This window comes from Rutidosis leptorrhynchoides, chromosome 5 (assembly GCF_046630445.1).
Source record: "Rutidosis leptorrhynchoides isolate AG116_Rl617_1_P2 chromosome 5, CSIRO_AGI_Rlap_v1, whole genome shotgun sequence".
NCBI lineage: Eukaryota > Viridiplantae > Streptophyta > Magnoliopsida > Asterales > Asteraceae > Rutidosis > Rutidosis leptorrhynchoides.
The window spans coordinates 322333985-322406073 of record NC_092337.1 but is presented as its reverse complement, the minus strand read 5'-3'; the positions used below and the strand labels follow the sequence as shown (position 1 = coordinate 322406073).

Here is a 72089-nt window from a genome sequence, read left to right as displayed (position 1 = left end):
GTTTGATATGGCCCAACACTACATCGGCCCAAGGTGCACTCTTACTAGTCTTTTAATGATGAAGCCCATGTACCGTTCGTGACCCATGTGGAATGTAGTAATACTAATCGGCCCAAAATAGTTTTCCCAAGCCCCACAGAAGATAAATTATGGTTTGTTTCAACAGGCCAACTAATCTGTCGGCCATGAAGCTGTGTGTTGTCCCACTTGCATAATCCTTGGCTATTTATAATACATTTTATAATAATATTCCAAATATCCATTGTATTAAAGTTTCCCCTTGTAACCCACTAGCGAATAACTTTGTCAAGTGGTGTAATCCTGATTGGTAAGTGTCGGCCAAAAAGAGAGTAATATATGTTTGTTTTTCCTAGCTTGTAATTTGGTTTAATAATACCAGAGTACTCCAAGGTGGTAGCACAAATGATATCATCATCATTTTATTTATGTGAAAATGATAAGAAAAGAGGGTGTTTGTGTATGCTAATAAATCGAACAGCAGTGTAGCAGCAACAGCGAAAAAAATTAAGCATAGCAGTAGCAGTTATCAAGAGTAAGAGAGTGATGGTGTTCGATAGTAACCTGAGATAGAAACCATGGCTTGGTGGTGGTGATTGAGCTATGTTGGTGATCGAAAAAAAAAATGAACAAGATGGTGATTTGGGTATGGTTGGTTAACTACAGCAAGCCTGATTCACAACCACAAAATAGCACCTATTACTCGTTGATGAGGGGTGGGTGAACCTTAGGTCGTGATGAGGGTGATTGTTAGGCATATTATGTGGTTGATATTGGTTGTGTGGTGATTGATGGTGAAAACAAGAACAAGTTGGTGTCCGGTTTTTGGTGAGTTTAGAAGTTGACGGTAGATAGTTGTAGAGTAGAAAATAAGAAACAAGGTAACGTTGTATGAAATAAAATAGAGTTAACATCTGATGGTTTGTAAGGTGGTGATGTAGTGATCGTATATGGTGGTTCTAATGATGTGTTTGTGTAGGATTCTACCAAAGTAGCTTGGTTGTGGGTTCCTTGGTGGTGATCTACTGAAAAGTCACAACGCAAGCAAGTCGTAGTGTAAAAGCATCGAATGGTAACATTAAGACACAAAAGGAAATTAGTTATGGTAGTTGTCGATGATATTGGTAACAAAAATGATAGAATATGGTGAGAGTGGTGAGGTTAACCGAGCAACAAAAGCTTCGAAAGTGATGGTGGTTTATTGACTTGGTTCAAACTGAAATAGGTGGTAATGGTGACGATCACAGAGGTGGTACCGGCGATTGAGGCTTGTTATGGTTTTGTGATTCATAAAAAAAAATTAACAAGGAAGGAAGATGGGAAATGAGTTTTCTTTGTGTTGTAAAAAGAAAGAAGGAATTAGAATTGGGGTGGATATCTCTATTTCATTATATATGTATGTATATAAATAACTTCAATCAAGGAACAACCACAAATTTAGCACAGTACTCATATCATAATTCAAAGTATCACGGGTGATTAAACTATTAAATTGCCGACACTGTTAACATGAAGATTATAATGTGTTCATTGCTAAACAGTTAAAATACAAAAGTGTTCCTAAAAATCTCAAATTTTTAGATTAAACATATTTAATTATTTCGCTCATTACCTGTTTGAAACCTGATCAAAAAGGTTCGAAAATTATTTATTTTCTGTTCCGATTTATATGTACGGAGTACTAATATTTAAACTTAAAAAGGTAAAAATACTTTTAACAAATCTAAAATCTTCGTAATCGATTTACAGTTCAACTTTTATTTTAATCCATCATAAACTTGTATTAAATCTATATGAACGCTAACAAAATGTCAACCGAATATTACTGACGTTTACTAATTAAGCTCGAAATCATTTATATACCTTTTCTATATATAAACAGTTTTAAAATAGCAAAGTTAATTACTAAAACAAATATATTATATATTTTTAAACAAATAGATTTAATATAACTCTATATATTTACAATTAATATTTATATACATATTTATATATATATATATATATATATATATATATATATATATATATATATATATATATATATATATATATATATATATATATATATATATATATATATATATATTCTTAAATATAGTTTCCATTAATCGCATTTTATTTTATTTATTTTACAATATAAATCCTAATAATCATATTATATAATATTCTAAATTATATTTCAAATTATAAATACCTATTTAAATATATATGTTATCTATTTACAAATAGTTGTTCGTGAATCGTCGGGAATGGTCGAAAGTCAAACGAATATATATATGAAACAGTTCAAAATATTTGTGACTCAACATTACAGACTTTTCTTATCGTGTCGAAATAATATAAAGATTAAGTTTAAATTTGGTCGGAAATTTTCGGGTCGTCACACTGGCGTTGCGGACAACATGCTAAATAACTGGTACACCATGATAGGAGACAATGTCAAGAAGTCATTCGAGGTTTCTACAACATCTGAAAAGTTTACTCGAGAAATAGCGACTCATCTGTTGCCTGCAGTCCTCACTACCCCCTCACACTAGGGATGTATGACGGAACCACGGATCCGGAGGATTTTTTGCAACAATTTGAACACGCCATCAAGACACAGCATTGGGATAATCCCACGGCATGCCACATGTTCCCAGGACAGCTTCAGTGTATCGCGAGGGAGTGGTTTGCCAAATTACCTGCCTTAAGCAAAACCAGCTTTACAGATCTCAGAACCAAGTTCGTGCAACGTTTCTAGAACTTTAAACGCACAGAACTAACTCACTTGGATGCACACAACATTAAGATGAGGCCGCGTAAATTACTGATGAATTTCACCACCCCCTTTACGGCGGAGTGCCAGAAGATTCCTGATTTGCCGGAGTCGCAGCAGATCTCCGCGTATATTATGGGGATTTGTCAAATTCGACATTTATCTTTGGTAAAGACTATGCGGCGTAAGTTGCCAAAACGTAGGTTGAGGCAGTAAAAATGGTAAGGGACTATGTGCAGTCCGAGAAGTTTGCTGATGCCTCCATTGGGGATTACATGGCGACGGACCGAAGCGATAAAGATGACAAAGGTAATGGTAAAGGAAATTCAGGTAACAAGTATAAAGAAAGCGGCGGCGGTGGAAGCGGAGGATACGAACGCTCCAGCCATAAGTCTGAAAATCGTAACAGCTACCGTCCGTATGAACGGTACATCTCCAAAAGGTTGTCACCTGAGGAGGAAATTCTGGTAAAGTCGTTGTCAAAAATGCCAAAGGAAATTTTGGCAACAGAGGAGGTAAGCAAGAACTTTCCACCGCCAAAGCCAATGCAGCCCTGCTTCACTGTCGATGAAAGTAAATGGTTTATTTTCCATGAAGATAAAGGTCACGACGCTGACGACTGCAGGGAACTCAAGAAAGTAATAGTTGAACGATTGAAACTTGGAGAATTTGACCATCTGAAACTGTCGCGTGTTAAAACTCCCGGGACGAAGAAATTTGCCTGGTAACAGGGGAAGGAAAAGGCTCCGGAAAAACATATCCATATGATACAGATGTGGCATTCTGGACACGTTCGAAAGGCAGAAGTTCTGGAAGAATGAGAATGTGCCCCTATCACGTTCCCCGCTTTCTGGCGGGTTTATCCTACTGACTTTCCCGTTACGATAACCACAACGGTAGGGCATTGCAAGGTTTCAAGAATTTATGTGGACACGGGCAGCGCAGTCGATGTCTTGTACAAGCATTCTTTCCTGCAACTGCCGTAAGACATACAGGATAGGTTGAAGCCGCCACTTCATCCGGTTGCTGGATTCACGAGTGAAACTACTTGGCCTCTTGGTCGAGTGGATATTGACGTTACACTAGAGGAAAAGGAAAAGCGACGAACGGTGGCCCTAAATTTTGTGGTAGTTAGGAGTCAATCAAAATATAACATTATTAGGTAACGGGAAGCGCTATGCGAGTTTGGCGCGATAGTCTCCACTGTGCATGGAATGATGAAATTTCCAACCCCTTTGGGCGTCGTGACCGTTTTCTCTGACCGAGTACTGATTGTAGGCCAGGTCGAACAACCGAAGCATCAGGCGGCGCCGATTGAACAGGGGGAACATTGTCATAAATCACCCTTTTCCTGAAAAAGTCGTGCAAGTTGGGAACACGCTATCCAATGAAATGAAAAGCGCGCTATGTGAACTTTTGCAAACAACGTAGATTCTCTTCGCGTGGCAGGAATCGGACATGACGGGAGTGCCGCGTACCGTTGCAGAGCATCGTTTAAATGTCAACCCAAGTCTGACTCCGGTACACCGAAAGAAACGAGGTATGGCACCGGAACGCAGCGCTTTCCTAAAGAACGAGGTGAAAAAGTTGGTGCAAGCTGACATAGTGCGGGAAGTTAAATACCAGACGTGGGTTGCTAATCCGGTGTTTGTAAAAAAGGCGAACGGATCATGGCGGATGTGTGTAGACTTCAAAGACATCAATAAAGCTTGTCTCAAGGACAATTATCCGTTGTCTGAAATCGACTGGAAGGTGGAATCATTGGCTGGCTTCCGTTTCAAAAGCTTCTTGACGCGTACAAGGGTTATCACCAAATCCAGATGGCGGAACGTGACGAAGACAAAACCACGTTCCACACAGATCAGGGTATCTTTTGTTACAAAAAGATGCCTTTTGGATTAAAGAATGCAGGTGCAACCTACCAGCGATCGATCGATGCCGCGTTCAAAGAATAGATCAGTCGAAATGTGGAAGCATACGTTGACGACATCGTTATCAAAATCCATACCGAAATAGATCTTCTAATAGACATACAAGAAACGTTTGATTCATTACGAAAGATAACATGAAGTTAAATCCAGAGAAGTGTAGTTTTGGATTCAAGGAAGGGAAATTCTTGGGACACGTTGTCACGACGCGCGTCATCAGGGCAAATCCTAAGAAAATTCAAGCTATTGATGAAATGGAAGCGCCAAGAATGAAAAAGGAGGTACAAAGCTTAAACGGCAAGCTGGCGGCACTGTCTAGGTTCCTATCAAAGGTAGCCGAAAGATCGTTACCCTTCTTCAAAGTGTTGAAGGAAAGCGTTGGACGGAATTTCGATTAGACTCCCGAAGCGGATCACGCCTTTCAGGAGATGAAGGCCTTAATCAGGACGTTACTGACACTGACCACCCCGGTACGTGGTAAAGTAGCCATCTCATGGTATTTTTACAGATCTTTTTTGTATGAATCTCTTGACGTTAACGTGTTGAGCTTTCAGGAGAAACTTTGACAATTTATTTGGCGGCAGGGCTGAAGCTATCAGCTCAGTCCTCATCTCGGAATGAGGCGGTACACAGATGCCAGCTTATTTTGTTAGCAAAGTGCTGCAACATGGCGAAGTTAACTATAAATTGATTGGGAAGCTTACTTTTGCATTAGTCTACATCGCGAGACGGCTGAGACGGTACTTCCAGGCACACGCGATGCTAGTGCTAACTGATTCACCCATTAAGCAGGTACGGCATGACGATTAGGACCAGAGCATTGTGGAGGAAATTTTTCTAACAGATTTTTCATGCAGGTGTTAAGCAAAGCGGAGGTTTCTGGCAGGTTAGCCAAGTAGGCAATTGAACTGGGCAAACATGAAATCAGTTACGCCCCCCGTACCACCGTGAAAGGCCAGATCATGGAAGATTTTATGGTTGAATTTATATGCACCGCGCCACCAGAGCCGGTCGTCGAAGAAGTACCAAATACCGTCGCGTGGGAACTATTTACTGACGGAGCGTCAAGTTCTGACGGTACAGGTGCAGGACTAATTTTGATTAGTCCGGAAGGTGAGGAACATACTTACGCGTTGCGTTTCGAGTTCCCCGCCTCCAATAATGAAGCTGAGTATGAGGCGTTGCTGTCTGGTTTACGAATGGCTGAGAAGATGGGAATTAAAGGCCTAAAGGTATCGGTCGATTCTTAGCTCATGGCGAATCAGATGAACGGGACGTTTGAAGCTAGAGATCTGGCAATGCAAAAATATTTAAGCTTGGCGGAAGAAATGGCCAACAAATTCAAGTTTTTCTCAATCACGCAAGTGTCGCGGTCCATGAACAAAAAAGACGACACACTCAGTAAACTAGCAACAAGCGTGTTTAGTCACTTCGCAAAGGACGTTTGGGTGGAGGTCCTAAGTCAAAAATCCACTGACGTGGTACAGGTATCGACGCGCTTCGATAATAAAAATGCTATACGCATAATCAATTCAAAACACAACGTACACTTTCATATCTTGATTATCTTGCAATGTAACATATTATAGGAAGTGGCCCCCGTGGAGGAGATAGAGACATGGATGAGTCCCATCATTTCGTATCTTAAGAACGGGACGTTGCCGTCGAACGGGGCAGCGGCACGAAAGATTCGTATGAAAGCACCTTTGTACATGTTAAGGGAGGGAGTTCTGTTCAAGAAATCCATTACGGCACCGCTTTTAAGATGTATCGGTCCGAATGAAGTAGAAACAATCATAAGGGAGGTGTATGAAAGGACTTGTGGCATGCATGTAGAGTTTAGGACCGTTGTGGGAAAGATAATGCGGTTAGGGTATTTTTGGCCTACCGTGATACGAAAAAAATTATCAAAGCTTGTGTTTCATGCCAATGTCACGCTCCGAAAATTCACATGCCGGCGCATGAGCTCATCCCCGTCACGTCTGCTTGGACTTTCTACAAATAGGCAATTAATTTGGTAGGACCCTTCCCGGGCAGAAAGCACTTGGTTGTTGCGATTGACTTCTTCACCAAGTGGGTTGAAGCCAAACCTTTGAAAAGCATAACGGGTAAATAGATTGTGAACTTTGTTTGGGAGGAAATTGTGTGTTGTTTCGGAATACCACATGAAATCTTAAGTGACAACGGCAAATAGTTCACTCACGACGCATTTCGATTATGGTGTGACGGGTTGAATATTAAACAGACCTTTAGTTCTGTCGCTCACCCTCAGGTAAATGGTCAAGTTGAAGTTACCAACAGGGACATTGTTGCCGGGATACGGGCAAGGTTGGATACGGATAGGAAGGGTTGGGCGGATGAGCTTCCGTAAATCTTATTGGTGTTCTGAACTACACCCAAAGGAAGCAACAGAGAAATGCCGTTCAACCTTGTTTACGGCTCCGAAGCGGTAATACCGGCTGAAATTGTGGTCCCTGCGCAATGCGTAATGGAGTTCAATGATGAGTCCAACGTAATTAGCTTGAAGGAAAATTTGGACTTGTTGGAGGAAAGGCGTGACATCGCCGCCATCAGGAGGCGTCTAACAAACAGCAAATTGTCAAGTACTACAACCAACATGTAAAGGAACGTACTTTCCGTCTCGGTGATTTTGTGTGGCGTAACAACAATGCTAGCTAGGTCGAAGATACTGGCAAATTGGGACCCAACTGGGAAGGCCCGTATGTGATTGCAGAAGCTCTGGGAAACGGAGCGTATAATCTGAAGAAGCATGATGGCAAGTTTGTGTCGCGTACTTGGCACGCAACCAATTTAAAGAAGTTCTACGTTTAAGTATTTTGAGCTTTTTCATTGTTAAAAAACTTTTTTTCATTTTACCTAAGTTTGTGATTGATCACCACAAATGTAAGCACGTCGCGCATTAAACTTTGTTTCAGTTATTTCAATTCAATGCATTGCTCATTTTTCATTTTTAATGTATTGTGTAACTATTATGGCTGCGTTTCGGCATTATAAATGTAAGTCCATTCACATATTACTTATGCCATGAACAAAGACATCATCTAATCTTTGGACGGCATTAGCGATGCCTGGCGTATTGAAGGTACGCCTAGGCCTCGGAAAGGGACGCCTCCGGATTTCGTATCCGTCGCATTAATCTCAGCATTAAGTAGATGAATGCACTGTCGACAATCATCAAGTGTCACTTTGAAAAACGTTACGCAACCGTGACGACGGAGCATGCATACACATGTTTTGAATACCTTGGATCAAGTTCTGAACACTCAACAAGGTAAACAAAATACAAGTATCATAAAGAAACAATATTTCATTAATATTGCTAGTCTATTACATATGAAATAAAATTACAATATTACAAAAATCCCTACAACTACGGGATCATCCTCTTCACTTTTTTCAAATCAAGGTCCGGCGTCGACCCAATCTGCTCAATAAACGGCTCCTTAATCACCACGCAGGCATTAACCGTCGCGTCATGGAGGTCATAAGCGTCCTCATCCGCCATCTCTTGGATCGCCTCCGGAATTGGTTAAGCTATTTCCACATGTTCCATTAATATAGTGTACGCGTCGAAACGCTCTACCTTTTTTGTAGCGTCTACCAAATTCTGGAACGGTTCCTTCACCTCTAGCGTCTTGAGAGCCTTAGAAAAAATGGCAGGGATGAGGGAACAAAGCTCTTGAAAATCATTCGCTGCCTTCTTATTGGCAGCGGACAGCTCTTAGTTCTGGGCGACTAGGAGATCCTTACTAGCTTTCTCCTCTGCCATCTCTTTATGCGCCGCCTCCAGATCCTTCAGCGCAGTCTGCTCCTTTTCAGTACGCAGGGCTATTTCTTTGATAGCCCTTTGTGCCTCCCTTAGGGCCTACTGCTTTTGCCCCTCTGCCTCGACAACGATCTGCTTGATCCTATCCAGCTCCTCCCTGACCTTGACAATCTCGACAGTCAGCTCTTTGCCACTGGTTTTGGCGCAACGGGCGCATTGATCCAGTTCAATGGTTTACTGGATCTCATCACGGGTCAGTGCCAAACCCTCATAGATATGCTGTACTCTGGCACGGCAAGCAGCGCTCTCGGAAATTCACCTGACTGCATCATAGAGCATCAGAGGGCAGATCCGTTGCAGGTACTCATATTGCGACAGCGCGTCGCTGTGGGAAATGTTCCACATAGTCTCCAAGTGGCTGAAGGTAGGCTGCTTCCCAAAGCCAGGAGAGTAAGGCTCCTCCAAGGAAGTGGAGTGTTGATCGGACGCACCGTCGGAGCCTAAGATCGTCAGTTTATCTTTCTCCGACGCCTTTCCTTGGGCATCGGAGGAATCTTGAAGATAGACGGTGGGGACTCCCATGTGTAACCCTGGAGAAATAACAAACTTGATTAGTTTCTCCCATTGAGATTCTGGTGATGTAGCAGGGTTATTATCAGGGTTTTCAAAATACCCACCTTTGCTGGGAATCTCCTCAAAAAATTTTAAGTTGCCCTCTGCAACTTCGCAGGCCATTTTCTTCTTTTTGTGACCGCCAGCCGTGACGGTCACTTTGGGGGGAGAGCGGTGTCATTTCTGTTGTTGTTGCTGCTCCGGTTGAAGTGGGGGAGCTGCAACGGAAATAGGATCGGTATTGGTCGCGGGAGTTGAGCCGGTAGTATGTTGATCACTGGCAGTGTTGTTGGAAGAGCCAGCTGCAACGCCTCCATCCTTCAAAGGATGGCCTTCTGGAAGATTGGCCTTGGGAAATCTCTTTAATGATATACCTTCAAGATTGAGGCGGCGGAGAACTCTGTTAAACTCCATCTCTGCAAAAGATTATATGGAGTTAGAAAAATTGTATAAATAGAACACTTACAAATTTAAAGACGTTATGGCACGAAGAGCATACCTCTTCCGTCACATAGGATCAATGGCACCATGTCCTTCCATGGCCAATAATGCTGAACGTTGTAAAGTTTCAGCATCACCTCACCATAAGGATGCATCTTGAGCGTGGCATCCTTACATAAATTGAACAACTCCTGCTCCCCCTGGTTGAGGTCTGGAGTCTTAGAGACATCAGATTGACACACAGAATGCTATTGCGCAAGGTGTGCACGCCCTTCGCCCAGCAAATCGGTATGAGCGAAGAAAAACATGCCCCTCCAGTCGTGGAGGGACGGAGACTTCTTGGTGGTGAAGTTACACTTTTTTTCGAAAGTGTACCACCCTTTTCCCGACGCAGTAAGTTTAAACTTTGCTCGGAACACGTTCAAAAATAGTAACACGCTGCCACGCGTGTGGATGTAATTGTGAAATGCCAATATGGTAGTGCTCTAATACAGACACTATAAACGGGCTTAATGAGAAGCGTAAGTTGCTAACACAACTGCCTTCCAATATAGTGTAAAATAATGTTGCGGCGGCTCATCGGCACGCTGCCTGGAAATCGCAACCATCGTTGGTACGTCTCGCAGTACCGGATATTCGTCTATGAATTTCTCCATCTGCTCTGACGTAACGGTTGTATTTTCGGTAGCTACGTTCGCCTTAGACATTTTTACAGTTATTTACCTTCGAAAATAAGTGGCACGCGTATCAAGAAAGTAAAGAATAAATTATTTAAATACTTAGGAGGCGGAGAGAAAGTTGTAAAAATGAAGAGGTAAAAACGTTGTATTTATAGAGCAAACTTACCGTGGGCCCGAATTGTGGGTTTTGATCCTGATCGAACACGTGTCCTGGGAAGGCTGATCCACATCCGTTGGATTCACGGCATTTCATTGTTACAGCTGTAAAAATGATGATTGCTGACATCATCCCCTAGTAGGATCTATGGGGGAACATGATTTGACGATTTCGGCGTGTCAGTAATGATGGTCATTTATAATATTTTACTCTTCTTAGTTTGGTTACAATCAAAAGTAATTTGATTCCAACCAAACTGGGGGAACTTAATGACGTACTTCCCGCCATGGCGTCACGCGAGACGCATGGCGTAACTCCTAACTGTACACTTGGATTCTTTAACTCCTTGGCTAACTGTACTATCAAGTCAACCTTGCCTTCAAACCACGGTTATCATTACGCTACGCCACCCGTAGCGTACCATTAATGAGACTTGACTTGGTTTACTTAGTTGTTCGCCCGTCCGATAAATTAGGAGAACATGGAGTAGGTAGTGGTCATGATTAGAGGATTCCAGGAGTAGTAATCGTGGGTTAGTGGGCTGATGGTAGTTATCCTTGGTAACTGTCAATCTTATGCCTATAAATACTAACCATAATCAAACATTTAACAAGGGATCAACACACACTTACCATTGCTGATCACTCTTTTAAGTTCACCTTGGAGGCTCAGCAAAAGTCAACCACCACAACATCCTCATATTCATCACGTCTACCGGAGGAACCCCTTCCGAAGGTTAGTTGTAGTGACCCGAACTTTTCCATGTTTATATATATTAAATGAAATTGATATTTACATGATTAAGTGTTTCCAACATGTTAATCAATCAAACTTGTTAAGACTTAATTAATTGAAATAGGTTTTATATAGACAATTGACCACCCAAGTTTACTGGCGATTCACGAACGTTAAAACTTGTAAAAACTATATGATGACATATATATGGTTATATATATATATATATATATATATATATATATATATATATATATATATATATATATATATATATATATATATATATATATATATATATATATATATATATATATATTTAACATGATATTATGATAATTAAGTATCTCATTAGGTATTTTAACAATGAGTTATATACATAAAAATGAGACTATTGAATTAAGAAACTCGAAAACGATATATATAACGATTATCGTTATAACAACGTCTTACTAATTACATATGAATCATTTTAAGATATTGATACACTATATATAAACATGATAAATGATAAGTAAACATGTCACTAAGTGTATTAACAATGAACTACATATGTAAAAATAAGACTACTAACTTAATGATTTCGAAACGGGACATATATGTAACGATTATCGTTGTAACGACATTTAAATATATATATATCATATTAAGATATATTAATATATCATAATATCATGATAATGTAATAATTTAACATCTCGTTAGACATAATAAACAATGAGTTAACAACATTTAACAAGATCGTTAACTTAAAGGTTTCAAAACAACATTTACATGTAACAACTAACGATGACTTAACGACTCCGTTAAAATGTATATACATGTAGTATATTTAAATGTATTTAAACACTTTTTAAAGACTTCAAGACACTTATCAAAGTACATCTACTTAGCGAAAATGCTTACAATTACATCCTCATTCATTTTCATCAACAATTCTACTCGTATGTACTCGTATTTGTACTCGTACAATACATAGCTTCTAAATGTATTTACTATTGGTATATACACTCCAATGATCAGCTCTTAGCAGCCCTTGTGAGTCACCTAACCATGTGGGAACCATCATTTAACATCTAGCATGAAATATCTCACAAAATTACAAACTAATGGAGCCTATATGGAAACACCAAATTCACGTGAACTAGCATACTCACAAACACATTCACTTTGCTATTTTCTTGAATCAAATTACTCTCTCTCAAGTGTTCTTGCTTTGTTCTAAGTGTTCTTCATCATCTTTAACAAAATCTAGCTCAATCTAGTTCATAAATCCATACATAAACCAAGATACAAAACAATTACTCAAGAACACACCAACAACACTTCCAAGTTTGCTAGCTTACTTCCAATCTTGCAAATCCACTTTGAGTGATCATCCAACCTCAAGAAATCTTTCTTAATTACAGTAAGATATCTCTCTAATACAAGGTAGTACTCATATTCAAACTTTGATTCAATTTCTATAACTATAACAATCTTATTTCGAGTAGAAATCTTACTTAAACTTGTTTTCGTGTCATGATTTTGCTTCAAGAACTTTCAAGCCATCCAAGGATCCTTTGAAGCTAGATCTATTTTTTTCATTTCCAGTAGGTTGATCCACAAAACCTGAGGTAGTAATGATGTTCATAACATCATTCGATTCATATATATAAAACTACCTTATTCGAAGGTTTAAACTTGTAATCACTAGAACATAGTTTAGTTAATTCTAAACTTGTTCGCAAACAAAAGTTAATCCTTCTCACTTGACTTTTAAAATCAACTAAACACATGTTCTATATCTATATGATATGCTAACTTAATGATTTAAAACCTGAAAACACGAAAAACACCGTAAAACCGGATATACGCCGTCGTAGTAACACCGCGGGCTGTTTTGGGTTAGTTAATTAAAAACTATGATAAACTTTGATTTAAAAGTTGTTCTTCTGGGAAAATGATTTTTCTTATGAACATGAAACTATATCCAAAAATCATGGTTAAACTCAAAGTGGAAGAATGTTTTCCAAAATGGTCATCTAGACGTCGTTCTTTCGACTGAAATGACTACCTTTACAAAAATGAATTGTAATCTGTATTTCCGACTATAAACTTATAAATTTATGTTTAGATTCATAAACTTAAGTTCAATATGAAACCATAGTGACTTGAATCACTCAAAACGGATTTAAAACGAAGAAGTTATGGGTAAAACAAGATTGGACAATTTTACTTGTTATAGCTACGTGAAAATTGGTAACAAATCTATATTAATCATATTCTAGCTAACTCATATTGTAATATACATGTATTCTAATATATTATGTAATCTTGGGATACCATAGACACGTATGCAAATGTTTTGACATATCATATCGACCCATGTATATATATTGTTTGTAACAACCATAGACACTCTATATGCAGTAATGTTTGAGTTAGCTATACAGGGTTGAGGTTGATTCCAAAAATATATATACTTTGAGTTATGATCTAGCCTGAGACGTGTATACACTGGGTCATGGATTGATTCAAGATAATATATATCGATTTATTTCTGTACATGTACATCTAACTGTGGATAACTAGTTGTAGGTTACTAACAAGGACAGCTGACTTAATAAACTTAAAACAGTAAAACGTAGTAAAAATGTTGTAAATATATTTTGAACATACTTTGATATATATGTACATATTTGTTATAGGTTCGTGAATCGACCCGTGGCCAAGTCTTATTTTCCGACGAAGTGAAAATCTGTGAAAGTGAGTTATAGTCCCATTTTTACTATCTAATATTTTTGGGATGAGAATACATGCAGCTTTGAAAATGATTTACAAAATAGACACAAGTATTGAAACTACATTCTATATTGAATCGTTATACCGGATATCGCCCTTGTTAAACTTGGTAGCCTAAGAATTGGTGTTTATTATAATTGCCACCAATTGACGAGAATCCTTAAGATAGATCTATGGGCTTTGACACGCCCCAGTCAGAGAATTTGAACTGCTTTAGTACTTCGATATTTATATATGGGGATATTCTAGATGCATTTGTTAATGTCGGTTACCAGGTGTTCAACCATATGAATGATTTTTATGCAGATTGCATATTATTGAAAGATGAAATCTTGTGGTCTATTATTACAATTTGATATATAGGTTAAACCTATAACTCACCAACATTTTTGTTGACGTTTAAAGCATGTTTATTCTCAGGTGATTATTAAGAGCTTTCGATGTTGCATGCTAATATATGGACAAGAGTTGGTGTCAGCATGCTTGTATAATATTGTTTAAAACTGCATTCGAGATTTATTTTGTTGTAACATATTAATATTGTAAACCAATATGTATTGGTAGTGTGTAAGTGTGATATTTTTAGATTATCATTTCTGGATAATCTAGGTGGTGTCTTTTTAACCTTGTCAATAAAATAAAGGTTATGGTTTGTTTTAAAAACGAATGCAGTCTTTGAAAAACGTCTCATATAGAGGTCAAAACCTTGCAACGAAATCAATTAATATTGAACGTTTATAATCAATATGAACGGGACATTTCATTAGTCATTTTACATCACTGCACTCAAGTCAATTTTGGCTTGATCAGCACACAAGCTCATACTTTCATGGATCAACCCCTTTAGTAACAACTCATTAACCTGCTGCTGAAACTCCTCAAACTCCTTTGGATTCAATCTGTATGCAGGCTTATTTGAAATAACTGACCCAGGAATCAAATCAATACAATGCTGTATGTCGCGAATGAGGGGCAGTCCAGGCGGAATTTCTCCCGGGAAAACATCATTGTATTCGGTAAGTAGTGCCTGAATGTCAGCGGGAACACTAGGGACCTCGAAATTTATTTCTGTAACAACTAGACCAAATGCGATGGACCATCTTTTTGCCTTGCCAAGAAAGGCAACCTTATTAAGGGTCATGGCAGACTTGACACCCGACATTTGTCTTGGATCCAAGCATGCTAAAGTGATATTAATACAGTATTTGACAAAACTATAAGTGTTGCGAAAAACGTCGTGCTTTGTCTTCCTATCGAATTTCTATGGCCTCCCGAAAAGGAGGTGACACACGTCCATAGGGATCACCTCACACCAAACTTGGTCATGTATGTGTTTCCGATCAAAACATGAACAAGGCATCTCTTTGTGACTTTTATGTGATTTTCACGCTTTAGCCATGTTGACTAAAAAAGCTCGAGGTGATCTTATGCGGTCAAAGCCAATTTTTCCACCATCTCCGCAGACACCACATTCTCACAACTTCCCTAGTCGATTATCATCGAGCATATTGTACCTTTCGCTGTTACTTTCATTCGGAAGATGTTATTGCGAAGCCACGTGTTATCATTCGGTGGTGTGGAGGCTTTTTTAGGTGACATGTGAATGACCAAGGATTCCCCTTATCCGGATAAAGTACTTCTTCATGATCAAAATGAGACTACTTTGTTTGTCTTCGGTATCATAAACGACCTCATCAAAATATCACATTAATTAATGGGCCGACGATTCGGGCAATCCCGTGAATAATGCCCAAAAACTTGACAGTCAAAACACTTTGGGACATGATTATTTGTAACATGCCATGTTGGTGTCTGCTATTTTTGAACTGATTTACCTTGTCCGGGGTAAGGGCAGTCGACTTAGGGGTAGTCTGGACAGCAACTTTGGTGAATGCAAATTTTCCTTTGCTCATCTGTTGTTTTTCGACCTTTAGCGCAAATCGGTAAACATCATTATATGTCCAATGAGGTTTTAGGGTTACAATATCAGCGATGTTAGAATTTAATACAACCAAAAACGTATAATCGCTTGCTCTTCTTCATCATGTACATCAAAACGAATACGAGTGCTGTGAAACTCACTAATGAGCTCTTCCACGCTCATGTTCTTTTGGCGAAGGTTATGATACTCCAAAAAAGCTACGTGTTTATAATTTTCAGGAACGAATTTCGAGCGTAATAACTTCTTCATCTTATCCCAGGTTTTCACCTTAGATTTTCGGGCATGCGCCCTGTAACGACCCTACTTTTTCCGTTATCTTTTTCTGTTAAGTATTTAACTATCGTTAACCAGTATCCTTGCCATGCCATTTTATGTGAGTTAACTATATTCTATATAAATTTAATAATATTCCTATGTTTTATTTCTTGAATTACTATTCATTTAGCGTATTATAAATCGCGTAACGTTTTATTCGTCAGATCTAGTTCGTTTTATCATTCGGGTGTAAAAACCCTCACTTTTCGACTTCTAAATTTACTGAATTAACCCTAGGGTTATCTGCCTGACTATATGTATTAAGGGTTGTTATATACAATTAAATATTAACCGAATAGTAATTTTTAGTCAACAATGTATGCTTAAATAAATAATATATTATTAATTTATATAATTTGACATAATTTAACTAATTATATAAACTTTGTATCACTTTTATTATTTAGTTAATGTATTATATATTTAACTATATAATAAATCCAAATATATATAAATGTAATAATATTTACAAACTTACTAAAACTATAGTTTAATAATTAAAATCATAATTATTATTAAAAATACAAAATACTGAATTATTTATTATTTTTATGAAAAATTTGTATTTATTAATTAAATATAAAAAAATATTGACAAATATTCTTGGAAAAGCACTAAATCAATTTGTCTATTTATATAAAAAAAATCCTTAAAATAAATGAATTTAAAAAAATAATAAATAAATAAATAAAATACTTTTTAATTAAAAATTATAATGGAAAAACTACTTTTATTATTTTATTTTGTGCATTATCCCATGACCTAACATTTAATACTTTTGAATTTTAAAATCCCATTAAAAATTAAAATATTTCTTTTTCTTTTAATTATTTTATTCTTTTTACCTAATTTATTCAAGTATAAATACCCCTCATTTCTCATTCAAACTCACACCAAAATTTTTCTCATTCTCTCTTTGAAGAATTACTACTAGTAAGTATTCTTTTCTAACTTTTTACTTTTTACTTTTTACTTCGGTTTATTATTTTATTTTTTACCAAAACATGTAAATAATGTTATAAATTATATGCAATTAAAAATAAAATAAATAACATATTATAATTAGTAATATTTGTTACTAAAAATTATAAAAGTATTTTTATGAATTAATATATAGGAATTATAATTAAAATCGAATTAATGAATATATATGTATATACGTACCTAACGTGAAGGTTATAATTAAAGATAGCGTACAAAGACTACAAACATCACCGCTACTTGTGGCCTAGGGTGATCCTTGTTACCATTATGGGACGCTTGTGGATCTCGAATGCCAAGACTTAGATTCTGGTCAAGAGATCCTGGGCCACTCGGTAACAATAGATCATTCGAGTGACTTGCATGTTAGCAATGAAGTTTGGGCGAGATTGTACAACATCTTTGTTAAGAATTATAACCCGAACATTCTTAAACTAGAAGCTTACTATAAGTGGAAGCTTTCCATAAATAGTAAGTTTCCAAAAATAGAAACTTTTGAGAAATAGGAACTTTTCTCGAAAACCGTCACTGTCAATATAGTTGCTCTATTAATAAACATACTTTATGTCAGTTAGACATTAACTAATCAAACGTTATACCTCTAGGTTGATATCCAGACCACTTACTTGCTTTACTTTCCTTCTTGCGTGGAATACTTCAACTGCTATTTAAGGTTAATTCATAGCCCCTCTTTATTGCTAGCAAACTTACTTACTTTACTTGGGGTGAGACACGTGCTATTTTTACTTTTTACAATTTAGACACAAGTACTAAACTATTAAACTATGCTATACCCGGCTATGTCCGACTAAGTCCCTACAGTGATATTTTTAATTGCTGCTACATGCTTAATTATTGGTGGTAGGCCTATCGGGAGTAACGTTCCCGATACATTTGACTAAGTCTTCGTATTACTTGATAATGAAATTAAACCGACAAGGACATACACAACTTGTCATGGGGCAAACTTGAACGTTTAGTCTAAATATCACGCCTTGGCATAACTTTTTGATCATGCGGGAGATCAACTTTACAAACTAAATCTTGTGGTCTAAAACAACGGTCAAAGCTTTTGTTAAACCTATGAACTTCACTCAACCTTTTGGTTGACACTTTAGCATGTTTTGCCTCAGGTGCTGTTTGATTCAAGCTTACTTACCTACCGCTTATGTGATGCTACTTGGACATAGGATCAAGAGATTATCGCATTTATTACTATTGCATTTAAACATTTACTTTACTCCTTTGTAACGACATTTCATTTTCCGCTGCGTACTCCATAAAGTTTAACTTTCTCATTTAGTATTGTTCTCGTTATTATAATATGTTGGTATATTTTGATATTAAATCACATTTCGCCCAGGCCCTAACTGGGGGTGTGATAGATTGGTATCAGAGCATAACCAGGCTGTTATAGAGAACCAGGATTGTATTTTTGTGTGCCTTATGTGTTAGCTAGGGTGCCTTAGCAATCTAGGAAACTATAACCTTTCCTGCCTTAGACTTAAAGCACTTAGGATTACCTTATATTCTTAACAACCTTGCTTTGATAATCTTGGCTTAAAATGCTAATCAAAGTCTCTTTCCTAATGTTAGGATGTCTAATTTTCATCAAACGAACAAAATGACTCTTTTCAAGCCGACCGAAGAAGATACTAAAGGGTATTCCACTGAAAGACCAGCCCAAAGTCCACCTTATGGCTTTGGTGGTCCTCATTCACCAAACTATAGTCCGGATACTTTACCTAATTATCCCGATCACTACCCGACCCCGAAAACTGAAGACAAGGGGAAACGTCCTGAGGAAACTGGTCCGTCAAGGAAAAGAGTCCGATCTTCTTCTTATAATGATGCTGCTAAGTATGAGGGTTTGCTTCGCCACATGGCGAGAGTGGAGGTCCGTATGGATGAGAAGGACCGCGAAATTAAGAAGTTGGTGGAGGAAAATATTGAACTAAGAAAAGAATTAAGGCTCCTAAAGTACGAGGAAGAACGCAACACTCGTTGGGGAAAGCAATCACTTGCTCATCTCCAGGAGGATGTTAACTTCCGAATGCAAATGGAGAGAAGCCGAGTCAACAAGCAACTTGCCCTAAGGGAATACGACATCAATGCCGTTAACAGTCGTGTTACCAACCTTTATGACAATCTCGAATATCTCTACGAAAAGCAAAAAGGGAAGAACGAGCGATATGATAAGTTTATCAAAGAGTCTCTCGACTCTCAAACCGAAAGGTTAGAGAAACTTGTGAAGAATAACATGGAAAAAGTGATGAAGCAGTTTGAGGACGAAAAGAAGAGATATGAAGATTATTTCAATCTTAATAATCTTTAGTTATCTTTCCTATTTTTCCATCTATGTAAAGGCTATGCCTTAAAACTATTTCTAATTCCGAATCGTGTATTAAGGCTTATTTAATGCCTAGTTCCTTAATAAAATAAAGTGTTTTATTTATATCATGTGTTACGATAAAACTGTTCATGTTCCATTGGGAAATGGAGAGACTCTTATCATCCAAGGTGAAAAGAGTGGTTCCAATCTCAACATCATCTCCTGTATTAAAACTCGTAAAATACCTTAAGAAAGGTTATCCAGCTATTCTAGCTCACGTTAAGATGATTGAATCGAAAGAGAAGCGTATTGAAGATGTACCAGTGGTTAAAGACTTTCCCGATGTGTTTCCCGAAGATCTTCCTGGTCTTCCCCCTCCTCGACAAGTTGAATTTCTAATTGATTTAACTCCCGGTGCTGCTCCTATTACTAAAGTGTCGTATCGTTTAGCACCCTCCGAGATGAAGGAATTATCCAACCAGCTCCAAGAACTATTGGATAAAGGTTTCATTCATCCAAGCTCGTCCCCATGGGGAGCTCCTATTCTATTTGTTAAAAAGAAGGATGGTACGTTAAGGATGTGCATTGATTACCGCGAACTTAACAAGCTTACTATCAAGAACCGTTATCCGTTGCCACGTATTGATGATCTATTCGACCAACTTCAAGGGTCAAGTGTTTATTCAAAGATTGATTTGTGCTCCGGATATCACCAACTTAGAGTCAAGGAATCCGATATTCCTAAGACTGCTTTTCGCACTCGTTATGGGCACTATGAATTCTGTGTCATGCCTTTTGGTTTGACTAATGCTCCTGCTGTGTTCATGGATCTTATGAACCGCGTTTGCAAACCCTATCTCGATAAATTCGTCATTGTATTCATTGATGACATCTTGATCTATTCCAAGAGTGAGAAAGAACATGAGCAACATTTGCGTATGATTCTTGAACTCTTACGAAAGGAACAACTTTATGCTAAATTCTCTAAGTGCGAGTTTGGCTCAAAACCGTACAATTCCTTGGACATGCTGTTGATAGAAGAGGAATACATGTTGATCCTGCTAAAATCACTGCTATTCAGAACTGGGAGATACCAAAGACTACGAAGCATATTCGCCAATTTTTGAGACTTGTCGGTTACTATCGGAGATTTATAAAGGATTTTTCACTTCTTGCTAAATGTCTTACGAAGCTAACATAAAAAGGGAAGAAATTCGAGTGGTCCGAAGAACAGGAATCTGCTTTCAAGATTCTAAAGGAGAAGTTGACCACAGCCCCGATTCTATCTTTACCTGAAGGTACTGACGATATTATTTTTTACTGCGATGCCTCAAAGCAAGGCTTTGGTTGCGTTTAAATGCAACGTGAAAAGGTTATTGCCTACGCATCTAGACAGTTGAAGAAACACGAGGAGAACTATACCACACATGACCTTGAGTTAGGTGCCGTGGTATTTGCATTAAAGATATGGAGACATTATCTATATGGTACCCAGTTTACGGTGTACACTGACCATAAAAATCTTCGACACATCTTTGATCAAAAACAGCTGAATATGAGGCAAAGCCGATGGCTCAAGTTATTGAATGATTATCACTGTGAACTGAAATATCATCCTGGCAAGGCGAATGATAGTGCTCCAAATGAACATATATTTAGTAGCAATATCCTCCCAATATGTAAATTATTTAGTTGTAATTGTCCTATTTTAAGTTGTAATCGTTTATATTAAATAAGTGCGAAGACAAAAGGCGAAAACGACGATTTGAAGACGCAAATGACCAAAAAGCTCAAATGTACAAGATACAATCCAAGTGGTTCAATTTATTGATGAGAAACGTCTAAAAATGACAAGAGTACAAGTTGCGGAACGCAAAGTACACGATATAAAATAATACGCAAGGACGTTCGAAAATCAGGAACCGGGACATGAGTCAACTCTCAACGCTCGACGCAACGGACTAAAAATTACAAGTCAACTATGCACATAAATATAATATAATATTTAAATAATTCTTAAAATTATTTATATATTATATTTATTTATATATTATGTCGGCAAAGCTAAGATCCAAATTGATGTGAGCTGAAAAATCAAACTCCACGACTCGCGGAGTTTGAAGGCCAAAAACTCCACGACTCGCTGAGTTTGAAAAATCGGAAATCCCTATAAAAGGCCATGCATTCTGCCGAGTAAAAACATAATAAATAATAATAATACTCTGTAGTATAATATATATATATATATATATATATATATATATATATATATATATATATATACATATATATATAGTATAGATTAGTGTTATATTAGATTAGTTTGGGTTATGTAAAAGTTATTTTACGGGTTTTGAAGTCGAAATTCTGTCCGTGTAACACTACGCGATAAATACTCAATGTAAGTTATGTTCTCCTTTTTAAATTAATGTCTTGTACTTAAGTTATTATTATGCTTATTTGAGCCAAAGTAATCATGATGTTGGACTAAATATTAAAGACGGGGTAATTGGGCTTTGTACCATAATTGGGGTTTGGACAAAAGAACGACACTTGTGGAAATTAGACTATGGTCTATTAATGGGCTTTATATTTGTTTAACTAAATGATAGTTTGTTAATTTTAATATAAAGATTTACAATTGGACGTCCCTATAAATAACCATATACACTCGATCGGACACGATGGGCGGGGTATTTATATGTACGAATAATCGTTCATTTAACCGGACACGGGAATGGATTAATAGTCACTAGAATTATTAAAACAGGGGTGAAATTATGTACAAGGACACTTGGCATAATTGATAACAAAGTATTAAAACCTTGTTACAGTTTAAGTCCCCAATTAGTTGGAATATTTGACTTCGGGTATAAGAATAATTTGACGAGGACACTCGCACTTTAAATTTATGACCGATGGACTGTTATGGACAAAAACCAGACGGACATATTAAATAATCCAGGACAAATGACAATTAACCCATGGGCATAAAACTAAAATCAACACATCAAACATCATGGTTACGGAAGTTTAAATAAGCATAATATATTTTATTTCATTTTTCCTCGTACTTTTATTTATTGTCATTTTAATTATTGTTATTTATTTTATATTTTTATTTATTTTATTTTGTTATTTAAATATCATCATTTACTATACGCTTCGCTTAAAATATAAATCGACAAACCGGTCATTAAACGGTAAACCCCCTTTTATATATTATTATATATAATTATATATATTTTGTACAAATATAGTTGTTTAAAAATATAGTGTGCAATAAGCCCGCTCCCTGTGGAACGAACCGGACTTACTAAAAACTATACTACTCTACGATTAGGTACACTGCCTATAGTGTTGTAGCAAGGTTTAGGTATATCCCATTTGTAAATAAATAATTAAAACTTATGTAATTTGTAACATATTTCGTAGTAAAATATAGTACTATCACGTACCCCCACGCTACCACATCAAGTTTTTGGCGCCGCTGCCGCGGAACTTGGCGAAACGCTAGATTTTTAATTTATTTTTGTATAAATATATTTATATATCATTTTAGAAAAACAATATAAAATTTAAAAAAAAAACAGAAAATGCAAACTCCACGACTCGCGGAGTTTGCAGGCTTAAAACTCCACGACTCGCGGAGCCACCCTGACAGGCGCACCTAGAAACCCTATTTCGTATTAATTACGGGGTATTATTAATTATTATTATTATTATTTAACCCTAATTACTTTATTATTATTATTATTTAGTTTAAGTTTTTAAATTAATTAGTTATAATTAATTATATTTAGTTTTAATATATAAAAAGTTAATACTTTTATAAAATATAAAAATAAAAATATAAAAATAATATTTTTTATAAAAATAAGTAATTTTATCACTTTTTATAATTTGTATCCTTTTATTTAGTATAATCGTAATATTTTGTATATTTTTCGTTAGCAATTAGTTTTAAAATTAGTTTTTCCGTAGTTATTTTATATGTATAGATTCTTAGGCTTTGCCGTAAAATCCCTTAAGTGCTTTTTCTTTATATTAAGATTTAGACGCTTTGGAATTTTGCGACGCCGTTTTTTGCTTTAGTTTTAAATAGATTTTAGTGCCTTTAAGTAATTGCCGTTTTCTGAATAAAATTGCATTTACCTTTAGACCTTTAGGCGCAACTTTTTAGATATAATTTTTAGACTTTTAAGTTTCGACATTTTTCTTTCTTATTTTTATTTTTCGACGTTTTTCGACGCGCATTCTTTTTCTTTCTTATTTCTCGACGCTTTAGTTTTTAGGACTTAGAAATTTTCTCTATTTCTTATCTAATATCTCAAACGGAAAGAAAAATTATTTAAGTGGTTAAATTAATGGACGTTGACAATTTTCTGCTTCGTAGTAATAGTTGGATTTGTTAGTGGCTGAGTTGTGAGCTTCCGATTTAAAGGGTTCTGGCTCCTTGCTGCATCTTTTGGCTATTCGAAACGTGGGCAAAAGCAGAAAAGTCTATTAATTGGACAACTTATATAAGTTTTTCTATTTTTATAACTAATAGGATAATTAGTAAATGCACCACATTGTAGCTAAAATTTGGCCATCGCAATAAAATGGAAAATTTTGAAAACAAGGCTATGGAAACCCTTTTTGATATCCAAAATAAATTAAATCAATACTCTCAAATAAGTGTTGATGACAATTCGTTCGGTCAATCTTGGATCACGAATGAAGAAACAATAACTGGTTGTGAAATCTGTGGAGATTATCACTCAACATGGGAATGTTATTATTACGTTCCTATGGAAAATTACGCACCCACGGAACCTGAATGGAATGATTATGAAGAATACAATTCAAATTGGGATTATTCCCAAGAATATATCCAAACTCAACAACCAGTAGACGAGAAAAATTACGTGTCTGAAAATTTATTAGACAATATGAAAATCAAACTCGAAGAACTCAATGCTCAAAATGAACAAATGAGAGAGTTTGTAAACCGGCAAGCTGAAACTCTATCAGACTACACACCTGTTGATCTAAGGAGTCGTGTGCAAGAAAATCTCATATCATCGAATTTTGATGAATTCGAGAGCTCCGAAATCACTAACTATCCCGATGATACTTTTTATTCAGTCTTACCAATTTCACAACATATCGACACATTAGCCTCTACCGACGAAATCATCGATCCATCAATGGATAAAGAAGAAGTAAGGGTGACAAATTGGTACTCTTCGGAATACGATAACGTTGAAAATTTTACCCCCGAGGCCAAACCGAACTTCACCATTCCACAACCTTCCAACCCAATATTCTCAATAGACGAGTCATCCACCGAAAATGAACTACGAGCTGTAATAGATAATGACACCTCGGATTTCACCCAATTGGGTAATAGAGGTGAAAACTTTGATCCCGAGAATAAACGGAAGGAAATGTTAGGAATTGTCCACCCTATAGAAATATGTATGTCGGTGTATATCGATCCATTTGACCAAGAACCAGAAAAGAGACATATCCATTTACTAAAAGCTACACTTAAAAAAGAATTAAGTAGTGACGATCGGGTAGGTCTAAACTTTAAACCCATTGATATAATATATACCACCCGAGATGTAAATAACTGGCTCACTATTTTAATTCTTGGAACTTATTCTACCGACTTCACTTGTCGTCAGCTAAGTGTGGGGAAGTTTAACCCCACTTAACGTTAAATTAGGGGTTCGAGTTAGTGCATAACTCGTTAATAAACATGCATAATAAATTAGGGTAAAAGACGCATTTTTAAAGATTAGCAAACAGTTCAAAAAAGCAACCGTTTTTGAAGAAAAATATGTGTGATAAAACATGAAGGAATGAACGATGAGGCGCGCCATCTATCATTCGAGGAGCTTTGTAATTACAAACTGGGTATTTTTAATTACTTTTCTACACTAATCACCCTCATGAATTTATAATTATAGTCTGATTTCATGCAAATGAGGGCATTGCATGATCTCAAGTGTGGGGAAGGGTTATAAATTCTCTCGGGTTTGCACTTAGTTTATTTGCCAAATTTTGTGAAAATTTGAAAAATTTTCAACTAAATGAAGTCAAAATCATGTTTATACATATTTATGAACGATGAAAACTAGGTGTTAATACCGAAATTATCGTTACCTCGGAAAGGACATAAATTGAGAAACACCCTAAAATGATTGAATTCATTTAAAATGGAATAAAGGAGAATAAAAAGGCAAAGAAAGAAACTAAGTGTGGGGAGAATGTACCAAGTTATTCAATTAAAAACTATCTATCACATGTTTCTGTAAAGTTATTGCAGGTACTTTTGTTTTGGACGATTTTAATCAGTTTTACCCGATTTACTGTAATATATTTGAAAGAAAAGATGGATCTACACGATGAATCAATTCCATCATTAAAAGGAAGTAAAGTCTTCCGAAAAAGAAACGCGCTTCTTGATTTAGGTCATGAAGTTGTCGTCCAGACCAGCTGTAGGTTGACGAAAAATCTAGAAAAGTCATCTCTAAAATCAGCAGGAAATCCTCGGACCTCAGCATCAAACAGGGTCGCCAAGTGGTCAGATTTATCCTAACCATGAGAAGGATTTATCTAGTACAATGGGGGGTACCGTGCAAATTAGTTTGATAAGACTAATGAATCAGATCCCCAGAAAGGATAATCTCCTTAAAAGATCAAAAATCAGCTTTTAAGACTGATATTACTCAATCCTTGAGATTGACCTTAAAGATTGAGAATTCAAACTCATGGAATTCAATGATATCTAAACTCGAGCTTGAACGAGAAAATATTTTGATCAAAAATTACAAACCGATTTGTTTTCTGAAAACCTATTTTCAATGCGTTCATTACCATTGAACGTAAAATCCTAGGAATTCACCTGGAATTCATTAGGTCACCTGAACCAAATCGGGTGTCAACCGTAAGAACGGTGGTTGCATAGCATGGTCGAAGAAAGGACCTTGTGCCAGACCGAAAAATCATAGGATGATCTTTACTATTGCTCCTACAAAGGATAGTACTAGCATCCAACACGTTTATAGACCATAATCAAAAGCAAGTCACGGGACATTGCCTTAACAGTTGCTTGTTCATCGCTTTCCTTTACAACCGGACGGTAGTTTATCGAAAGGTAATATACGGGACAAGTGAACTGGACGTGTTGCTTTCCTAATACAAGGTTAGCAAGTGGGTAACACAAAACCACAAGTGTTGAGCTAAAATTTTCAAATCTGAAACCCACACAACCCACAAAAATATTTTGCAAACACCGGTGAAGGGTTATTTCGGAAAACTTGTCTAGGGTAAAAGCTAGATTGAATTTTCAAAAGATCAAATGTTTTCATAAAGATCCAATTTCCTAACGGATCTAAATTTTCATAGTCATGTGAGACTGTAAACCGCCTTTCAAATGTTCACTTTGCTTTGGAAACCGAAAGTAAATCGGCTATTTGATTGCAAGTGTCGTTGACCTAAACCTGAGGCAACTGTGGATGACACACCCACCTTTAACCATGGTTCTATCGTTACTATCATTGTTTATACCGCCATCTCAAAATCACTGATGTATAAAGTGTGAAGAATAAAGAAGTGATTCATGTGATGTATTATATTATTTCAAGTTATGTATTGCTTGAGGACAAGCAACGTTCAAGTGTGGGGATATTTGATAGTGCTCCAAATGAACATATATTTTGTAGCAATATCCTCCCAATATGTAAATTATTTAGTTGTAATTGTCCTATTTTAAGTTGTAATCGTTTATATTAAATAAGTGCGAAGACAAAAGGCGAAAACGACGATTTGAAGACGCAAATGACCAAAACGCTCAAATGTACAAGATACAATCTAAGTGGTTCAATTTATTGATGAGAAACGTCTAAAAATGACAAGAGTACAAGTTGCGGAACGCAAAGTACACGATATAAAATAATACGCAAGGACGTTCTAAAATCCGGAACCGGGACATGAGTCAACTCTCAATGCTCGACGCAACGGACTAAAAATTACAAGTCAACTATGCACATAAATATAATATAATATTTAAATAATTCTTAACATTACTTATATATTATATTTATTTATATATTATGTCGGCAAAGCTATGATCCAAATTGATGTGAGCTGGAAAATCAAACTCCACGACTCGCGGAGTTTGAAGGCCAAAAACTCCACGACTCGCGGAGTTTGAAAAATCAGAAATCCCTATAAAAGGCCATGCATTCTGCCGAGTAAAAACATAATAAATAATAATAATACTCTGTAGTATAATATATATATATATATATATATATATATATATATATATATATATAGTATAGATTAGTGTTATATTAGATTAGTTTGGGTTATGTAAAAGTTATTTTACGGGTTTTGAAGTCGAAATTCTGTCCGTGTAACACTACGCGATAAATACTCAATGTAAGTTATGTTCTCCTTTTTAAATTAATGTCTCGTACTTAAGTTATTATTATGCTTATTTGAGCCAAAGTAATCATGATGTTGGACTAAATATTAAAGACGGGGTAATTGGGCTTTGTACCATAATTGGAGTTTGGACAAAAGAACGACACTTGTGAAAATTAGACTATGGTCTATTAATGGGCTTTATATTTGTTTAACTAAATTATAGTTTGTTAATTTTAATATAAAGATTTACAATTGGACGTCCCTATAAATAACCATATACACTCGATCGGACACGATGGGCGGGGTATTTATATGTACGAATAATCGTTCATTTAACCGGACACGGGAATGGATTAATAGTCACTAGAATTATTAAAACAGGGGTGAAATTATGTACAAGGACACTTGGCATAATTGATAACAAAGTATTAAAACCTTGTTACAGTTTAAGTCCCCAATTAGTTGGAATATTTGACTTCGGGTATAAGAATAATTTGACGAGGACACTCGCACTTTAAATTTATGACCGATGGACTGTTATGAATAAAAACCAGACGGACATATTAAATAATCCAGGACAAAGGACAATTAACCCATGGGCATAAAACTAAAATCAACACATCAAACATCATGGTTACGGAAGTTTAAATAAGCATAATATATTTTATTTCATTTTTCCTCGTACTTTTATTTATTTTCATTTTAATTATTGTTATTTATTTTATATTGTTATTTAAATATCATCATTTACTATACGCTTCGCTTAAAATATAAATCGACAAACCGGTCATTAAACGGTAAACCCCCTTTTATATATTATTATATATAATTATATATATTTTGTACAAATATAGTTGTTTAAAAATATAGTGTGCAATAAGCCCGCTCCCTGTGGAACGAACCGGACTTACTAAAAACTATACTACTCTACGATTAGGTACACTACCTATAGTGTTGTAGCAAGGTTTAGGTATATCCCATTTGTAAATAAATAATTAAAACTTGTGTAATTTGTAACGTATTTCGTAGTAAAATATAGTACTATCACGTACCCCCACGCTACCACATCAGCGAATGTAGTTGTCGATGCCCTTAGTCGAAAAGACGATGTTAAACGTGTTCGTGCTATGAATCTGAAAATCAAATCGAATCGTATCTCACGAATCTGTGAAGCTCAATTAGAAGCTATTAAACCAACAATTATTGAAGGTGAAGGACCTATCGGTTTCGAGAACCAACTCCAAGTGAAAGCTAATGGTACACGGTACTTTGGCAACAGAATTTGGGTTCCTCGCTTCGGTAATCTCCATGAACTAGTCTTGGATGAAGCGTATAAGACTAGGTATTCTATTCATCTGGGTTCCAGTAAGATGTACCATGATGTGAAGGAATTCTACTGGTAGCCTAACATGAAAACCGACATTGCTACTTATGTTAGTAAGTGTCTCACTTGTTTGAAAGTCAAGACTGAACATCAAAAGCCTGCTGGTCTATTGACACAACCCGATATTCCGCAGTGGAAGTAGGAATGTATCGCTATGGACTTTATTACTAAATTGCCCAAGACTTCTAGTGGAAATGATACTATATGGGTCATAGTAGATAATCTTACTAAATCTGCTCATTTCTTACCGATCAAGGAGACCGACATGATGGAGAGATTGTCACAACTGTATATCAAAGAAATTGTCTCTCGTCATGGTGTTCCTATATCAATCATATCCGATCGCGACAGTAGATTCACTTCCAGATTCTGGAAATCCTTACAAACTGCTCTTAGAACTCAACTCGACATGAGTACTGCTTATCATCAGCAAACCAATGGTCAAAGTGAACGAACCATTCAAACATTAGAAGATATGCTTCGCGCTTGTGTTATCGACTTCGGCAAAGGCTGGGATAGACATCTGCCTTTGGTTGAATTTTCTTATAACAACAGTTATCACTCTAGCATTAAAACTGCACCTTTTGAAACTCTATATGGACAGAAGTGTAGATCCCCTCTGTGTTGGGATGAACTTGAGGACAGACATTTAACTGGTCCTGAAATTATTCACGAAACTACCGAAAAGATCGTTCAAATCAAGCAACGTTTAGAAACTGCCCGTAGTCGACAGAAGAGTTATGCCGATAAGAAACGAAAGGACATCGAATATCAAGTTGGAGATAAAGTCATGTTGAAAGTATCCCCTTGGAAAGGTGTTGTCCGTTTCGGTAAACGAAGTAAACTCAGTCCACGATATGTTGGACCTTTCACAATCACTGAAAGAATTGGTCCCGTGGCATATCGATTAGAACTACCAACCGAACTCAGTCAAGTACATGATGTGTTTCATGTCTCAAATCTTAAATGGTGTATTGCTGATGACACTCTCGTTATTTCTTTGGATGACATTCGCATTGATGATAAAATGCACTTCATAGAGGAACCCGTAGAAGTCATGGACCGATCTGCTAAACGCTTAAAACAAAGCACCATACCTATTGTTAAGATTCGTTGGAATTGACGACGTGGCCCCGAGTATACCTGGGAATGTGAAGACCAAATGAAACAGAAATATCCCCATCTCTTCTCAACCGCTGATGCATCCGAGAAGTCTACCTAAAACTTCGGGATGAAGTTTTTATTAACGGGGATGTACTGTAACAACCCTCACTTTTTGACTTCTAAATTTACTGAATTAACCATAGGGTTATCTGCCTGACTATATGTATTAAGGGTTGTTATATACAATTAAATATTGAATGAATAGTAATTTTTAGTCAACAATGTACGCTTAAATAAATAATATATTATTAATTTATATAATTTGACATAATTTAACTAAGTATATAAACTTTGTATCACTTTTATTATTTAGTTAATGTATTATATATTTAACTATATAATAAATCCAATTATATATAAATGTAATAATATTTACAAACTTACTAAAACTATAGTTTAATAATTAAAATCATAATTATTATTAAAAATACAAAATACCGAATTATTTATTATTTTTATGCAAAATTTGTATTTATTAATTAAATAAAAAAAATATTAACAAATATTCTTGGAAAAGCACTAAATCAATTTGTTTATTTATATAAAAAAATTCTTAAAATAAATGAATTAAAAAAATAATAAATAAATAAATAAAATACTTTTTAATTAAAAATTATAATGGAAAAACTACTTTTATTATTTTATTTTGTGCATTATCCCATGACCTAACATTTAATACTTCTGAATTTTAAAATCCCATTAAAAATTAAAATATTTCTTTTTCTTTTAATTATTTTATTCTTTTTACCTAATTTATTCAAGTATAAATACCCCTCATTTCTCATTCAAACTCACACCAAAATTTCTCTCATTCTCTCTTTGAAGAATTACTACTAGTAAGTATTCTTTTCTTACTTTTTACTTTTTACTTTTTTACTTTTTACTTTTTACTTCGGTTTATTATTTTATTTTTTACCAAAACATGTAAATAATGTTATAAAGTATATGCAATTAAAAATAAAATAAATAACATGTTATAATTAGTAATATATGTTACTAAAAATTATAAAAGTATTTTTATGAATTAATATATAGGAATTATAATTAAAATCGAATTAATGAATATATATATGTATATACGCACCTAACATGAAGGTTATAATTAAAAATAGCGTACAAAGACTACAAACATCACCGCTACTTGTGGCCTAGGGTGATCCTTGTTACCATTATGGGACGCTTGTGGATCTCGAATGCCAAGACTTAGATTCTGGTCAAGAGATCCTGGGCAACTCGGTAACAATAGATCATTCGAGTGACTTGCATGTTAGCAATGAAGTTTGGGCGAGATTGTACAACATCTTTATTAAGAATTATAACCCAAACATTCTTAAACTAGAAGCTTACTATAAGTGGAAGCTTTCCATAAATAGTAAGTTTCCAAAAATAGAAACTTTTGAGAAATAGGAACTTTTCTCGAAAACCGCCACTGTCAATATAGTTGCTATATTAATAAACATACTTTATGTCAGTTAGACATTAACTAATCAAACGGTATACCTCTAGGTTGATATCCAGATCACTTACTTGCTTTACTTTCCTTCTTGCATGGAATACTTCAACTGCTATTTAAGGTGAATTCATAGCCCCTCTTTATTGCAAGTAAACTTACTTACTTTACTTGGGGTGAGACACGTGCTGTTTTTACTTTTTACAATTTAGACACAAGTACCAAACTGTTAAACTATGCTATACCCGGCTATGTCCGACTAAGTCCCTACAGTGATATTTTTAATTGATGCTGCATGCTTAATTATTGGGGGTAGGCCTATCGGGAGTAACGTCCCCGATACATTTGACTAAGTCTTTGTATTACTTGATAATGAAATTAAACCGACAAGGACAGACACAACTTGTCATGGGGCAAACTTGAACGTTTAGTCTAAATATCACGCTTTGGCATAACTTTTTGATCCTGCGGGAGATCAACTTTACAAACTAAATCTTGTGGTCTAAAACAACGGTCAAAACTTTTGTTAAACCTATGAACTTCACTCAACCTTTTGGTTGACACTTTAGCATGTTTTGTCTCAGGTGCTGTTTGATTCAAGCTTACTTATCTACCGCTTATGTGATGCTACTTGGACATAGGATCAAGAGATTATCGCATTTATTACTATTGCATTTAAACATTTACTTTACTCCTTTGTAACGACATTTCATTTTCCGCTGCGTACTCCATAAAGTTTAACTTTCTCATTTAGTATTGTTCTCGTTATTATAATATGTTGGTATATTTTGATATTAATTCACATTTCGCCCAGGCCCTAACTGGGGGTGTGATATCGGGCCAAGGAGAAAAATCAAGGTTTTATGATTTGGGCCATTCTTAGCCCATTATGACCAAACCATTATTGGGCTAGTCCATATTCCTCCCAAAATTTTATTTACCTCCTTTTGCAATTTAAAAAAATTAAATAAAATACTTGATGGATAAGTTTTATATATATATATATATATATATATATATATATATATATATATATATATATATATATATACTTAAATAGGGTCGAGAGTTTTTATTTTTTTGAAAAATAAAATAGTTAGCTTGCTTTTTATTTAAATTAAAACCTTTATTCAAATTATTTAAAGATAATATCAAACTATTTATGGATAGGATTATATTTATAAAATAAATAAATAAATAATTAAATAAAAATTCCCATTGGTTAAATCTCATAATCTATTTTTTTTGTTGGTATTTAATTTGTAATCTTATCCCATTTAAACAAAACCTAATCTCATAAAATTCACTCTTCTTCTCTCCTCCTTGTTTTCTTGGTCGAAAATTATACCATCACCATCACCATTATTTTCAAGCTCCTGTTCATAATTTTTAAGCTTCATCCAAGATGGTTAGCGTATTCGTGCTTCTCTCGATCCGATCTTCGAATCTACCTTTCTCGTTTCTTAATTTGAGGTAGTTAATAAAACCCTATTCTTTAAAATTATTTATATTTATATTATATTATAGTTGCATGTGTAGTTAAAATGCTTGGAATTAATTGTGGTGGTGTTTGAATGATTACAATATGTTAAAAACGCGTTTTTCGATTACATTAAATTTGGACATAAGTTAAATCAATGATTTCGAGAATCGTGCCATGTTTTCTTGATGCAAATTTGCAGCTCATTGTTTTCCTCTCGATGAGTAGTGCGATTTTGTTTTAAAATTCGTGTTAAACGCACGAACAGAACTCAAGATATGATTAATTGAAGTTTATATAAATTTTATTTATATATATATATATATATATATATATATATATATATATATATATATATATATATATATATTGCTGTTGTGACCTCGAAGACCATTGTGGTAGTTTAAGTGGTCATCTTGAACTAGAGAAGACCATTGTTTCCGTGGAAGAACGTTATTTCTGACCTCAATTAAAACGTGATGTTGGAAAGTTTGTGCGTTGCTGCTACACGTGTCAAATGGCAAAAGGGCAGTCACAAAATACGGGCCTCTACATGCCACTCCCGGTTCCCGAAGCTATCTAGTATAATGATCCGGACTTTTCCATGATTATATATTATATGAGATTAATATTTACATGATTAAATGTTTCCAACATGTTAAGCAATCAAACTTGTTAAGACTTGATTAATTGAAACATATTTTATGTAAACGTTTGACCACCCAGTTTGTCCGACGATTCACGAACGTTATAACTTGTAAATGACATGATAATATATATATGGACATATATATATATATATATATATATATATATATATATATATATATATATATATATATATATATATATATATATATATATATATATATATATATATATATATATATATATCACAAAAGCATCAGCGTGAAACACAAACACATTCGTAAAAATTAACCCTTACATTCCCTAATTTTCTAAAAAGTTTTATTACCCGTCTTTCCATCTCTTCTCTCTATACTCCTTAATTTGAAGATTCAGAAGAAGAAGAATACGGAAGAACGACTACCAACCCAAATCGACAGCTTTGTCTATGTTGCTATGCGAAGATCCAATTCCTTATTACCCATCCTATTCATAACAACATTGATGAATTGTTGCTGAGTTGATCGGCCAATATCCTAAGTATTGATTTCTTTTACTTAATCCAAATAAAAATCTTGCTTTTATAATGCTTTTATATTGTTTAATCAGAATTAGATTTTTGATCCGAATCTGATTTCTCATATGTAACCGGTTGCTTATAATCGAAAAGGAAAAAAAATATAGAAATCATATATGAATTTATTCGATTGAAATTGTAAACTTAAGCTTTGCTTAATCGACTGAGTTAATTCGAAATCTAGCTTTTACTACTTTGTTATATTAGGTTGGAGTCTTGATCATTCTTAACCTTTATTATTCGTGTACGCATTACTTTGTTCAAGTGCACTCAACGTGAGTTATAGTCCCACTTTTTCTACCATTTTAAATCTTTTTGAGATGAGAATATATGCTTTTCGTTTTACATGTTAGACACAAGTAATCAAAATTTTGAATTATTCATTGTGAGTTGAACGAAAATATACCTTAGCTTGGTAACTTGTAACTAATGGTCTCTGCATCGGTAGGCGCGAATCCTATTGATAGATCTGTCGGGCTTGACCGCCCCATCCCTTGCTAGTCACACTAGTCTTCGAGGGAATGTCTAGTACTTCCTAGAAGATACACCTGTTCAGTTTGTGGTCCATATAAGGGTAGACAAAATGAGTTAAGTTTGGTTGCCAAGTGCTCACGGGGAAGATGAAATAATATTGTAAGACGTTTCTCAACATTAAATCTTGTGGTATAATTATATTCAGTTTGTTATATTAAACCTGTAATTCACCAACATTCTTATGTCGATAGTTTACGCGCGTGTTTTATTCGGAGGTGATGATTGATTATTTGCTTCCGCTGGCTAGAGAGTCTGCATACTGTGTCACAGATTTTATTTAAACATTTATCAATATTGCATTCAATTTTAATACAATTTACTATTATGTTTGTTGGTTGACATTATGGGTCAAAATTTAATGCATTTGGATTGTCTTTAAAACTTACAAATGTTTAGATTTTCTTTCTGGGGAATCTATTTTCAATAAATGAATGTAATGATTGTTTAAAAATTTTCATATAGAGTTATTGGTCAAGGTTGTGGGACCAAGTAAATGTTGGTCGTCCAAGGTTAATTTTGATAGGATGTTTCAGTTGGTACTAGAGCACTGGTAATAGGGAATTAGGCTGACATATAGCTTTAGAGTATTATTATATGCGATTACCCGTATCATATAAGTATGTAAATTGTTATCATGTCCATACATCTATCTTATGTTCTGAATCCGGGACGAACTCCCATTACGATTAAATGTATCATCCGACTCATGCGAGTTTATTATTATAAGACCACCCCAGTTAGTGAAATCGGGGGATGTCACTCTCGACTTTTGAAATTCTCGACATTTCTATGTCATCTATTACGGTGATGTATGTAACATCTGTGTATTATATTACACGAGATGTCATTCAGGATTTCTAAAATGCCCAACATTCCAATGCCAGCTATTATATTTATGTATACAACATTCTTGTTATATTACGTGCCTTTGAGCCTTTGTGCTTTGGGTTGCGAACCGGAAAACATCATGCTTGACTTATGAATATGCTCGATAAATTCAGAGACATTCATGTCATCATTATTCATAATTATTATTCTTAATAATCTTCGTTTCTTCGTGTTATTCTTAGCATGATGTTTAAGATATCGTTCTAGAAAAAATTGTCTAGAAATTCGAAGTTGATCACGTATCCTGACCTTATGGGGTGATATTGAAATGGAGGTATGAACTAGTGGAATGTAATGACGCCTGGCCAACGGGATTATATTAAGGTAATTCATATTGAAATTCCAGTATTATTACATGAGGAATAGAAAGTGAATCAAAGAAAATGTTCACGCTCGTGCATTCAGTAATAATAGATTGCTTGACACTATACTAGCAAATGATGTCTTACCCAAATGATAATCAATTACAGCCAGCTCAGAATCAAGGGTGAGATACACCATCTGAAGTTCCTCCATTCGCCTGCGGCCTGCGACATGAGCTAAATTTATCCTAAATCGCATCAGAAAAACTACTAGGGCAATTAAAGAAATTCCATAATACTATGACGTATCTCCTTCCCCGACGGGTAAAGGCTGAAGTCTAAATGTGGTTATATTACTACATTGAAATCATGTGATCCTTCACGCACCCAATATGATTAAGGGTAGCACTAATATAATTATCATTATGTTACTTAAGGTCATATCGTGCAATTTGTTGTACCTAAATGATAGGTCGCGACCCTTTAGTTAACCCCTTCTTGTAGATCTCATGATACTTCTTTTCACCTCAGTGTAAAAGCATGAGTTACACTAACCACTCCCAACACCTCAGTACCATTATATCACGTTGCCTAGCCTCATGATTTACACATTCTCATTAATGACATTGTGGGATGCATGTAATTATCTTCCCACACAAACTTCCATATGGATAAAAGTCATGATCATCAGTTACAAACCGCAATTTTATCATCCGAACACACACACACACACTTTAGTTAGTCAACCTTATGTTCCTTGGTTCAAAAGAGCAGTGAGATTTACTCGTCACAACAAGTGCGTCTATGCATGTTAGTAGTTATCATTAAATGATTATATAACTAGTTTTAGAACGGACCGCGCGTTGTAGCGGTCACATTTTGGCTCCCTAACTGTTGTTTGATTCCTCGGGGGCTTCAAACACCATTGTTGATACCATTGTTTCACAGTCTATCCACACTAAAGCGTCTACAAGTTCTATTAGAAGTTGTATTTTTTCCCTTGTCTTCACGATCCAAGAGTGGACGGGTTGATCATTCGCAATGTTGTGCAAATTTTGGGTAGACTATTAGCTAATGCATAATGATACTTACTGGAACTATCATGGACGGTTCACATTCGTTACAACAAATTTCTCTTATCTCCAGATTGACATACAAATGGCGTGAAACTTCACGTCCAACGTGCAGCTTCTGCAGTCGATTAAAGTGGCACAACGTTAATCCTAAATGAGAGTTAATATTAGAGGTGGTATTTTTTGCCCATTTACTTAGAAATGAAAGAGTTCGGCTCATACAGGTTACATTAACAAAATTTGGTTAAAATGGAACATTGTGAAGAGTCAAAAAGGTAAAAAAACTATTAGTCAAAATACATTTTTACCAGATTACATTAGTTTATCCAACATTTTTTAAAACAGAACATATATCTGTGGGTCAACCTGGCCCGTACGAAAATTTACTTGATCCTGTTTTTACCCGTACCAAATTGACTCATCTTGCCATACCTGATGTATATATGCTTTCGGTGTAGTGATCTGGGCAATGTAGGTTGGGCGTTGTTCCAATTAGGCCTCTATTACATTCGTTGCAGCTATAGCATAATTATTCTCTGTTTGTCACGATGGCACCGGGCTGATGGTACCTTCACATGTGAGTCGGCTTCTCTGTATTTTTGAATATTACTTTGTCTGAACAATAAATCTAAAATAAGTAAACTTCATCAAACACCGCCCATACATACTGAAATAACAAATATATGCATAAATGGGTAAAGATAATATAACATACCTTTTCAGAATCACGCGTTGCGCCGATAAAGTTGTTACGTCCAGTGGTTGGTTTGAAAATCACAAAAATGAGTTGAGCTACAATTTTAACTAAAAATATGTAAATCACGCTAAAAAGGTTATTGAATATGCAGTAAAGCAAGCATCCAACCTAGTATTGCCCATGGTCCACATGTTTCTAGCCTTAATTGAAGTCTTTCTTTTGCTATTCTTCTTCCACTATACTTCGATAACTCCTATATAACAATCCAAATGTTTAGGAAGGTCATTTGAGAAGGGACAAAGGTGATTATCCATGCTACAACATGTCAGTATACATTAGCCACTTGGAAATAAGTTGCATACAAAAACAAAACAAAATAAATGCAGACGATATGAAATAATAATACACAATACCAACTGACCATACTATCAAATAATAGTTACACACACAAACAAAACTAAAATGATGAGCTGCATACGTACTAATCAATCATTGAGTAACGAAATCTCTATTGTATAGATCAAGAATTACTCAAGAAGATGGCCATAACATCAAACCTACAATTGACATATATAAATATCATAACTAAGTTCATTAATAGAAAATAACCTCCAATTTTCTTTCGCGTCCCAATACATCATTTGAGAGTTGAGCTTCCTCCACCCGTAATCCCGTATAAAATGATCTTCAATGAGCTAAAAAGATAAAAAAACATATAAAAATGTAATAGTTGTCATGACTATAAACCCAAGATTTTAACTACAACATGAGATGAAAAATAAAAGAACTATCAAAGTCAATATTAAAAACTAAATTTCATTGAATAGTAGTCACATAATTTGTCATCGTCCTTATTGAGACAGTTACTATAAACAACAATAACCATATATAATTCGATTATAGATATGCAAAAAACATGCAATTATATAGACCTGGACTATGCTTAACCCCTTTATTTCATGCTTCTCTACCTTTATTCACTTTTAAAATCCTACTTCATCTCACTATTTGTTTCCTTCTTGAACTGGCAGTTCTAGTTTTCCACCATCAGCTCCCGGCAACAATTTTCCATTGGAATTTACGGGAAGCTTTTACGCATTAACATATCACATATGAAGGAGGCCAATGTTAATGATAGTTTCATTATGTTCAATGGACCATGCAGTTGGATCAATATTGGAATTATTGAAGGTTGTTGCCTACATAAGATATTTCAAGATTAGAAAAAATGTGTGTACCACAATCACGAACAACAGACTCCCACAAATTCAAGACTATATTTTTGTGATATTTTCCTTGTCTGTGCGGTTGCACAACCATACTTCATATCAAGAAAAAAAATAACAGATTACAAAAATACATGAAGCTGATGGGTTGCATAGTTATAGTAAAAGAGAGGTAATCCAAGTGTAATTGCTCTAAAGAGTCTTGATATCTTGGTGACAAACCTGAAAAAGTATATATAAAATCAGTATAATTTACTGGTACATAAAAGTTGATATACGAATTTTTGGGAAGAAGTGGCGCCAATAGTGTAACGACCCGGAAATTTCCGACCAAATTTAAACCCTAATCTCTATATGTTTCCGACATGATAAGCAAAAACCCTAATGTTGAGTCTAGAAAGTTTGGAATCTATATTCGGATAATTAATTACCCTTTGACTGTGCTCAACGATTCACGAAAATTTATTGTGTAAACTGATATTATATAATATAGTGTAAAGATAATATATTAATTTTAATTACAAGTTAAAATATAAATGATACATAAATATTATTATTATTTTCATTTTTTTTATTGCTAAAATGTTAATATTAATATTATATTACTGATTCTTATATGAGATGTAAATGTATATATATAAGAACTAGATATGTAAAAGTCATTATACTATATTTATCGATATTATTACTATCATTCATAATACCAATATTATTTTGTTATGATAAAAATTATTATTATTAATTATTAACGATATTATTGTTGTTTTATTAGTTTTACTTTTATAATTGTTAATAAAAGTATTACTTCTAAAAAAAAAAAAATTATTAAAATTTGTATCAATTATTGTTATTATTATACAACTTATTATTGTTATCATTAATATTATAATTTTTATTATTTTAATTATTAATAACTCTTTTATAATATTAATAATATTATTATTGGAATATAATTATTAATTATTATATTTTATTTAAAAAAAATTAAAAATAAAAATAAAAATAAAAATAACAAATTTATTCACGCGTAAATGATATTTATATCACTATCTGTGATATTTTTCTTCTTCTGTTTCTGTTTATCCGTGAAAGTTTGTTGGGGTAATACAAGATACAAACAAAAGCTATATTATCTATCGTTATCTGTTTTCCTTTTATTTTTTTTATATATATTTCTTCTCCTCTGATTTCTTATCGAACCATACCAGCTATTGTATCACGTTTTTTTTTTCTTACTTCTGTAACGATTATATATATCAAGTGACAACCCTGATTAGTGGAATTTTTAAACAGAAATATTAAAAAGAAATCCATTCGTATCTCTGTTCTTGCTAAAAATTTTCCAAAACATTGATTTCGAATTAACTTAAAATCTAGTAATGCAGTATTGTTGGAAATCCTTCACTCCAACTCTCTGTAAAATCTTAAATTCCAAATCCATACATAGAATCCGAATTTGAGAGTCAAAGTTTTAAAATTAAAAAGTCAAACCTTGTTCTTCACTCAAATTCGTGTTACCCGTTTCAATTCAAGTTAAATTAGTGATTTAGAATGTTTCCAAGAATGTTTTATAACCTATTTCATGTTATAACTTTTACCTATAACGTAACGATTCATAAAATCAAATTTTTTTTAGAAAGAAAGTAAACAGCGACGGGATTGGGGTTATATTTCGACTTCTTTTATTTTTTTTTTTTTTTTTGTGTTCTGTCAATCCAGATAATAGTAATTATTGATCGTTTCTAAATTCAATACATATCCTAAATTGAATCGTTAATTGCGGGTGTGATTGATTAACTCGTTGAGTATATATATTTGAAGAAGATGATGACACAGAACCACGGATTATATAAATTGTTATGGGACTAAGAAAACAGAAAGAATAAAACGGATGGGTGGTCATGTGTGTTCTTGGTTATACGGGAGGTCGCGGGTTCGAGCCCGGCTTGTGACATTTTTAAAAAAAAAAAGAAGTTTACTTGAAGGTAAAATTATTTTAGTTATTATTATTATTATTATTGTTATTATTAGTATTATTATTATCATTAGTATTAAGATTATCATTCAAAATAACTATTTAGTATTAGCACTACAAATGTAAGTATTATTAGTATTATTATTATTTGCAAAATTATTATTTTATAGTTATTAGTATCCATTATTATTAAAAGTATTATTTTTATAAAAATTACCATTTTTATTATTATAACTATTATTATTATTATTATCATAGAAAGAAACAACTCTTCATCATTATTATTTTATCAAACAATTATTAAAGCCATATTTACTATATACAACATTACTATATTGATATTTTAAAATAAATATTAATAAAAGTAATTAATTATGTTATCAATGAAGAATATAATTAAAATAACAATAAATTTACTAATAATACATAATTTTGTTCGAATCTCATTATATGTGTTAATATACCTATAAATGATATAGGTTCGTGAGTCTGAGGCCACCCTACACTTATTCAGTGATGTTAATGGTGTTATATGTATTTTTACTACAAAATACATTAGGTGAGTATATAGTCCCACTTTTAAACTCTAAATATTTCGGGATGAGAATACATGTACTTTATGTTTTACGTTATGGACACAAGTAACTGAAAAATATATTCTACGTTGAGTTGTACCACTGGCATACTTCCCTGTAGCTTGGTAACTATTATTTACAGCGGTATTGTAAACGCGAATCCTGTTGATAGATCTATCGGGCCTGACAACCCCAACCGGACTGGACGACCAGTATTCAACGGTTGCACAGTACTTCGTTTCGTGACTATACTTGGTACAGTGTAGTAAGATTTCATAATAAAGGGAATATGCGACGTGATTAAATGTTAAGTATGGTTACCAAGTGCTCAACCACTTAGAATATTTTTATTAAAATGTTTACATATGAAAACTTGTGGTCCATAGTTATAACGCTGCTAGCATCAAACCTATATATCTCACCAACTTTATGTTGACGTTTTAAAGCATGTTATTCTCAGGTACAAATTAAGTCTTCCGCTGTGCATTAGCTCATGTTAAGGACATTACTTGGAGTCAATCAACGCGATGGGACCAACTGTTGAAGACTTCGTCCGGGAGGATTAGTCGCGGACACTACAGTTGGTATCAGAGCGGTGGTCTTAGTGAACCAGGTCTTGCATTAGTGTGTCTAACTAGTAGCTGTTAGGATACATTAGTGAGTCTGGACTTTGACCGTGTCTACCTGTCAAAAAGTTTTGCTTATCATTTCTAGTCGTAAATTATTTGCTTATTATCCTTATGGAATTGCCTGCTTATCATTCATAAGTCTAGACACGTCTTACTGCATTTAGTGCATCGGTAGTGTATAGACAAAATTCATATCTTAGCATATCTGTTACTTTGGACTTTAGTTGACATCTTTTCAAAGATTCTCCGTAATTTACGGGATTTTGGTATTATATATACATATGTAAAGTATGTATAGAAGAGTACCAAATCTAACTTCTATAATCTATTTCATACCAAAAATTCATTTTTCCGATTATACAAGATGGATTCCGCATCTAGTTCGAATTCCTCAGATTATGACGGCTATGCCGATATGGATTTTCATTCAAGCTCCGAAGGCAGCATCACCGGAATGGATCAACCAATCTCCCATCATCTATTCTGGATGAATTGGGGGTGGGTTCGTAATATACTAAGTCACTGGAGACATGAAGAGGGTGATCCCTTCCATCCACCAAATTGCCCTCTTGGCGATGAACCTGAAGCACTTACCGGCGAACCTGTTCGAGAAACCATTTTCTCTCTCATTTCTAGAGTATCTCGTCACGATTATATACTATCCCATATTTCAGATCTTGTTCATTCGCTCACTCCAACCACCAATCATCCCGGTGTACTAACAGAAGTTAACGAACTTCGTGAAATGTCCCGTTCTTATTGATTAAAAACGTTCCATATTAATTGATTTCGTTGCGAGGTTTTGACCTCTATATGAGACGTTTTTCAAAGACTGCATTCATTTTTAAACAAACCATAACCTTTATTTCATCAATAAAGGTTTAAAAAGCTTTACGTAGATTATCAAATAATGATAATCTAAAATATCCTGTTTACACACGACCATTACATAATGGTTTACAATACAAATATGTTACAACAAAATAAGTTTCTTGAATGCAGTTTTTACACAATATCATACAAGCATGGACTCCAAATCTTGTCCTTATTTAAGTATGCGACAGCGGAAGCTCTTAATAATCACCTGAGAATAAACATGCTTAAAACGTCAACAAAAAATGTTGGTGAGTTATAGGTTTAACCTATATATATCAAATCGTAACAATAGACCACAAGATTTCATATTTCAATACACATCCCATACATAGAGATAAAAATCATTCATATGGTGAACACCTGGTAACCGACAATAACAAGATGCATATATAAGAATATCCCCATCATTCCGGGACACCCTTCGGATATGATATAAATTTCGAAGTACTAAAGCATCCGGTACTTTGGATGGGGTTTGTTAGGCCCAATAGATCTATCTTTAGGATTCGCGTCAATTAGGGTGTCTGTTCCCTAATTCTTAGATTACCAGACTTAATAAAAAGGGGCATATTCGATTTCGATAATTCAACCATAGAATGTAGTTTCACGTACTTGTGTCTATTTTGTAAATCATTTATAAAACCTGCATGTATTCTCATCCCAAAAATATTAGATTTTAAAAGTGGGACTATAACTCACTTTCACAGATTTTTACTTCGTCGGGAAGTAAGACTTGGCCACTGGTTGATTCACGAACCTATAACAATATATACATATATATCAAAGTATGTTCAAAATATATTTACAACACTTTTAATATATTTTGATGTTTTAAGTTTATTAAGTCAGCTGTCCTCGTTAGTAACCTACAACTAGTTGTCCACAGTTAGATGTACAGAAATAAATCGATAAATATTATCTTGAATCAATCCACGACCCAGTGTATACGTATCTCAGTATTGATCACAACTCAAACTATATATATTTTGGAATCAACCTCAACCCTGTATAGCTAACTCCAACATTCACATATAGAGTGTCTATGGTTGTTCCGAAATATATATAGATGTGTCGACATGATAGGTCGAAACATTGTATACGTGTCTATGGTATCTCAAGATTACATAATATATAATACAAGTTGATTAAGTTATGGTTGGAATAAATTTGTTACCAATTTTCACGTAGCTAAAATGAGAAAAATTATCCAATCTTGTTTTACCCATAACTTCTTCATTTTAAATCCGTTTTGAGTGAATCAAATTGCTATGGTTTCATATTGAACTCTATTTTATGAATCTAAACAAAAAAAGTATAGGTTTCTAGTCGGAAAAATAAGTTACAAGTCGTTTTTGTAAAGGTAGTCATTTCAGTCGAAAGAACGACGTCTAGATGACCATTTTAGAAAACATACTTCCACTTTGAGTTTAACCATAATTTTTGGATATAGTTTCATGTTCATAATAAAAATCATTTTCTCAGAATAACAACTTTTAAATCAAAGTTTATCATAGTTTTTAATTAACTAACCCAAAACAGCCCGCGGTGTTACTACGACGGCGTAAATCCGGTTTTACGGTGTTTTTCGTGTTTCCAGGTTTTAAATCATTAAGTTAGCATATCATATAGATATAGAACATGTGTTTAGTTGATTTTAAAAGTCAAGTTAGAAGGATTAACTTTTGTTTGTGAACAAGTTTAGAATTAACTAAACTATGTTCTAGTGATTACAAGTTTAAACCTTCGAATAAGATAGCTTTATATGTATGAATCGAATGATGTTATGAACATCATTACTACCTTAAGTTCCTTGGATGAACCTACTGGAAAAGAGAAAAATGGATCTAGCTTCAATGGATCCTTGGATGGCTCAAAGTTCTTGAAGCAAAATCATGACACGAAAACAAGTTCAAGTAAGATCATCACTTGAAATAAGATTGTTATAGTTATAGAAATTGAACCAAAGTTTGAATATGATTATTACCTTGTATAAGAATGATAACCTACTGTAAGAAACAAAGATTTCTTGAGGTTGGATGATCACCTTACAAGATTGGAAGTGAGCTAGCAAACTTGAAAGTATTCTTGATTTTATGAAACTAGAACTTTTGGAATTTATGAAGAACACTTAGAACTTGAAGATAGAACTTGAGAGAGTTCAATTAGATGAAGAAAATTGAAGAATGAAAGTGTTTGTAGGTGTTTTTGGTCGTTGGTGTATGGATTAGATATAAAGGATATGTAATTTTGTTTTCATGTAAATAAGTCATGAATGATTACTCATATTTTTGTAATCTTATGAGATATTTCATGCTAGTTGCCAAATGATGGTTCCCACATGTGTTAGGTGACTCACATGGGCTGCTAAGAGCTGATCATTGGAGTGTATATACCAATAGTACATACATCTAAAAGCTGTGTATTGTACGAGTACGAATACGGGTGCATACGAGTAGAATTGTTGATGAAACTGAACGAGAATGTAATTGTAAGCATTTTTGTTAAGTAGAAGTATTTTGATAAGTGTATTGAAGTCTTTCAAAAGTGTATAAATACATATTAAAACACTACATGTATATACATTTTAACTGAGTCGTTAAGTCATCGTTAGTCGTTACATGTAAGTGTTGTTTTGAAACCTTTAGGTTAACGATCTTGTTAAATGTTGTTAACCCAATGTTTATAATATCAAAAGAGATTTTAAATTATTATATTATCATGATATTATGATGTACGAATATCTCTTAATATGATATATATACATTAAATGTCGTTACAACGATAAACGTTACATATATGTCTCGTTTCAAAATCATTAAGTTAGTAGTCTTGTTTTTACATATGTAGTTCATTGTTAATATAATTAATGATATGTTTACTTATCATAATATCATGTTAACTATATATATAACCATATATATGTCATCATATAGTTTTTTTACAAGTTTTAACGTTCGTGAATCACCGGTCAACTTGGGTGGTCAATTGTCTATATGAAACCTATTTCAATTAATCAAGTCTTAACAAGTTTGATTGCTTAACATGTTGGAAACATTTAATCATGTAAACATCAATCTCAATTAATATATATAAACATGGAAAAGTTCGGGTCACTACAGTACCTACCCGTTAAATAAATTTCGTCCCGAAATTTTAAGCTGTTGAAGGTGTTGACGAATCTTCTGGAAATAGATGCGGGTATTTCTTCTTCATCTGATCTTCATGCTCCCAGGTGAACTCGGGTCCTCTACGAGCATTCCACCGAACCTTAACAATTGGTATCTTGTTTTGCTTAAGTCTTTTAACCTCACGATCCATTATTTCGACGGGTTCTTCGATGAATTGGAGTTTTTCGTTGATTTGGATTTCATCTAACGGAATAGTGAGATCTTCTTTAGCAAAACATTTCTTCAAATTCGAGACGTGGAAAGTGTTATGTACAGCCGCGAGTTGTTGAGGTAACTCAAGTCGGTAAGCTACTGGTCCGACACGATCAATAATCTTGAATGGTCCAATATACCTTGGATTTAATTTCCCTCGTTTACCAAATCGAACAACGCCTTTCCAAGGTGCAACTTTAAGCATGACCATCTCTCCAATTTCAAATTCTATATCTTTTCTTTTAATGTCAGCGTAGCTCTTTTGTCGACTTTGGGCGGTTTTCAACCGTTGTTGAATTTGGATGATCTTCTCGGTAGTTTCTTGTATAATCTCCGGACCCGTAATCTGTCTATCCCCCACCTCACTCCAACAAATCGGAGACCTGCACTTTCTACCATAAAGTGCTTCAAACGGCGCCATCTCAATGCTTGAATGGTAGCTATTGTTGTAGGAAAATTCTGCTAACGGTAGATGTCGATCCCAACTGTTTCCGAAATCAATAACACATGCTCGTAGCATGTCTTCAAGCGTTTGTATCGTCCTTTCGCTCTGCCCATCAGTTTGTGGATGATAGGCAGTACTCATGTCTAGACGAGTTCCTAATGCTTGCTGTAATGTCTGCCAGAATCTTGAAATAAATCTGCCATCCCTATCAGAGATAATAGAGATTGGTATTCCATGTCTGGAGACGACTTCCTTCAAATACAGTCGTGCTAACTTCTCCATCTTGTCATCTTCTCTTATTGGTAGGAAGTGTGCTGATTTGGTGAGACGATCAACTATTACCCAAATAGTATCAAAACCACTTGCAGTCCTTGGCAATTTAGTGATGAAATCCATGGTAATGTTTTCCCATTTCCATTCCGGGATTTCGGGTTGTTGAAGTAGACCTGATGGTTTCTGATGCTCAGCTTTGACCTTAGAACACGTCAAACATTCTCCTACGTGTTTAGCAACATCGGCTTTCATACCCGGCCACCAAAAATGTTTCTTGAGATCCTTGTACATCTTCCCCGTTCCAGGATGTATTGAGTATCTGGTTTTATGAGCTTCTCTAAGTACCATTTCTCTCATATCTCCAAATTTTGGTACCCAAATCCTTTCAGCCCTATACCGGGTTCCGTCTTCCCGAATATTAAGATGCTTCTCCGATCCTTTGGGTATTTCATCCTTTAAATTTCCCTCTTTTAAAACTCCTTGTTGCGCCTCCTTTATTTGAGTAGTAATGTTATTATGAATCATTATATTCATAGATTTTACTCGAATGGGTTCTCTGTCCTTCCTGCTCAAAGCATCGGCTACCACATTTGCCTTCCCCGGGTGGTAACGAATCTCAAAGTCATAATCATTCAATAATTCAATCCACCTACGCTGCCTCATATTCAGTTGTTTCTGATTAAATATGTGTTGAAGACTTTTGTGGTCGGTATATATAATACTTTTGACCCCATATAAGTAGTGCCTCCAAGTCTTTAATGCAAAAACAACCGCGCCTAATTCCAAATCATGCGTCGTATAATTTTGTTCGTGAATCTTCAATTGTCTAGACGCATAAGCAATCACCTTCGTTCGTTGCATTAATACACAACCGAGACCTTGCTTTGATGCATCACAATAAATCACAAAATCATCATTCCCTTCAGGCAATGACAATATAGGTGCCGTAGTTAGCTTTTTCTTCAATAACTGAAACGCTTTCTCTTGTTCATCATTCCATTCAAATTTCTTCCCTTTATGCGTTAATGCAGTCAAGGGTTTTGCTATTCTGGAAAAGTCTTGGATGAACCTTCTGTAGTAACCAGCTAGTCCTAAAAACTGGCGTATGTGTTTCGGAGTCTTCGGGGTTTCCCACTTTTCAACAGTTTCTATCTTTGCCGGATCCACCTTAATACCTTCTTTGTTCACTATGTGACCGAGGAATTGAACTTCTTCCAACCAAAATGCACACTTTGAAAACTTAGCGTACAATTCTTCCTTCCTCAATACTTCTAACACCTTTCTCAAATGTTCACCGTGTTCTTGGTCATTCTTTGAGTAAATAAGTATGTCATCAATGAAAACAATGACAAACTTGTCAAGGTATGGTCCACACACTCGGTTCATAAGGTCCATGAACACGGCTGGTGCATTAGTTAAACCAAACGGCATGACCATAAACTCGTAATGACCGTAACGTGTTCTGAAAGCAGTCTTTGGAATATCATCTTCTTTCACCCGCATTTGATGATACCCGGAACGTAAGTCAATCTTTGAATAAACAGACGAGCCTTGTAGTTGATCAAATAAGTCGTCGATTCTCGGTAGTGGGTAGCGGTTCTTGATGGTAAGTTTGTTCAACTCTCGGTAGTCGATACACAACCTGAATGTACCATCTTTCTTCTTGACAAACAAAACAGGAGCTCCCCACGGTGATGTGCTTGGTCGAATGAAACCACGCTCTAAAAGTTCTTGTAATTGGCTTTGCAGTTCTTTCATCTCGCTGGGTGCGAGTCTGTAAGGAGCACGAGCTATTGGTGCAGCTCCTGGTACAAGATCTATTTGAAATTCAACGGATCGATGTGGGGGTAATCCCGGTAATTCTTTCGGAAATACATCGGGAAATTCTTTTGCAATGGGAACATCATTGATGCTCTTTTCTTCAGTTTGTACTTTCTCGACGTGTGCTAGAACAGCATAGCAACCTTTTCTTATTAGTTTTTGTGCCTTCAAATTACTAATAAGATGTAGCTTCGTGTTGCCCTTTTCTCCGTACACCATTAAGGGTTTTCCTTTTTCTCGTATAATGCGAATTGCATTTTTGTAACAAACGATCTCCGCTTTCACTTCTTTCAACCAGTCCATACCGATTATCACATCAAAACTCCCTAACTCTAATGGTATCAAATCAATCTTAAATGTTTCGCTAACCAGTTTAATTTCTCGATTCCGACATATATTATCTGCTGAAATTAATTTACCATTTGCTAATTCGAGTAAAAATTTACTATCCAAAGGCGTCAATGGACAACTTAATTTAGCACAAAAATCTCTACTCATATAGCTTCTATCCGCACCCGAATCAAATAAAACGTAAGCAGATTTATTGTCAATAAGAAACGTACCCGTAACAAGCTCCGGGTCTTCCTGTGCCTCTACCGCATTAATATTGAAAACTCTTCCACGGCCTTGTCCATTCGTGTTCTCCTGGTTCGGGCAATTTCTAATAATGTGGCCTGGTTTTCCACATTTATAACAAACTACATTGGCATAACTTGCTCTGACACTACTTGCTCCGCCATTACTCGTTCCGACACCATTTGTTCCTTTCGTTCTATTAACCCCTGGTCCGTAGACCTCACACTTCGCCGCGCTATGACCATTTCTTTTACACTTGTTGCAAAATTTGGTGCAGAACCCCGAGTGATACTTTTCACACCTTTGGCATAGCTGTTTCTGATTGTTGTTGTTGTTGCGGTTATTATTGTTGTTGGGATGATTGTTGTAGTTGCTGTTGTTGTTGTTGTTGTTGTTGTTGTTGTTGTTGAGCCGTTTGTTGTAGTTGCGATTGATGTTGCGATTGTTGTTGTTGTTGTATTGGTGATTCTTATCACCATTTTCCTCCCACTTTCTTTTGACTTGCTTCACATTGGCCTCTTCAGCAGTCTGTTCTTTAATTCTTTCTTCAATCTGGTTCACTAGTTTGTGAGCCATTCTACATGCCTGTTGTATGGAGGCGGGCTCGTGTGAACTTATATCTTCTTGGATTCTTTCCGGTAATCCTTTCACAAACGCGTCGATCTTCTCTTCCTCATCTTCGAATGCTCCCGGACACAATAGGCACAATTCTGTGAATCGTCTTTCGTACGTGGTAATATCAAATCCTTGGGTTCGTAACCCTCTAAGTTCTGTCTTGAGCTTATTGACCTCGGTTCTGGGACGGTACTTCTCGTTCATCAAGTGCTTGAATGCTGACCACGGTAGTGCGTACGCATCGTCTTGTCCCACTTGCTCTAGATAGGTATTCCACCATGTTAACGCAGAACCTGTGAAGGTATGCGTAGCGTACTTCACTTTGTCTTCTTCAGTACACTTACTTATGGCAAACACCGATTCGACCTTCTCGGTCCACCGTTTCAATCCGATCGGTCCTTCGGTTCCATCAAATTCCAAAGGTTTGCAGGCAGTGAATTCTTTGTAGGTGCATCCTACACGATTTCCTGTACTGCTAGATCCAAGGTTATTGTTGGTATGTAGCGCAGCCTGTACTGCGGCTATGTTTGAAGCTAGAAAAGTACGGAATTCCTCTTCATTCATATTCACGGTGTGTCGAGTAGTCGGTGCCATTTCCTTCAAAATAGTTAAATGGAACAAGTTAATCATACAGAATATTAAGAGTAGTTAACAGTATTTCGTAGCATAATATGAACTCATTTATAAAAGCTTTTTCTTCATATTAGCGTTTTATAAGTTTAAATTCGGGTAGTACCTACCCGTTAAGTTCATACTTAGTAGCTAATATACAATTCAACTACTACAATTCTATATGAAAAACTGATTATAATAATATTTCGCGTTCAAACTTTTATACAATATTTTACAAACTTACAATACCGCTTATTTTACATAAAGCATGAAATATAGCACACAATAACTTTGATACAAGATAGTTGTGAAGATAATTCTAGCTAATACACAAGTCGTTCAGCAAAGGCAATAAAGACACGTAATTCATACGTCCAGAAACAAGTCATGCATTCTGGTTTTACCAGGACTACTTCCCATCCTTGGTCTTGTGCAACATAACCGTTATGGCCGTTGATAAGACAGCGTGTTGTAACGTCATCAAAGGGACGAGGGTTACGTAATGTCCAACAGTCCCGTAACAATCTAAAAACCTCATTTCTTACCCCAATTACCGACTCCGTCACTTGTGGAAATGTTTTGTTTAATAGTTGTAGCCCGATGTTCTTGTTCTCACTTTGGTGAGAAGCGAACATTACTAATCCGTAAGCATAACATGCTTCTTTATGTTGCATGTTAGCCGCTTTTTCTAAATCACGAAGTCCAATATTCGGATATATTGAGTCAAAATAATTTCTTAACCCGTTGCGTAAAATAGCATTTGGGTTCCCCGCAATATATGCGTCAAAGTAAACACATCGTAACTTATGGGTTTCCCAATGTGATATCCCCCATCTTTCAAACGAAAGTCTCTTATAAACCAAGACATTCTTGGAACGTTCTTCGAATGTCTTACAAACTGATCTCGCCTTAAATAGTTGTGCCGAGGAATTCTGGCCGACTCTAGACAAGATTTCATCAATCATGTCTCCGGGTAGGTCTCTTAAAATATTGGGTTGTCTATCCATTTTGTGTTTTTAAACTGTAAAATAGACAAGAGTTAGATTCATAAAAAAATACTTATTAATACAAGCAATTTTTACATATATCATAAAGCATAAGAACACTATATTACATATATTACACCACACGAATACAACTATCTTATTCCGACTCGCTCGTTTCTTCTTCTTCGGTTTTGGTTCGTTTTGCCAAGTTTCTAGGGATATATGATGTTCCCCTAATACGAGCCGTCGTTGTCCACATTGGTTTAGAAAAACCTGGTGGTTTAGAGGTTCCCGGGTCATTGTTACAACTTAAGGACTTCGGGGGTTGACGATACATATAAAGTTCATCGGGGTTGGAATTAGATTTCTCTATTTTTATGCCCTTTCCCTTATTATTTTCTTTTGCCTTTTTAAATTCAGTTGGGGTAATTTCTATAACATCATCGGAATTCTCGTCGGAATCCGATTCATCGGAGAATTGGTAATCCTCCCAATATTTTGCTTCCTTGGCGGAAACACCATTGACCATAATTAACTTTGGTCGGTTGGTTGAGGATTTTCTTTTACTTAACCGTTTTATTATTTCCCCCACCGGTTCTATTTCTTTATCCGGTTCCGATTCTTCTTCCGGTTCCGATTCTTCTTCCGGTTCCGACTCTTCTTCCGGTTCCTCTTCGGGAACTTGTGAATCAGTCCACAAATCATTCCAATTTACATTTGACTCTTCATTATTATTAGGTGAGTCAATGGGACTTGTTCTAGAGGTAGACATCTATCACATAATATCAAACGCGTTAAGAGATTAATATATCACATAATATTCATATGTTAAAAATATATAGTTTCCAACAAAATTTGTTAAGCAATCATTTTTCAAGTAAACACGGTCGAAGTCCAGACTCACTAATGCATCCTAACAAACTAGATAAGACACACTAATGCAAAATTCTGGTTCTCTAAGACCATCGCTCTGATACCAACTGAAATGTCCCGTTCTTATTGATTAAAAACGTTCCATATTAATTGATTTCGTTGCGAGGTTTTGACCTCTATATGAGACGTTTTTCAAAGACTGCATTCATTTTTAAACAAACCATAACCTTTATTTCATCAATAAAGGTTTAAAAAGCTTTACGTAGATTATCAAATAATGATAATCTAAAATATCCTGTTTACACACGACCATTACATAATGGTTTACAATACAAATATGTTACAACAAAATAAGTTTCTTGAATGCAGTTTTTACACAATATCATACAAGCATGGACTCCAAATCTTGTCCTTATTTAAGTATGCGACAGCGGAAGCTCTTAATAATCACCTGAGAATAAACATGCTTAAAACGTCAACAAAAAATGTTGGTGAGTTATAGGTTTAACCTATATATATCAAATCGTAACAATAGACCACAAGATTTCATATTTCAATACACATCCCATACATAGAGATAAAAATCATTCATATGGTGAACACCTGGTAACCGACAATAACAAGATGCATATATAAGAATATCCCCATCATTCCGGGACACCCTTCGGATATGATATAAATTTCGAAGTACTAAAGCATCCGGTACTTTGGATGGGGTTTGTTAGGCCCAATAGATCTATCTTTAGGATTCGCGTCAATTAGGGTGTCTGTTCCCTAATTCTTAGATTACCAGACTTAATAAAAAGGGGCATATTCGATTTCGATAATTCAACCATAGAATGTAGTTTCACGTACTTGTGTCTATTTTGTAAATCATTTATAAAACCTGCATGTATTCTCATCCCAAAAATATTAGATTTTAAAAGTGGGACTATAACTCACTTTCACAGATTTTTACTTCGTCGGGAAGTAAGACTTGGCCACTGGTTGATTCACGAACCTATAACAATATATACATATATATCAAAGTATGTTCAAAATATATTTACAACACTTTTAATATATTTTGATGTTTTAAGTTTATTAAGTCAGCTGTCCTCGTTAGTAACCTACAACTAGTTGTCCACAGTTAGATGTACAGAAATAAATCGATAAATATTATCTTGAATCAATCCACGACCCAGTGTATACGTATCTCAGTATTGATCACAACTCAAACTATATATATTTTGGAATCAACCTCAACCCTGTATAGCTAACTCCAACATTCACATATAGAGTGTCTATGGTTGTTCCGAAATATATATAGATGTGTCGACATGATAGGTCGAAACATTGTATACGTGTCTATGGTATCTCAAGATTACATAATATATAATACAAGTTGATTAAGTTATGGTTGGAATAAATTTGTTACCAATTTTCACGTAGCTAAAATGAGAAAAATTATCCAATCTTGTTTTACCCATAACTTCTTCATTTTAAATCCGTTTTGAGTGAATCAAATTGCTATGGTTTCATATTGAACTCTATTTTATGAATCTAAACAAAAAAAGTATAGGTTTCTAGTCGGAAAAATAAGTTACAAGTCGTTTTTGTAAAGGTAGTCATTTCAGTCGAAAGAACGACGTCTAGATGACCATTTTAGAAAACATACTTCCACTTTGAGTTTAACCATAATTTTTGGATATAGTTTCATGTTCATAATAAAAATCATTTTCTCAGAATAACAACTTTTAAATCAAAGTTTATCATAGTTTTTAATTAACTAACCCAAAACAGCCCGCGGTGTTACTACGACGGCGTAAATCCGGTTTTACGGTGTTTTTCGTGTTTCCAGGTTTTAAATCATTAAGTTAGCATATCATATAGATATAGAACATGTGTTTAGTTGATTTTAAAAGTCAAGTTAGAAGGATTAACTTTTGTTTGTGAACAAGTTTAGAATTAACTAAACTATGTTCTAGTGATTACAAGTTTAAACCTTCGAATAAGATAGCTTTATATGTATGAATCGAATGATGTTATGAACATCATTACTACCTTAAGTTCCTTGGATGAACCTACTGGAAAAGAGAAAAATGGATCTAGCTTCAATGGATCCTTGGATGGCTCAAAGTTCTTGAAGCAAAATCATGACACGAAAACAAGTTCAAGTAAGATCATCACTTGAAATAAGATTGTTATAGTTATAGAAATTGAACCAAAGTTTGAATATGATTATTACCTTGTATAAGAATGATAACCTACTGTAAGAAACAAAGATTTCTTGAGGTTGGATGATCACCTTACAAGATTGGAAGTGAGCTAGCAAACTTGAAAGTATTCTTGATTTTATGAAACTAGAACTTTTGGAATTTATGAAGAACACTTAGAACTTGAAGATAGAACTTGAGAGAGTTCAATTAGATGAAGAAAATTGAAGAATGAAAGTGTTTGTAGGTGTTTTTGGTCGTTGGTGTATGGATTAGATATAAAGGATATGTAATTTTGTTTTCATGTAAATAAGTCATGAATGATTACTCATATTTTTGTAATCTTATGAGATATTTCATGCTAGTTGCCAAATGATGGTTCCCACATGTGTTAGGTGACTCACATGGGCTGCTAAGAGCTGATCATTGGAGTGTATATACCAATAGTACATACATCTAAAAGCTGTGTATTGTACGAGTACGAATACGGGTGCATACGAGTAGAATTGTTGATGAAACTGAACGAGAATGTAATTGTAAGCATTTTTGTTAAGTAGAAGTATTTTGATAAGTGTATTGAAGTCTTTCAAAAGTGTATAAATACATATTAAAACACTACATGTATATACATTTTAACTGAGTCGTTAAGTCATCGTTAGTCGTTACATGTAAGTGTTGTTTTGAAACCTTTAGGTTAACGATCTTGTTAAATGTTGTTAACCCAATGTTTATAATATCAAAAGAGATTTTAAATTATTATATTATCATGATATTATGATGTACGAATATCTCTTAATATGATATATATACATTAAATGTCGTTACAACGATAAACGTTACATATATGTCTCGTTTCAAAATCATTAAGTTAGTAGTCTTGTTTTTACATATGTAGTTCATTGTTAATATAATTAATGATATGTTTACTTATCATAATATCATGTTAACTATATATATATAACCATATATATGTCATCATATAGTTTTTTTACAAGTTTTAACGTTCGTGAATCACCGGTCAACTTGGGTGGTCAATTGTCTATATGAAACCTATTTCAATTAATCAAGTCTTAAAAAGTTTGATTGCTTAACATGTTGGAAACATTTAATCATGTAAACATCAATCTCAATTAATATATATAAACATGGAAAAGTTCGGGTCACTACACTTCGCACTCGCGTGACGGCTTTGGAGAATATGGTGCGAAGGTTACAAACACCAGCAGCAGCACCAGCAGCATAATCCGTACCACCATCATCAACACCGACAGTACCCATATCACCCTCAACCACAACCGCGTTGTAAACCTCAACATCACAATTTGTACCTCGGATATCAACATCACACACCTCAATATCACTATCTGTACTTCGAGTATGATCTTCGTTTTACATATCATTCTATATCAATTATCTTCGCTTTATTTATCGTTCTATCTCATTTATCTTCGTTCGACATGGTAATTATGTAATCTTTAATGTTTTAGAGATCATGTAATCAAGTATTAACGATAAAAAAAAAGAATTTAATATCTTATTGACTCATTAGATCCATGATTACATCTGAAGAAAATATATATACAAGTATATTTTCATAAAGATTGTAATTAAAAATTCTTTCGTACAAACTGTTAATGATGAAAATATTTTAACGGGTAGGTAGTACCCGAGGAATATTTAGATCTCACATTAATAAGTTACAGTGTATATTCTTCGAATCTGATTCAACGGTTATTTGCTATCTCACCTACAATCACCGATATACGTATCTGTTCACCCCAGATTTACCATTTCCATTTCAATTTCAAATTTGGATTTTTACCTATCAGAATCCAACAAGTGGCATAAAGAAGAAACATTGGACAAATTAAAAATTGTTAGAAACACACGAATTAACTAATTGAAATCTGTTAAGGATTCCACGCTAACTGTTCCTAGTTAACTGTTCCCAGCTAACTGTTAATTCCGTATTACATTTTATCGCAATTTAGTTTATTGTCATTTAAGTTCTGTTATTTATTTTATGCACTTTAAATAACGGGACACGTATACAAGGTTTCGACCTATCATATCGACCCATCTATATATATATTCCGGAACAACCATAGACACTCTATATGTGAATGTTGGAGTTGGCTATACAGGGTCGGAGTTGATTCCAAAATATATATATACTTTGAGTTGTGATCGACACTGAGACCGGTACACGGGTCACGATACGTATTATTTAATTCGAATATTAAATATTAAATTATATATGAATCATTGAACTATTGAACTATCGGACTATTGGACTGCTAACTTTGGACAATTAAAATGAATTAAAATATTGATCATAACATATGAAACTAAACAATTCTTCAAGTTTGCCACTTGATTTCATTCTAAACCTCATTTGTACCTCGACAATTACAATTCGCGTTCAAACCTTTCATGATTCTTGAAAACACCTCGATCGAGAAGTTGAACTCGCCGCACCTCGTTTACGGAAGGAAGATTTATGCATATAGTTATACACCTGAAAACTCTCGAAAACCGAGTCAACAGTTAACACGTAGCAGTGATAATTCCTTTGGTGTTATTATTACCCAAAATAACTTTGTAATCCCTTTCCAAAATTAGCCAATTTTATCACAGCTTCAACAAGTTAACTTCGACTTCTCAGAAAGGTTAGTCTCGATATATACGTTATTCTTGCGCAGTCGCTACCAGAAAACCCTTTTATATTCCACCATACTACCATAAGCGTTTAATCATCTAAAAACACAATTCGCTCAAAAACACCTCGGATTGATAACCGACGATTCAGTTATGGCTGCATTAAATGCAGAGGAAACAGTAAATTCATAGATAGCCTAAATAGCCAAAAGTTTGATGATAAAGAAGGGAGTGTTAGGAACGCTCGATAGAAAATTTGGTACAAAAAAAAAAAAAAACGGTTTGAGCTAACCGTGAAGGAAACAAAGAACAAATACAAGGACTGAACCTGTCTTCAAAGAATCCAAACGATTCAGTGTCTCCTGAAACCGTTAGTATGAACCCTACTCCTTATTCTAAACTTTTTCAGATGATATTATTCATCATCATCTTATCTTAGATATTATAAGATATCTTCATATTTTCCGCTATACATATTCTCCATAATTCTAAAGATATTTTCACAGCTATTCCTATCTGCAATCATCTATCTCCCCGTAATATCTGCGTTACAACATAAAAGAAACTGTGGTAGTTTCTAAATTCTGAAATCTTAAAGTTTAAAATATGAATGTTTTGAAGCAGTGTTGGGAACTGATGCGTGAATTAGTATAATATAATGAAACTTGATCAACTTCATTATATTACAGTAAGTCACGTTGCGTTTCTAATGGAATGTGATGATTCACAGTACCATCATCATGTGCCATGTTACACGGCTCTTACAATCTATCCAATCTCTAAACATATCAAGACAATATTCTCTTGATGATTCGGTCTTTTCCAGGATATTCTGGTAATTTGACAAATCAAAAATCGTGCCATTACCAATTCTCTCTTAGGACATTAACTATATTCATTTCGAATTTCATACCTACGAATTCCGGACCATTACAAAAGATGCTTAGTTGAAAAGGAGGAAAAGAAAAAGAATGAAGCTCCGAAATAGAAATTGGAGTATAAATCGCAGTAAATGGAAGAGAGTATTAACTGTGGATGATAATGATTATAGAAAACAAAAGCAAGGACATCGAAGTATAAGGGAAGATATAAAACCCAATAATCACCCAGAAACTACAAACCGTGTATATCAATACGTATTACAACGTAAAGACACGGGAGAATAAGAAACATTATAATTCCAAGAAAATCATAAAAGTAAATAGATTCTTCTGGCGGCAAATGAAAAAGAAGAATGAAAGATATGAAGGTTAGAAGTATAATAAGAATCAGGATTGGATGGAACATATTAAGAATGAGTAGAGGAAGAAAGAATAAAAGGTGTGGAGAATAAGGAAAACGAAGGGGGTGGATTTATAGCAATATATCCGACAGAGAAATCAGGAACAGATTATTGCATTAATTAAAGAAGATTTTGATTTTCTAAATCGCCGAAGAACCAAATCTTATTACGTAAGATTTTCTTTAAATTCCTTAAATCCCGGAGGTCAATAGTAACTGCGTCATCGGTTGAAACGAATAGATTATTTATCCATTTCACTCTTTTGTGATAACTTCACTCGTGCGCTTCACATAATCGAATCGTTTTATCTACATTACCCAATGATGATAAAACTCCATTATCACCTCATATTCGTCATAAAAACATTCTTATTGTTATCTATGACAACCTCTATCAAATTTCGGGGACGAAATTTATTTAACGGGTGGGTACTGTAACGACCCGGAAATTTCCGACCAAATTTAAACCCTAATCTCTATATGTTTCCGACATGATAAGCAAAAACCCTAATGTTGAGTCTAGAAAGTTTGGAATCTATATTCGGATAATTAATTACCCTTTGACTGTGCTCAACGATTCACGAAAATTTATTGTGTAAACTGATATTATATAATATAGTGTAAAGATAATATATTAATTTTAATTACAAGTTAAAATATAAATGATACATAAATATTATTATTATTTTCATTTTTTTTATTGCTAAAATGTTAATATTAATATTATATTACTGATTCTTATATGAGATGTAAATGTATATATATAAGAACTAGATATGTAAAAGTCATTATACTATATTTATCGATATTATTACTATCATTCATAATACCAATATTATTTTGTTATGATAAAAATTATTATTATTAATTATTAACGATATTATTGTTGTTTTATTAGTTTTACTTTTATAATTGTTAATAAAAGTATTACTTCTAAAAAAAAAAAAATTATTAAAATTTGTATCAATTATTGTTATTATTATACAACTTATTATTGTTATCATTAATATTATAATTTTTATTATTTTAATTATTAATAACTCTTTTATAATATTAATAATATTATTATTGTAATATAATTATTAATTATTATATTTTATTTAAAAAAAAATTAAAAATAAAAATAAAAATAAAAATAACAAATTTATTCACGCGTAAATGATATTTATATCACTATCTGTGATATTTTTCTTCTTCTGTTTCTGTTTATCCGTGAAAGTTTGTTGGGGTAATACAAGATACAAACAAAAGCTATATTATCTATCGTTATCTGTTTTCCTTTTATTTTTTTTATATATATTTCTTCTCCTCTGATTTCTTATCGAACCATACCAGCTATTGTATCACGTTTTTTTTTTCTTACTTCTGTAACGATTATATATATCAAGTGACAACCCTGATTAGTGGAATTTTTAAACAGAAATATTAAAAAGAAATCCATTCGTATCTCTGTTCTTGCTAAAAATTTTCCAAAACATTGATTTCGAATTAACTTAAAATCTAGTAATGCAGTATTGTTGGAAATCCTTCACTCCAACTCTCTGTAAAATCTTAAATTCCAAATCCATACATAGAATCCGAATTTGAGAGTCAAAGTTTTAAAATTAAAAAGTCAAACCTTGTTCTTCACTCAAATTCGTGTTACCCGTTTCAATTCAAGTTAAATTAGTGATTTAGAATGTTTCCAAGAATGTTTTATAACCTATTTCATGTTATAACTTTTACCTATAACGTAACGATTCATAAAATCAAATTTTTTTTAGAAAGAAAGTAAACAGCGACGGGATTGGGGTTATATTTCGACTTCTTTTATTTTTTTTTTTTTTGTGTTCTGTCAATCCAGATAATAGTAATTATTGATCGTTTCTAAATTCAATACATATCCTAAATTGAATCGTTAATTGCGGGTGTGATTGATTAACTCGTTGAGTATATATATTTGAAGAAGATGATGACACAGAACCACGGATTATATAAATTGTTATGGGACTAAGAAAACAGAAAGAATAAAACGGATGGGTGGTCATGTGTGTTCTTGGTTATACGGGAGGTCGCGGGTTCGAGCCCGGCTTGTGACATTTTTTTAAAAAAAAAGAAGTTTACTTGAAGGTAAAATTATTTTAGTTATTATTATTATTATTATTGTTATTATTAGTATTATTATTATCATTAGTATTAAGATTATCATTCAAAATAACTATTTAGTATTAGCACTACAAATGTAAGTATTATTAGTATTATTATTATTTGCAAAATTATTATTTTATAGTTATTAGTATCCATTATTATTAAAAGTATTATTTTTATAAAAATTACCATTTTTATTATTATAACTATTATTATTATTATTATCATAGAAAGAAACAACTCTTCATCATTATTATTTTATCAAACAATTATTAAAGCCATATTTACTATATACAACATTACTATATTGATATTTTAAAATAAATATTAATAAAAGTAATTAATTATGTTATCAATGAAGAATATAATTAAAATAACAATAAATTTACTAATAATACATAATTTTGTTCGAATCTCATTATATGTGTTAATATACCTATAAATGATATAGGTTCGTGAGTCTGAGGCCACCCTACACTTATTCAGTGATGTTAATGGTGTTATATGTATTTTTACTACAAAATACATTAGGTGAGTATATAGTCCCACTTTTAAACTCTAAATATTTCGGGATGAGAATACATGTACTTTATGTTTTACGTTATGGACACAAGTAACTGAAAAATATATTCTACGTTGAGTTGTACCACTGGCATACTTCCCTGTAGCTTGGTAACTATTATTTACAGCGGTATTGTAAACGCGAATCCTGTTGATAGATCTATCGGGCCTGACAACCCCAACCGGACTGGACGACCAGTATTCAACGGTTGCACAGTACTTCGTTTCGTGACTATACTTGGTACAGTGTAGTAAGATTTCATAATAAAGGGAATATGCGACGTGATTAAATGTTAAGTATGGTTACCAAGTGCTCAACCACTTAGAATATTTTTATTAAAATGTTTACATATGAAAACTTGTGGTCCATAGTTATAACGCTGCTAGCATCAAACCTATATATCTCACCAACTTTATGTTGACGTTTTAAAGCATGTTATTCTCAGGTACAAATTAAGTCTTCCGCTGTGCATTAGCTCATGTTAAGGACATTACTTGGAGTCAATCAACGCGATGGGACCAACTGTTGAAGACTTCGTCCGGGAGGATTAGTCGCGGACACTACAAATAGAAAGAAAATAAATTATGTGTTTAAAGAAAATAAATTATGTGTTTACATATCAACACAAAGATGCAGTCGATAAAAAAAGTACCATCAAACAAAAGATGATGCAAACCGATGTAGACCTTAGGTCACTACCTGCAAAATAATACCATTACGTAAGAATGCAAAAGAAATAAAAAACAATGACAAATCAACTATATATCGATGTATTATATCTCATTTATATATATACTAATTCACGTAAATATGCTGCAACCCTATAGTCTAAAAAAACCTTACTTCACTGTTATACTGTTTATTCTACTGCAAATATAAAAGCCCGTCCTCCCCTTCACACCGTATTCCTCTGGAACCTTCATCTGCACCCAACTAGCCCCCAAACAATACGTCTATGGAACTCCAACATATAGTCAACGTAGGCCATGCCCTTTTCATATGTTAATCGTGAAGATTTAGGGAAAAAATTAGGGTTTGAATTCTTCAATTAATCGTCATGAAAGAGTATTGAATAATCTCAGTTTTGTAAATTCAATTGAAGCTTTGGAGCAAACATTAGGATCTGAGGCGATTTAACTCAAAAAACCGCCATAACTTTCTGGTATTCCTCCTCTAACTTTTTATATGTTTATAAAAAAAAAAAGAGTTCTGTAATCTATTTTTTGTTATTATTTTTAAAAATATTCTAGGTTCATGTTTCTTTACGGTTATTAACATTTGAGTTTAGTTTTCAATCGTTAAATTTGAGAAAGACGGTTCAATTTGAGGGTTATAGTTAGTGTATTGGCTTTGTATTCTTACTGATGGTTGTTGATTTTTTCTTATCATTTGGTTGAAGAAATACAAGCAATACTTTGATGGAATTATCTCCATTTGTTTGTTAAAATGTCTATGTTACTCATACTATGAGCATGTTCATATTTTTGACTCTTTTTTACCTCATTAATATTGTGCATTTAGTGTTTTGTGTTTACTGTTAACAGACCTTGAATATGTTATGTACTCATGTCTCATATGCCACGTTCTTACTGGGCATGAGTTAAACTAGATTGATGGAACTTACAATGAAAATAAGTGTTAACCTGATCATGATGTCTTTTAAAAGGCATATAATCAAAAAAAGTAATTAGCAAATCCATTTTTCCAACTGCAAAGTTATACACTTCTACGTTAATTTGATTTCTCTTCTTTACCAAAGTTATAAATTTTCTGCCAGAGTAAGCGTATGAAATTAAAATCAAACAACTAATGGAGAAATTGACCAATTTTGTTTTACACAAACAATCTGCTACTAACTGATGCAACTACAATAAACTACAATAAACGAAGTTTTTACTTGTGTTCACAGCCCTAGCTATATATCTTTTAAGCCATACTTAACTAGAACAACATGGTTGAACACTTATTTTCATTGTAACTTCCATCAATCTAGTTTAACTCATGCCCAGTAAGAACGTGGCATATGAGACATGAGTACATAACATATTCAAGGTCTGTTAACAGTAAACACAAAACACTAAATGCACAATATTAATGAGGTAAAAAAGAGTCGAAAATATGAACATGCTCATAGTATGAGTAACATAGACATTTTAACAAACAAATGGAGATAATTCCATCAAAGTATTGCTTGTATTTCTTCAACCAAATGATAAGAAAAAATCAACAACCATCAGTAAGAATACAAAGCCAATACACTAACTATAACCCTCAAATTGAACCGTCTTTCTCAAATTTAACGATTGAAAACTAAATTCAAATGTTAATAACCGTAAAGAAACATGAACCTAGAATATTTTTAAAAATAATAACAAAAAATAGATTACAGACCTCTTTTTTTTTTATAAGCATATAAAAAGTTAGAGGAGGAATACCAGAAAGTTATGGCGATTTTTTGAGTTAAATCGCCTCAGATCCTAATGTTTGCTCCAAAGCTTCAATTGAATTTACAAAACAGAGATTATTCAATACTCTTTCATGAAGATTAATTGATGAATTCAAACCCTAATTTTTTCCCCAAATCTTCACGATTAATATATGAAAAGGGCATGGCCTATGTTGACTATATGTTGGAGTTCCATAGACGTATTGTTTGGGGGCTAGTTGGGTGCAGATGAAGGTTCCAGAGGAATACGGTGTGAAGGGGAGGACGGGCTTTTATATTTGCAGTAGAATAAACAGTATAACAGTGAAGTAACGTTTTTTTAGACTATAGGGTTGCAGCATATTTACGTGAATTAGTATATATATATATATATATATATATATATATATATATATATATATATATATATATATATATATATATATATATATATATATATAATAGTTCTGAAAATGGCAAATTACATCATGTTCCTATATCACCCTTACTCATTGGGGAAATTCGTATCGTCCTGGAATTAATCTTAGAATTAATGTGAAATTCCATATATTGCTCGTCAATAACCAATCCATAGTCAAAAGACCACTGCTTAGCGCGTCTTCATACTTGTCTATGGGAATGACGAATTATTCATGTTAAAGTTATATATGAAATATTTACAACCATTAGAATCAAGCGATTCAACGTGATAATAAATTATCTTATCTGTAGATATACTAAGAACTTCTTTCAATCGGACAATCTATCTCATACTCCTGGGTGGATTGACAATCTCTTCAATTCAAGTAAAGGGATGCGAGATGAGGAGCCATGGAATTGTACATTCATTTTCCTTAACGGCATCTCTTTATCCTCGAAACTTAATCGTTTCTTAACGTATCTGGGTAAACCCTATTGTAATACGTCAACTAGAATGTTTGCGGGTCTCACCACCAAACGAAACACCAAATCCTCGCTGGGAATCACGAAATACAAACTTTGGTGACTTGTGGTGACACCCTCGAATCTTCCTTGAAGCATATATCTTGTTATCTACTATCCCACTCTTGGCGTAAATTTTCACATGATTTCCATAACCACATCAGAAAATTCATCGGAGGTAATCGACAATCACTCGCAGGAATTTCAGTCGAACCCTCAAATGTCGATCTTATAAACACGAGTCCACTATTTCGTTCTCTACGCCGAGATGGTAAATATATCACTTGTCAGCAACAGCTTCACACATGAATATTTTGGGTCCAACAACTTATTTCCTGATAACATTCTTGGGCACACTTGATTCGTTGGATCTCATTGCTCCGTAATAATTTTTACTCAAATGCCATCCGAAATTCAAGGTCTTTCACATGATCTTCCTCGATCTTTCTCCAACTCATAACCTCTGATATACGAATATTCTATTTATCAAGATTTCTTACACATTATTTCATTGTGCGATCCTCTCAAAATTTATAGATAAATAGAATTACAAAAAAAAAAAAAAAAATTTAAATTACTGTCACTTATGCAATATATATATATATATATATATATATATATATATATATATATATATATATATATATATATATATATATATATATATATATATATATATATATATATATATATATATATAGTGGACCAATCCATGGATAAGCACTAAATGGGGCACAAACTGGATAAGTAAAATTTAAATTTTTTTTTAAAAAAAAAACGATCCTTTAATATGCAAATAGAAGAAAACGAAAAAATTTTAAAAAGTTTTTGAACAAAATCGTTCGAAAATCGATGATGAATGGTAAACATCGATGATGAATGGTAAACATTGATGATGAATGGTAAAATTAACCATTCATCTGGTTAATTTATCATTCATTTTTGTTCGCGATGAATGATAAAATTAATCAATGCTAAAAAAAAGCAGATGAATGGTTAATTTAACCATTCATCTGTTTATGATGAATGATAAAAAAACAGATGAATGGTTAATTTAACCATTCATCTGGTTTTTTTAGTATTGATTAATTTTATCATTAATCGTAAACAAGATGAATGAGAAATTAACCCGATGAATGGTTAATTTTACCATTCATCATCGATTTTTAAAAGATTTTGACCTTTTTTTTTTTATGAAAAAAATTGATTAGAGGTGCATTTTAATGCAAATTTATGAATGTAAAAAAAAATTAAAAAAAAAAAATTTATTTTGCTTATCCGGTTTGTACTCCTTTTAAGCTTATCCATGGATCGTGCCCCTATATATATATATATATATATATATATATATATATATATATATATATATATATATAGTCAAATAAATAAATGTACCTTTATCTATATTAGTTAAGCACATATTAAATCTTAACTTCACTTTTTAAAAAATAAGTTCTTTTGTGAGTGGTTTAGCTAATTTAAACTGTTTTATGTAAAATGGTATACATTGTACATAAATCTAGCTTTATTAAGAACTTCGTTCCACTTTTATGATGTCACATCATAAGTTTCAAAAATTTTCAAAATTTCTTTGATTGGTCATATAAAATTTTCGGTAATATTCTACACTACGTGTGGATCCCCGTTTCTCTCATCTTCTGGGCAAGGACGAAACTCACCACTAAAGCTCATCGTTAAAAACTCATACGCCACCTTGGTTGGCGATTCCATAAATGTAGCTGGGAAGTCACTGCTCTCACTAACTCTTTTTTTAGGGTTGGCAGCGGCGGAAGCGAAGGCTGTAAAATCAGTTTCTAAAATACGTTCAATGGTCACTCTGTCCGCGGGAAAAGCACTGAGTGAAATTCTACTCCAACCGTTGTTTCAGTTGGTATTGACACCAACTGACAGAGATTCCGCACATAGAGTCAACTATTCTTTATAATCTATGATTCACGTAATTTCTCATCCGCACATAAACCTCTAAAGGAGGATGAGTCCTGAATCGATTCGCCCGTCTGTGCGAGGAGCTCACTCTCGATAAGAGCGCACACCTTTCGTGCGGTTTTCTTTCCGAAATATAATGTAAATTATATGATCTTCGTTATCCTCTCCGAAGGAGTTACCTTAGAGGTCTATGACACTAATGTGGTTACTCTAAACATTTCTTCCTTCGTTGGTCGCAACTAGATGATATCCAAGTCGGGTTTCGACCTTCGTTTCGACATGTAACTGAAATAATGATCATGTAGCTATATTCTGCAAATGTGTTTTCAAAATTCCTTCCAAGGAAAAGTACGCATGCATTAACGCTAGCTTCATTAATCGCTCAGACCACTCTGCAATCTTCTTCATTCTGCAAAACAAGAATTTTTTTTTTTTTTTTTTTTTCGGGGTTTGGAACCTAGTCAAGCTAGGCGGCTCAGCCCCGCGCCGATTATGAAAGACAAATAATCTATAGCATTGCAAGAAGCTGAATAGAATAAGGATGATGATGAAGGGAAAGAAGCACCGTAAACCTTTTTTTTGGCTATTTTTTTTTCAATAAAGAATAATTCGGAATCAAAGATGTGTTTACTTTAGTTAGATGAAGAGTGTGCACTTGATATTTTGATAATGGAGCTAGGTGGCACTAAATAGAGACAATACACATACGCATATGAAAGTGGTAGTTGGCGGCCGAAAAAGAAATAAAGAAGGGATTAGCAAAAAGAAATAAAGAAGGGATTAGCAGAAAAAGAAATAAAGAAAATAGAGGTTAAGATTCCTAGGCTTTTTTTTTTCTTCTTGAATTGATAAAGCTAGATATAGATAAACGGCATCTATTGCCGGACGATTAAAAGAAAAGATGGTGATAGGGAATTTGACGGGGCGGCATAGAAGCGGCTCAAGACGGTCGAATAGGTCTCGGGATCAGACCTAAGCTCTGATTACCATGTTATAATGTAAACCCCGTGATCATAACTTTATTATAAACGCGGTATTTATAGGATACATAAACCCTAAAACTACATAAACCCTAATGGACCCTAAGCCATCATACGAACTCGGACCTTATTATCTAATCCGTCTAACACATTTATTAAACAATTTAATCATGAAAATTCATTTAATCAAGTAATTTAAATCAGAATCAAACATGTTTGAGTGTTATCTTTTTATATGTAATCAAAAGTTAAACTTTATAAGGGTTCATTTTTTTATCTCAAGCATCGACCTCTAAATCAGTGAGAGTGCTCTTATTCCAAACACGTAGCTTACAAGTACTTTCTTATAAAGACTTACCCGTTGACATTTTTTTAGTAGTCCATTTAGCATGTTTATTTTGACTTTGAATATGCAACTTCAAGTTTATTCAGGTTCATACTAAGTTATTTGAGTCTGTATCAACTATCAACATGCTTTGCAAATCGACTAATATTAGGGCTGCTTTACCTATTGTTCGGAGTCATCGCAGGTGAATCTATGGTGGACACAAAGGAGTATAAAATATTTTACTCCCAAAATTCGATCTCAAGACCTCTACGTATTTTTATCTTTATAGTCCCAATATTTACTGTTAGGCCACAACTTCTTAACAAAGTTATTGTTATTAATATTAATATATATTATTATTGGTAATGCTAATATAAATAGGGAGGTGATATTTTTAACTTCTTTTTTATACAATCACCACAATTTCATGCTATGTTTTAAAAATACCCTCGGGAATGGTAAGAGATTTGTGCAAGACATCATGTAAGAATAGGTTAGTATTAATATGGCCAACGATTGTATTAAAGTCAAATCAAATTTATTCATCAATATCAATAATAATAATAATAAAAATAATAATTTACTCTATAGCATTCAATCTGAAAATGAAATACTTGGTTGCAGTTGCAATCCAAGATATATGGACAAAACGATAGTGGAAACTTTTGCATAACAACGAAACGCAATTGACACGACAAAATATGCAACCGCATTGAACGATTATTAATCATTTGAAAGTGATTTACTCCCCCGTCCCAAATTTATTCTACTTTGACAGAAAATACAAAGTCTAAAAAAATGAGTGTCACATTAATTTTTGTTAACTTTGCAGTCTTACTGATTACTTTTTACATAATTTATTGTTCTATCTATGAATAAAATAGGGATACAATTTTTTTTTATCACATTATTCTTTTCCTTTTATAGAAGTGGACAATAAATTTATGACATCCCGGAAAGAAATGGTGACAATAGAATTTATTTTCATTCAACAATAATAGCATTCTTTTCTTCAAATAACAAAAATTAAATAAATAAAATCAGCAGAATCTAAAGTCTAAGATGTTATAGATACAAACTGTTTGACAAGACCCTAGCCTATTGTCAAGTTTACATAACTATTGAACTAAACTCGAAATCCAGCTACATTTGACCAATACATTACCACGTACATTGCACATATACAAACTACCATGTAAGCAAACAACTGTGAATCATTGAAGCATCAAATAAACTGATGCGTGTACATTAATATCCAATACGTGAAACACGCCCATCGAAAAACCTCAAATAGCAACCAACATCCACGAACGAAGCTTCAATAATCGAAGAAACGAGTGAAGAAACGAACAACAAAACTGAGCCCGACAGACCCCAATAACAAATTCCACTGCAAACAACACGATGTAGCCATTTATGCTAATGACTTTGGATTTCATGTAAAACAGCTTGTACACAATCTAGCCATTTCCAAGTATTTACAGGCTATGTCACATGGGGAAAACAAACTCTAACAAGTACAGGAACAGTACATAATATTTCACATTAGTTTCAAACTAGACTACATAATCAATTAGTTTTACCCATAAATATAACTCCAAACTCATGGACACTAGGAAACAAAATCTTGCAATACTCTGTGCACCAATCAACAACAAAGGAATAGTCTGAAAACATCAGTAATACCTAAATTCATACAGTTTGAAGAGAAACCTGTTTCGAGGAAACAAACATAAATCCGTAGCTTATATAATCGCAAAGCACAATGCCCGACAAATTTTCTAGCGTAAGGGTATAAATTCCCGTTACAGAGGTAACAATATGTTCAAACAAAAATCTGTAAGCTGAGTATAACCGCATTTGAGAAATCTGGTTTTGTACATCGAGGCATAAACCGGACTTGCGAAATTCACTTTTGTCCAGCGTGGCACATCGATTTCCCTTTTGTATGTCACTTGTCCGCCAAATCTGTCACTTTTTGATAAACCAAATTTGACAAGTCCGGTTATATCAGAGAATTTTGAATCTGGAAATTTGCACATAAGGGATTATGAAACCCTAAATAAAACCTATTTTCCTATATAAACACCCATCTAGACGAGTAAAAAACACAGAACTATTTTCTAGATTTCCAGCTAAAAAACCACATTTACTCCAAATTATTTTTTTGATATCCAACCCTTTTTCACCTATGAAATGTCTAATTGTACAAGGCAAATTAGTATGACTGAGTGTTTTCATGTTGGTGTTCTTGATAACAACAACCTATATGTTGAGCGGGAGTTTCAAATGTTTGAAGATTTGCAGTTAGATTACTTTTATTACAGATAAATTTCGTGTTTATTCGGAATGTGTTCGTGATTTCTATAGGTTTTTTGAATTTAAACGTACAAACAATACATTGAGTTTTTAGATTGATGACATATGTAATGTATGGACATTGAAAAACTTCAATGATGCCTTAGGCCTAGCAGACCTAGGCAAATATTTTAATGTTAATTTTTCCATAGTAGTGTGGCTAATCATTTCACTAAAGTTAACATAGGAGAAGTTGTTCACACAATTACTAAGTCTCATTTTGAAACAGTTTGTCTAACACATCGTGTTGTTTGTATTAGTCACGTTCGTAAGAATGTCAAGAAAATAATTGACACTATCCGGAATAACATATTGTGCCATGAAACAATAAATAATTATGATAATGTGCTTGTAATAGAGGCCACAATAATGTTTGGGTAATTAATGGTACCCAATTTTACATCAAATATATCATTACTAATAGGATTTAATAGGAATTGAACACTAAGACGGATCCATTACCTTACGAGATGTTGCTTATTGTTAGAATACATTTATGTAATAGATAGGGGTTATTAGTTAGCATTTATGTAATAACCCAGATTTGAGTCTAGTGGTAATGACCCAATTACCCTTAGTTAATAGTAATTTATTAATATCAGTGAAAAATATGTGTTTTATAATTATTTGTGAATGAGATAATGTGCGTTTTATGACAAGGGTCACATAGCATATGTCATTATGTGAACTGGAATTTATTAAGGTTGACTAATGAGGTACATTCTATTTCAGTAATTGGTAATTACCTGTGTGTTGTACGGAGTAACTTTTAAGAAACCCCTAAGTGGTTATGTTTCTGCTTGTGAATTCTTTTTTTCTTTTTTACACTCACGACACACAAATACACTTCCTATCATAATACCCAACACTTTGAATCTCGCTTTCTGGTGAAAACAAACTGTGAAATCTTCATTTGTGATTTCTATAACATCTTCAAGGTATATACTACTCGATTTGATATGAATCGGTGATTTAAAATTGTGTTTTGAGTGAAAAGTGGGTTTTAAGTAGGTTTGAGATCAAATCTGGATTTCAAGTGTTGTTTGTGTCAAATTGATGTTAGCAAACACTTACCTATGATTTGTGTATGACTTCCTAATAAGTTTTGGTGTCAAAAAGTGTCAAAAAGCGAGAATTGATGTAACGACCCTGGATTTTTTTCAACGTTTATTTATTAATAATTGTTATTATTAATACGTGTGATAAAACGAATGTATGTTATTACATTTACATGTTGCCATGATTGCCCGAACTTGACTTTAATTGCCCGAAACGTCTTTGTGACACACGAAACTTTCACGAATAATATTTTTGAGTATTATTTACATTCATGATTAAGTTTATTAAT

At 34.0% G+C, this 72089-nt stretch overlaps 2 protein-coding genes and 1 long non-coding RNA gene across 8 annotated transcripts; 2 read left to right on the top strand and 1 right to left on the bottom strand.

Moving 5' to 3' along the window:
• Positions 1–5340: 5340 nt before the first annotated feature.
• Positions 5341–5957, top strand: LOC139849528 (uncharacterized). Its single transcript, XM_071839176.1, has 3 exons — positions 5341–5499; positions 5565–5593; positions 5636–5957. Exons 1-3 carry the CDS (start codon positions 5341–5343, stop codon positions 5955–5957), a joined length of 510 nt encoding a protein of 169 aa, XP_071695277.1.
• A 3-nt stretch (positions 5958–5960) lies between these two features.
• On the top strand, positions 5961–7078 carry LOC139849527 (uncharacterized). The gene is made up of 3 exons (XM_071839175.1): positions 5961–6194; positions 6297–6596; positions 6953–7078. Exons 1-3 carry the CDS (start codon positions 5961–5963, stop codon positions 7076–7078), a joined length of 660 nt encoding a protein of 219 aa, XP_071695276.1.
• A 29718-nt stretch (positions 7079–36796) lies between these two features.
• On the bottom strand, positions 36797–64522 carry LOC139847093 (uncharacterized). Of its 6 annotated transcripts, none has more exons than XR_011759298.1 (6): positions 64197–64522; positions 63405–63469; positions 62414–62460; positions 38095–39524; positions 37812–38007; positions 36797–37497 (listed from the first exon to the last, which is right to left on the bottom strand). It is a non-coding gene; the product is annotated as an uncharacterized lncRNA (long non-coding RNA). The 6 variants fall into 6 exon arrangements; XR_011759299.1 differs by lacking the exon at positions 63405–63469 and having other exon boundaries at positions 38095–38329; positions 38686–39524; XR_011759301.1 differs by lacking the exon at positions 63405–63469 and having other exon boundaries at positions 38095–38771; positions 39009–39524.
• Positions 64523–72089: the final 7567 nt, after the last annotated feature.

What these genes read in the sequence shown, in the direction of transcription:
- LOC139849528 (XM_071839176.1), top strand. Translation starts at nt 5,341, where the DNA reads ATGCCAGCTTATTTTGTTAGCAAAGTGCTGCAACATGGCGAAGTTAAC. An exon ending in CTGATTCACCCATTAAGCAG is followed by an intron (nt 5,500 to 5,564) that starts GTACGGCATGAC and finishes TTTTTCATGCAG; the next exon opens with GTGTTAAGCAAAGCGGAGGT. An exon ending in AAAGCGGAGGTTTCTGGCAG is followed by an intron (nt 5,594 to 5,635) that starts GTTAGCCAAGTA and finishes ACATGAAATCAG; the next exon opens with TTACGCCCCCCGTACCACCG.
- LOC139849527 (XM_071839175.1), top strand. Translation starts at nt 5,961, where the DNA reads ATGGCGAATCAGATGAACGGGACGTTTGAAGCTAGAGATCTGGCAATG. An exon ending in AATCCACTGACGTGGTACAG is followed by an intron (nt 6,195 to 6,296) that starts GTATCGACGCGC and finishes AACATATTATAG; the next exon opens with GAAGTGGCCCCCGTGGAGGA. An exon ending in TAGGGTATTTTTGGCCTACC is followed by an intron (nt 6,597 to 6,952) that starts GTGATACGAAAA and finishes AATATTAAACAG; the next exon opens with ACCTTTAGTTCTGTCGCTCA.